This window comes from Lycium barbarum, chromosome 3 (assembly GCF_019175385.1).
Source record: "Lycium barbarum isolate Lr01 chromosome 3, ASM1917538v2, whole genome shotgun sequence".
Lineage (NCBI taxonomy): Eukaryota > Viridiplantae > Streptophyta > Magnoliopsida > Solanales > Solanaceae > Lycium > Lycium barbarum.
In genome coordinates, this window is record NC_083339.1 from 34,764,595 (window position 1) to 34,836,683 (window position 72,089).

A 72,089-nucleotide genomic window follows, 5' to 3' on the forward strand; every position below is an offset into this window, starting at 1 on the left:
AAAGATGATACAACTTCAAATAATCTTCAAATCGCCTCTAGAACTCTTAGGTTTTCAATTTGGGTGGATGAAAGTAGAATGGTTCGAATTGGGAAATAAAAAGGGAATCTGTTCAGCGATCCCCGCTTTTGCGGACCAAGATTCGCTTACGCGCTCCCGCCTCGGTGGAACATATTAATGACAAGGTATCTCGCGTCTGCGGGCCAAGTCCCACTTGGGCAGACCCGCAGAGGCGGGACACCAGAAAACCAGATTTCCTGATTTTCACCAAGTTCCACCCCAAATCCCGACATCTACCCGAGACCTCCCGGGTACAAACTGAACTTGGAGACACATGTAAAAACATGCTACAGACTCAACCGTGGCCTCAGAATTCCCAACAGAGGTCACCCTGACTCGGTCAACCCCCAAACGGTCAAAACCAAGTTTCCAACCAATGGTACAAAAAGCTCCCGAGAGCCTCCAGAATCGAACCAAACATCCCACTAAGTCATAATCGACCCTCCAGACCTCATGGATTTGACAGAATTCTCAAAAAGATCCGTTTACCGAAAAGTCAACTATTGGTCAAACATTTTTCACTTTAAGGTTTTAACTTCCTCAAATCCTATCAAAACTCGCCTGATGACATCGGGAGCCATGTCTCCCATCCCCGCGGGTCAAATTACTCTAACAGAGCTAGGAGAAGGGTCAACGGGGGTAAAAGGTTCAAAATGCACATAACGATTAGACGGGTCATCAGATACCAATTAAACAACTGTTCGTCCTCGAACGGAGAACGGAAGAAATGAAGGAAAGGTACCTGAGTCGGTGAAAAGCTGGGGATATGTCTCTCACACATCTGCCTCGGTCTCCCAAGTAGCCATTTAAACTGGACGGTGCTTCTATTGCAGCTTGACTGAAGCAATCTCCTTAGACCTCAACTTTCTCACCTGCCTATTTAAAATCGCTATCGTCTCTTCCTCGAAGGACAAATTCTGATCGAACAATACCGAATCCCACTGAATGATATAAGAACTGTCTGAATGGTACTTCTTCAGCATAGAAACATGGAATACTAGATGAACGCCTAACAAGCCTGGCGATAAAGCTAACTTATAAGCCACCTAATCAACACGACGGAGAATCTCGAAAGGACCTATAAACGTCGGACTCAACTTTCCCTTCTTCCCAAATCGTATCACACCCTTCATGGGTGAAACCTTCAACAGAACGTGCTGGCCAACCATAAACTCTAAATCACGAACTTTCTGGTCCGCATACTTCTTTTGCCTACTCTGAGCTTTCTGAATCATTTTCACCTTGTCCAAGGAATCTCTCAATAAATCCGTACCCCAAGGCCTCACCTCGAAAACATCAAACCACTCAATCAGAAAATGACATCTCGTACCATACAAAGCCTCAAATGGTGCCATGTCGATACTCGAGTGATAACTGTTGTTGTACGCAAAATCTGCCAACGGTAAGAACTGGTCGTAATGAGCACCAAAGTCAATAACACAAGCTTTCAACGTGTCCTCGAGCACCTGAATAGTCCTCTCGGACTGACTATCGATCTGTAGATAAAACGTGGTGCTAAGATCTAATCGAGTACCCAACTCCAGCTGCAAAGTCCTCTAGAAATGAGAAGTAAACTGAGTGCCTCTATATGAGATGATGGAAATGGGCACTCTATGCAATCAGACGATCTGTCTAATGTAAATCTGTGCCACTTCTCTGCATTGTAAGTTATATGAACTGGAATGAAGTGCGTAGACTTAGTCAACCTATCCACTATAACTTAACCCGAATCAAACTTGCCCAAGGTCTTCGGAAGACCAACCATGAAATCCATAGCGATCCTTTCCGACTTCCACTCGGGAATGGGCATCTTCTGTAGCATACCACCTGGTCTCTGATGCTCGTACTTAACTTGTTGGCAATTCAAACATTGAGAAACAAAATTTTCGATGTCCCTCTTCATCCTAACCCACCAATAGTGCTGCCTCAAATCATGATACATCTTTGTGCACTCGGATGAATAGAATATCTGGAACTATGAGTGTTCTCCAATATCAAACGAATCAATCCACCCACACAAGGAATGCAAATGCACCTCTTAATCCTCAAGACTCCCTAAATATCAATCATGGCCTCCTTGTCCTCAACACTGAACACCGTATCCTAAATCTTACACAACTTTGCATCATCGAATCATCGAACTGTTATGCCTTGATCTGCTCCAAAAGAGATGACCTGTAGCACCCCTTTTGGGAGGATGCCACTTATGAAACAAAAGGTATTTTTATACTTACAATGTTTAGAAGAAATTTATATAATAAGATATTCACAATAATTTAGTAGCGGAAATAGGCCCATGTGAACAAGTTTCAAAATACAGCATCTCAACATAGTAGGACCAAAAAAAATAAAAATAGAAATATCCAATCATAAAAATGGACAACACCTATTTTGAGTTAAATCAACACTTTAGAATTCATCAAACACGTAGTAGAGAAATATTTTTCATGCTACAACATCCAAGGCTCATACCAAGCATGAAATTCAACTCCCAATCTCAAATACAAACTAGTTACATTTCCCAAGTTCAACATAAGTACTGAATTTAAAATATTACAAGACTTGGGCATGGACACTCCCAAAATAGTCAAGTCATTCAGCAAAATCAAGATACAAAATATTAGCATCATGACCCAAATTTCATTCAAAAGTGCATATCTAAGTGTATCACATGGATCATGTACAAGTCCCCAAAAGTATACAAAATGAACATGCCCATGCAAATGTGATCTTCATCTAAGCATCCAAATAGTCTACTTCAAATGGCCATCCTTAAGTCTCCCTCGGAACATTACCTACGATAGTAACAAACTATCGCTAAGCATAAAGCTTAGTGGCACATAAACTTAACTAATATTTCATATAAAAAAGTATGCTATGTAAGGAGTACAAAAATAAATTCTAGAAATGAGCATATCAAAATCATCATCAAGTACTTAATGAAGGTGCAATTGTTTCAAGAGAATCAAATATCAAATAATAAAATAGTTCAATATATCAATATTCAAAATCTCAAATGTCAAGAAGCTTTCCAAAGCTAATTCAAAAAGGTCTACTGATTAGTTAATTGAATAGTGAGTTATGTATCAAATATGAGCGCAAGAAGTAAATTCAAGACATAAGCTTATCCGATTTATCATCAAGTACTTAATCAATGTACGATATTTCAAGAGAACCACCAAACCATAAAATAGTTCAAGATTCTAATATTTCTAATACCAAGTGTCAAGAAAGCTTTCGAAGCTAATTCATGAAACGTCATTTAATTAGTTAATTTATTAGTGAGCTACGTATCAAAAATGAGTCCAAGAACTAAATTCAAGGAATAGACTTATCAAAGTAAACTACATACGATATTCAAGAGAATCAAATATCAACCCAAGAAGTAGTTCCAAATAACAATATTCATATCTCTAGTGTCAAGAAAGCTTCCCAAGCTAATTCGAGAAAGTCATTCAGTTAGTTAATTTCGCCCAACACATACGTCATGCCATCACATCAAGCATAATCAAATAACAAGAAGGACCAAAGCCCAAATCAAGAAGGGTCGTCACCCAATAATCAAGAGAATCATGAGCCATGTTAAAAGTGGCTTTCCACTTATACTCGAAAATGGACAAAAGTCCATCATCAAGATGAAATGTAAATCCAAAGTCAAGATGGGCAAGATCCGAAATCAAGAAGGGTCGTCACTCAATAATCAAGAGAATCAAGAGCCATGTTGAAAGTGGCTTTCCGCTCATACTCGAAAATAGACAAAAGTTCATCGTCAAGATGAAATGTAAATCCAAAGTCAAGATGGCAAGATCCGAACAATACCATGATATATGTCATTATAAGTGACAAGGTCACTATCACAAGAAGGACAATGTCCCGAGAAGAATGCAATAATGCTCAAGCAATCCATATGTGTGGGCGAATTAAGTCGTCTTACAAAATATACTATGTGATTTTAACTTACTTATAACTCAATTACAAAATTATACCCTCAATGATAATGTTATCATATTGAAGTGTCTCAAGATATTCTTTCTCAACCGACAAAGCAGGTAAACTATTAAAGTAGCAACAAAATCAATATGACAACCATTTAAAGTAGATACTATTTTACCAAGATTCAAGCTTCTCACAATATTTAAAACAAAATAAATTGAAAGAAAAGTTCAAGTTTAGGTGCAAACCTTGGAGCTTTAGTGCTTCTAAAGCTCAAACAAACATCAAGAAGTTATAAATCCCCAAAGCAACGATCAAGTAAATATATCAACTTCCTTAGCCAATTTCCCTTAGCTTGTACAAGAGTATGTATACCTCAAAAGTGTGGAGTAGCTTGTGGCTCAATCAAAACAAGTCTTGTTGATGATATAGTAGGAGAATTTAGTGAGAGGAGAGGAGTTTTGGGGGTTCCTTTTTCTGAAGAAAACGAAATGAAGGGAGGTGGAGAAAGATATTTCACATAGGTGATATATATCATCTTGGATAAGTGTGAAACAAAAAGGTGGCTGCCCAAACTTTTACTTTTTTGAATAAATATGAAAGGGTGGCTGCCCAAAATATTAAATATCTATTCCATTTCTTAATTTACTTAAGATAATAATAGTAGGAGTAGTTTACATAACTGCACCGTAACACTTCAAACAAGTTCCAAACATCATCAAATTCATGTTTAGGAAGTGCGAAGTAAAATTTATTCCTCATTATAAATATGTGATCAATTGCGAATGGAAACATTAGTTTAAAGATTTTGGGGCGTTACACGACCTTACCTCAAAACAAGCTAGAACCCTGCCAAGTTTCGAAATATCCAATCTCACAAAGCTGTTAGCCAGAGTCTGAACCTCTATGGCTAAAGGACGCTTCTCAACAACCAAAGGATCTAAGCTACCCATACTTACCGCCTTTCGGCTCAACGCATTGCCTTTCCCGGATGGTAAAGAATGGTGATATCATAATCTTTAAGTAACTCCATCCATCTACGCTGCCTCGAATTGAGGTCCCTCTGATTGAACACATGCTGAAGACTGCGGTGATCCGTGAACACCTCAAACTGAACCCCATACAAATAACACCTCCGAATCTTCAACGCGAAGACTACCGCCGCCAACTCCAAATCATTAGTGGGGGTAGTTCTTCTCATGAACCTTCAATCACCGCAAAGCATACACGATTACCTTGCCCTCATGCATCAACACACAACCCAAATCGATGTTAAATGCATCATAAAATACGATGAAGTCCTTACCCTCCATAGGTAATGCTAAAATCGGGGCTGAAGTCAATAAAACCTTGAGATTTTGGAAGCTCTCTTCACACTCATCGGACCACTGGAAAGGAACATTCTTCTGAGTCAGCCGACTTAAATGCGAAACAATCGAAGAAAACCCTTTCATGAACCGACGGTAATAATTCGCAAGGCTCACGAAACTACGAATATCAGTGACTGAAGTAGGACTTTCCCAATCTCTAACAACCTCGATCTTCTTGGGATCAACCATAATCCCGTCCTTAGACACAACATGGCCCAGAAATGCCATGGAACTGAGCCATAACTCACACTTAGAAAACTTGGCATACAACTTCTTTTCCTTCAATAGCCCATGCACGATCCTCAAGTGCTTCTCATGCTCTTCCTTACTTCGAGAATAAACCAAGATGTCATCGATGAATACAAACTCGAACAAGTCCAAATATGGCTTGAAGATCCCATTCATCAAATCAATACACGCTGCGAGGGAATTGGTAAGCCCGAACGACATAACTAGAAACTCATAATGACCTTAACGGGTCCTGAAGGGTGTCTTCGGAATATCCTCTGCTCGGATCTTCAACTGATGATACCCCGACCTCAAATCGATCTTAGAAAATATCGACGCACCTTGAAGCTGATCGAATAAGTCACATAGTAACCTTGTTCAATTACTGATAATCGATACACATCTGCATAGAACCCTCTTTATTCTTCACGAATAGCATGGGAGCACACCAAGGGGAAACACTAGGACGAATGAACACCTTGCTCAACAGATCCTGCAACTGTTCCTTTAACTCTCTCAACTCGGCTGGGGCCTTATGGTAAGGTGGAATAGAAACAGGCAGAGTGCCTGGCTCCAAATCAATACAGAAATTGATATCACAGTCGGGCGGCATACTAGGCAAGTCTGCAAGAAAGACCTCCGCAAACTTACTAACTATAGGAACAAACTCTAAGAAAGGAGTATCTATGTTCGTATCACGAATACTAACTCCTTCCCCCAAAGGTACGAGATGATCTTCTTAGGAGCAGGGTTGGGAGTGCCTTTTCAATCCAACCGCGGAATGCTGGGCATAGCTAATGTGACTGTCTTGGCATGACAGTCCAAGATCGCATGGTACGGAGATAACCAGTTCATGCCCAAGATAATATAAAAGTCCACCATACTAAGGATCACCAAATCTACCCACGTGTCATAGCCTATAAACGTAACAAACATACAAGACTGATAGACTCGATCTACTACCATAGAATCTCTAATCGGAGTAGACACACATATGGGCTTATCAAGAATATCACAAGTCATATCCAATCCAGTAGAAAAGTAGGTAGACACATATGAGAAGGTAGAACCTGGATCAAATAAAACTGAAGCTGCCCAGTGACAAAATAAATAGTACCTATGATGACTGCATTAGAAGCCTCGTCTCTGGTCTACCAGGGAAGGCATAACAATGGATTGGTCCGCCACCGGACTACGCATCACCACAACCACTTTGGCCTGACTGAGCTCCTCTTCTAGATCCCTGAGAACCACCCCTGCCGAGCTGATAACCACCTCTAGCAGATTGAGAACCACCACGGCCTGTCTAAGCACCGCCTCTACCCGAGTATCAACCTCTGCTAACTGAAGGCGCTGGAGTCTTAGGAGTCTGAAATTTGGAACCCTGCTGAGCCCCACTCTGTCTAGGCCTGGGACACTCTATGGAAAAGTGGCCTAAGTCGCCACACTCATAGCATCTAACTTCCTAGGGCTGTGACACAGAAGCTGATAAATTGGTATAGCCACCACGGTCTGCCGGTCTAGAAAAGGTACCTCTCAAAGTTTACCTTGCACTATAACCACTCTACCTCGAAGGGCCACTAGCCGAAGCCTAGAGTGCTAACTGGATGGGGCAGCCAGGATAATGCTGGTGAGTCTTGCCTGACTGGCCCCCAGGACTAGAAGCATAACCACTGAAACTGCTAACCTGACGGGCCCTCTTGTCGCTACCCCCACCGTGTGCTCGGAGCCTAGCAGACTCCACACTCATAGCATGATCCACCACTGGCTAGAATGAAGACCCTATGGCAACAAGCTGAAGACAAGCCAAATGCAACGGTAGTACCAACCTTTTGACGAACCTCCTTACCCTTTTTGCCTCGGTGGGAATCAACTGAATAACATAGCGAGCCAAGGAAAGGAATCGGGCCTAGTACTCCACAACAGATATACCCCTCTGCTCCAAATTGTGTAACTCATCTATCCTTAGATCCCTCGGAGTATGGGGGACGTACTTCTATAAGAACACCTGATGAAACTGGGCCCAAGAAAATTGAGGCAACTCTACTGGCCGACACTCAACGAAAGACATCCACCACATCTTCGCGTCCCCACGCAACTAGTAGGACACGTAATCAACCCCATGCAAATCAATAAGGCCCATCTTGTACGACCTCTCATAACTGTCGACGATAAACTCATAGGCATCCTTAGCTGGGTACCATAGAGCTCCAACGGCTCCATCTTTATAAATCTGGCAAACGACTCCTGATCCCCATTGATCATAGCTGGACCAACAACCGGCCTAGAAGCACATGCAGGTGCTGGGATCTCATCGATAGGGGGAGCCATAGCAGCAGTAGGTTGTATCCCCCGAGTCTGGCCCTGCTCGAGAGTCTACGCTCCCGCTCTAGTCTGAGATCCTCCTGGAGTGGCTAGAAGGATACCCACCGCGTGTATCCCATCAAGATAGTGCAAAATACGGACCATGGTGTCCTGAAGCACAAGCAAAGAAATGACCTCGGGTTGAGTCTGGGCTGGTCCTTCTCTCCTTCATCCACGGGCTCGTGCTCTGGCTCTGGAGATAAGGATCTAGCTCATCGCTGACCAACCGCAGAGGCCCTACCCCTAGCTGGTACTGCGCCATGACCTCTACAGCGGCCCAACCTCATGCTCGGTGTCGTTCTCATGCTCAGCTGCAGCAGCAGGCTCGGGCACTTCATCCTTCGTAATAGTAGCACGGGTCCTCACTATCTGTGAGAGAATAAAAGTGAAGTCAGATACCAATTTGAACATCTTAGATGCTAATTTGAATAATGTAGCACGAAAGAATGAAAGAATTGGAAGTTTCCTAAATGTCCTATAGCCTCTCCCAGACAAGTACATAGCTTATCGTAGCGATCTGTAAGACTATACTAGACATGCTTTATACTTATAAGATCGAGTAACCTAGGGCTCTGATACCAACTTGTCAAGACCAACTCCCTTAGTGGGTGAACCCTTCCCGTATTCAACATTCAGTTTAAGCATACCAAAAGAAACAGAAATATCTAAGTAGTCTCAATATATATAATAAATACTAAGTGCAAAATACTAATACAAATGCCCCAAAATCTGGTCTACGTACAGTATAAGAGCCATTATCAATACTGTTAAAGGCTGTGCGTCCACCAAACAAAATATGAGGGACCTGGTTGAGTACCAGTTCCCTTATGTAGTGCAGTACAAGAATCAACACAAGATTTTTATGTGAAAAACTCCTTGTTCAAGGGATTAAAAATCACGACCTACCCCAGTAGGATTTCAACTCCACTAACCGAGCAAACTCAGGTGACAACTCTATTGCAAGCTAGAAGTTAACTCTCATAACCTCTCACCCTTATAATAACGATTATGCAACCCTCACACTTGACTACCCCTAGCCAAGTACACTAATACACCTAGACTCACTCCAGCCTAGTGTACCACTCAAAGGCACCCTTTGAGAATTCACCACAGTGACTAGCTTTAGCCACACATTAATATAACTAAGCAAGCTCTAGCCTAGTCTACCACTCAAGAGCTTGTGGAAGCAACCTTGAGAATTTAGAACATCTGCAAACAACTTCTTTTTATGGAAGAGTAGGTTTACAGTTTAAGCACAAAAGAATAAAGACTCAACAACCTAAGGACCTAAAGACATCTTCAATTCTGAACCTGGTCCTTCGGGTTGCTGAGGCTCTGTTCTTGAGGTACACCTTGAAAGGTGGAGACTTGCACTTTGTATGGAGAAATTTTTGGATTGTGCAAGAATAAGTCTTCTCTTGGAAGATGACCACTCATAAGATCTGGACCGTTAATTATACTGGATACACTGTCAGTAGCTCTACAGCTACATTGTTGGCTGAGCAGGCTAGAGACCTGATTCCATCTGGTCCTTTTGAATCAACATAGCTGGTCTCTCATATATGAGCGAATTCTGCAGGCATCTGATCCTTCAAAGAGCATCTTAGAAAAGCGGCATAGTAGATATCATAAGGTTAACCAAGTTCAGACAGGTGAATCTAATTGTATTTGGTTCCTTAGGGTTTGTCATGTCATCAAAACGTATCAGTTCTTATCAATTTCCAACTTTTTGATGATGACAAAGCGACATCCTTTGTATTCACCCCAAGGACTAGATCCCTTACCCGGATACCTCATTTGTTCCCCCCTGAGACTCAGACCTCTAGATACATAGTAGTATTCTGGTTCTTTGAGCAACGTTTGTCAAATCATTAAAACAAATCATGAAATATCAATTTCCCCCTTTTTGATGATGATAAACTCATAGACAAAGTTCCCTCTTAGAACCAGATTCCCATTTGTTCCCCCTGCGGATCAGTCCTTCACTTGCCTAGCTTGCAGTCCTCTTTCCCCTTTTCACGGTTCCCCTTATCTTTCGCACATGTCTCTCTCACATATATCGATTATATTCTTAAGACTGTGAGCTATATGAAGAGGCCATATTGAGGACCGAGTTTTTCTCTCTCTCTGGTTTCACCAGGTTTGATAATCATCAAAACATATAGTCATTTTTCCCCTTTTGAATGATGACAAATTAGAGACACTAGTTATATACTGCTCTCCCTCATTATTCTTCCTCCCTTTCCCACTCTTTTATTTTCTTCTCCTTTTTGGCATCATTGAAAATAGTAATAAAAGTAGCACAAGCCAAAAAGAAGTTCAATAGCATTAACTCATGGCCACTACGGCAACATAACATAAGCAAGAATAGTAACGACAAGTTTTAAGATCATTTCACAAATCAGAGTAATTGCCCAGATTAGATTAAGCATATCAAAAATATAGTAGTCTTAGTCAATACAAAATATGATGCTTAAACTGCCATGAGTGCTATAGTCATTAGGCGATGGAATACAAAGGGTCAGATATTCAAGGGGACTAGGACGGGCTCAAGAACTAAAGAAAAATAGGGCTAGACAAAGATTTTCAGTATTTAGCTAAGAGACGGTTTCCTTTGCAGCACTACTGAGACCTGGTACCTTTGCCTTCTTGAGCATTTTCATTTCTCCATGATTACTACTTCATCCTCAATGTAATATTGGGCACTATCGGGCAACCAAATGTGCTTAATAGGCTGGTGGAAACCATGGAGACCGAACGTGTGCACCTTGCATATGTAGCATAGCTAGTTTGTAGCTACGCCAGATCCGTTCTCATCAACCAGTACATGGTAATGAGCTGGACGACTAGTACCTTGAATTTTAGCATGGCTATACCAGTAAACATTAGGCTCCATAAGGTGGCACATCTTTTTATCTATCACAGTACCTGGCAAGGTGTTTCTATCCTTGTCTATCATGTTAGGATCATTGTGATTTGCAGGGAACAGATGTGTATGATGTCTCTTCTGCACTACCATAAGGGTTACTCGTGACAGATACCTTTCTTCCAATGGATTGCATGCCTTGTGGATTGCATCTAATTTTTACCTAATAGGTTCCTTCCCATTCATCAGTTTAGTCATCAGATACTTTTGAGTTCCTTCACCACTTTCTTTTGCCTTTAAGGCCTCTACAAACCCCTTAAAAATTCCAGTTCCACTTTCTATGATATTAGATCTATTTCTCTCCCCCTAATTTAAAGTCATCAAGGAGAAGGTCTACACATTGATCATAGATTCCTTTATCTGTTTTAGAGTGATTGATGGAAGTGGGGTTTACCAGAGTTAGACTATTTTTGGGATCTGGTAGTGATATGGTGGGGTTTGGATTCTAGAAAATGAGGACGGACAATTTAGATTTTAAGAAATGGTGATTTCTTTTGGCAAAATCTAAAGAAGGAGGGGTTTCCTTTTAGAGTATGAAGAGGTTCGGGATGGTCAGGCATTTAAAGGGCTCAATTTGGAATAGGAAGTGGAAGATTCTTAATGACGTGGCATTCTAGACAGTTTGAAACATATTAAGCACTGAAGAGACTACTAACCTGAGTCGTAGACACCAGGTCCCTCAATAATTTTGAAGACAAGGCAAGAGCTCTGAGATGTGTAATGTCACTTATGCTTGTGCTGTCCTGACCCTGCCACGTGTGTGTACCTGTAACGGTACAAGAGTGAGTTATATGCCACCAAAAAACACCTTTTAACATTGTACCTTTCCTCTTAACATAGCCAAGCATGAGGAAATTTGTGGAAAGGCAACAGGTTTTGCTCAATCAAACCCATTTCCTATCGACTTCTTCCAAAATGCTTCTTGTTCAGCATAATTTCAAAGAGCATACTCCCATTTGAAATTTCTTGAATGAGGGGAATCATCCATTCTCTCAGTGATATGCTTCGAGCAGTCTCCTTTCAGGTAACTTTTTGACTACCTCTTCTCACAACAAGCCTTCTTTCTTTTCTAGAAACTGGGTCAGTTACCTGTTGGCTTATTTTCAATCTTTTGAGTAGTCCTAGATCTAGCCCCACAACTTTTCATAGGAACATAAGGTCCATCATAAGTGATGTCCCACAGCTTAGATCCTCAGCCATGAAAAGTTATGCCTTCTTCCTGTAATGACCTGTTTGGTCGTTATTGCATTTTTGCTCCTTTTGACCCTTTACCAAGCTTGGTTAGCTCATTTTGACCAGAGGGCATTGTTGACACGCTTCCTGAGGTGTCTAGATTTGATTCGGGTGACTTTTTGTGAAATTTGGGCTTAAAGCAAAAAGCAGTTGACTCAAAGTTGACTTTTGGGTAAACTGAACTTTTCTGAAAATCCATCAATTTCGAGAGGTCTGGATAGTCATTTAGAACTTGTGTGTATATCTGGTTCAGTTCCCAATGCACTCGGATGCATTTTGGGACTTGGTTTGGAAAGTTGGAAATGAGGTATCGGGGGTTGACTCGGTCAACGAGACCTCCGTTGGAAATTTTCGGACCACGAGTGCATTCGTAGTGCATTTTATGTATATCTGCATATTTAGTTTGTGTCCGGAAGGTTCCGGGGTGGTTCCGGGTGTTGCTTTCAAATTTGGAAGACAACAGAATTTTTTAGTGTCTGGTGGGCGCCATAGCGGTAGGGCTGACTGCTAATGCGATGGCGCCATGGCGGCCTGTTGACCGCCATAGCGGCCGACAGGCAGTTTTTTGATTTAAAAGCCTTTGAAACCCTTATTTCCTTCCATTCCTTATATTATATTTTCTTAGCATATTGGAGGCGATTTGAGGAGGGTTTGGTCAGATTTCTCTTGAGGGTAAGTTCTCTAATTGATATCTCTCGTCCATTACCTTTCCTAAGTAAGAATTCATGCTAGTAACTCCATAGAACTTGGAGAATAAGAGAGGGTTTTGGGTTTCTTTATCGAATAAGTTGTTAATCATAAAATCTTGATTTGTTGGTGGATTATGCTTGATTAAGCATGGATTTGCTGAGTAGTAACTATATAAACAGGATTCTTTCATTATTTGTGGCAAATTTGTGAGATTTAAGAGTTAGGGTTTATACCCAAAATTGGGAATTTTACTTGAAATTTGAAATTATGTGGATCCTTGGGTTAATTATCAATTAGTTATTGGGTTATGATAACCTAGTTCTTAATTTGATATTTTACTCCCAAATTTTTCGTTTTGACCTTGTGGGCGCCATTTCCCTAAATTCTAGGGTAGCATTTGACCTAAATTGAATGATAGCAATATTAATATCGTTCTTTATGATTTCTAATCTAGATTTTGAATATTCTTAGACTTTTTTGATCTCGAGGCTCAGCGGAAGGGCAAGGCAAAAGAGTGATTGATTGGTGTTTGTTGTTCGGTCATCCAGGTAGGTTATGGCTTACCCTTGGTGAGACTTCATGTAGCGAAGCATATATTTAGATGATATTGTCACAGAAAGCATGCAAACCTTTGGGTATGAAGTTAGGTCGGATATTGTCTTAGGTTGGGCCCTGTTGCATGATTGGGGTTAGCCACCCTGTTATGTTGTGACTTGTTTGTTCTATTGTGTTGGCTTAATGCCACGTGTTTTGAGTAGTATTGGGATCTGTTGTTCCATCTTGATTGTAATAGTGCAGTATCGTACGACTTGATGTTGATACGAGGATAGTGTTCCATATGATTTGTGTAGTCTTTCATGATATTGTTAGCATACCCACATTGATACTTGTGATACTGATATATTGTTGGCATACCCATGTTGGTACTTGTGACATTGATATGTTGTTGGCGTACCCATTGTTGGTACTTGTGATATTGATAATGATACATGCATTGCACGCACTCTCATTTTTATGATATACTGTTGATACATTGTTGGTACTTGATGAAACACTGTGATGAGCTGGGCTCAGATTTTAAATAAGAGTGACGCGAGAGTCTGATATCCGATGTTAGTATCAGAATCATGGATTGAGTGAGTGCATGGACTCCGCGGATCCCCCAGCATGGTGCCGGTGAGAACTTCCCGTGGGCAAAGATTCGGGGTCTTGTCTGTCTGTTGGGCAAAGATCTGTGACGAGTGGCACTTAGACTTCGCAAGTCACCTTGGGTTGTGCTACCGAGATATCGATATTTCCGTCCGGAGTACATGTGTACACAACATTTGCATGACATTGCATTGCATTGTATTCATACATTATTGCATTGCATTGTATCACGGCTTATATTGAGATGATTTTGTGTTTTTACTTGTGATGTTGGATTCGCATTGGACATATTGAGACGTGTCACATTTGGGATTAGATGCTTTACTTAGGTGATGACGTGTACTTGATTCTAATTATGTTTGGCTTATACTTGTTGATTTATTTGCCTATCTTGCTTTATTGTCTAAATTATGTTAGCTATACTTAGTCAGCTTATGATACTTACCAGTACTATGGCTTTGTACTTATCTGCACTTGCTGCATTCTTTTATGGATACAGAGTATTAGATAGGTTCCACTTTTTTCCCTCGTAGTTGATTAGCGAGACTGCTGTAAAGTCATTCCAGGGTGAGCACGATGACGGCCGCTGCCCGGATGTTCTTTCCTTTACTTACTTGTCTTACTCTTACTTCGAGACAGTTGTATTATGAGCCTTTATCATCTTTCAGACTTGTAGTATTTAGTTAGTGCTCTTGTATGAATTAGACCAAATCTATGGGGTTGTATTTAGTATTTCCGCACTTTATCTTATACGGATGATTTGAGACTTATTCTATATTAATTCTTTCGCCTTTACTTAAATTGGTTATATTGGGATAAGGGTTCGCCTATCGCGGCGGGAATGGTAGGTGCCCACGTGTCCTAGTAAAATGGGTCTTGACTAGTTGGTAACAGAGACCTAGGTTACCCGGTCTATAGTATAAGAGCGTGTCTAGTAGAGTCTTGTGGATCGGTACGATGAGCTCCGTATTTATCTGCGAGAGGCTATAAGACATTTAGGAAACTTTGAATTCTTTCATTCTCTCATGCCACTTTATTCAAATTGGCATCTAGTCCATTCCAATTGGTATCTGAACCTTTTTATTTTGATCATCCTTGGAAGATGAAATTCCGTCCTTAAACTCTTACACAAACGGTCGATCTATGACATGTTGCGGAATGGTACGAGATGTGTTATCCTGCTTCGGACGCGTGATTTAGTTCAGTCACTAGTTATGGCCTGAGGTCGATTGCGTGGAGTCGCGACTAGACTCGGTTGCTGTGTGGAGTCGCGATTAGACTTGTTTATTCTGGAAGTTTATGAGAAACGGGAAGATAGTTCAGATGGCTATAGGGTCTCTATGTTTCAGTGTTGGGTTGCCCGAAAGTGACAAAGTGAAATTATGGCTTAACAATAGTGGGTTGCTCGATGATATGATCGGTTTGACTTCAACTTCATCAGGGCTTTATGATGGTGCGCGTGACACTGGCGAACCAATGGCGGGTCGATGATTCAGCAACGGTAGAGTATTGGACTTTGGTATGTGAGAACAAGGGTAAGTTTGGTGATGACATCGAATGTGGACAACGTGTTGTGATTGCATTTGATAGAGAAAAAAAGTTGATAATGAGGACATGAAGGAAGACTCTAGTAGAAAGCGCGTAGCGAAGTGAGACTTCGTAGAATATCTTGGGCATGAGTACTTTTTGAGAGATTGAGAAGAGAAAAATTGGTATCTGGCATGGTCGTCAGGATAAGGTTGCGACTGGTACTAAGGGTATTCTTTATATAAGTTGGTTGATGTTAAAGGACTACTCGATTTTTAAGTGAATGCTATGGGCACATCATTGATCGGTAAATTTGACTGGGTGTTAGACTCCTGGAGAGTTAGTAATTGACTGATGGATAGGATTTCAAATACGGGCGTATGCGATGAGATAATGGCTTGGGAAGCTACTGGTTGTTTCACTTAGAATTGAGGAAAAGCATTGATATTGTCTTGGTTCGTTCGGCTTAGAGGGATGATTAGTTTAGAGGATCGAGTGTTTGTTGGTAGAGAGTGATAAAAGGTGATTCGAAATTAATACGAGGACTGAAGGGTCACAATGAGGCATCTTACTATCAGGTTAGGAGATTGAGGTTCATAAGACTTGAGGTGAGGTAACATGAGTACGTGAGTTGTGTTGGACTGCGGGGGCATTATATCATGACGTACTGTAAGGGGTGTGACCGATGAGGTTGATGGGTGTCTACGAGGTTAAGGGCAGAAAGAAAATCGTTGAATCAAGAGTTAGTGATGTGGGGGTTGGTTACAGTGTACAGTGTAGAGTGGGCTTAAGAGTTTATGGATAGGTTGTATGTTTAGTTATGCCATATAATGATAGAGATTAATGGTAGACTGAGGATGGGAACCTAGTATTCATTATGTTATTGGCTAAATCCCTCTACTAGTGTGTTATTACTCGGCTTGGGTGATTGAATAAAAAGGGATAGTCGTGCAAGTGGTTAGAGGTATTCAGATTCGATAATTGAGTTAAGAGGCGATTCTTCGAGGACTAATAACGTTAAGGGTTTGAGTAAGAGATTATTAAACATGTGTCTTTGAGATGATAGACTAGACGATGATGGGTTAACTGAGTTAAGTTCGGTATACAATTCGGAAATTGAGTAAGGAAATTCGGGCAAAGACGATTCAGTGGGATACATAAGGATATTAGTGATACTGCTGTGTGATTCGCCGATTTTAGAGAGCATTCAGTTCAGAGTGGTAAGCGTTAAGGATACGCTAATGTGCAGAGTGTGTGGTACGATCCCATCTCCCGGATTGATTCGGCTAGCTTGCAGAACTTATGATTATGTGGTATTTGATTGAGTCGGTTCGATGATTGACTACGGTATTGATGATTGTGAATTGATTAGAATTGGGAAATTGAGGAGTCGAGAAAATGTATAGTTGATTGTGAATCAATAAGAAAAGGTACATCTTGGGGATCTCTGGGGTCAGTATGGATTGTGGTGTCGTCTTCTTGTATAATCCAGTTGAGATGTGTTGTTACGTGAACTTAAAAAGAAAGTCTACAGGGATGGACTATGCGATATGATAGAGTTCCGTGAGGTTCGTGATCCACGACTAGTGAGAAGCATATTCAGTGAACCAACATGTTGAGATTTATAAGGAGTGGCGTGGTGGTACACCGTTGGAAAAGTTCATAACCTTCTATAGTGAATGAGTCAGTGTGCTTTAAGAGAAAGGATTATGGTATACCTATTATGTGATGGTTGAGTATATTTTCGAGGGGAGACCCTACTCGTGGTAATACAGTATGATTACAAGTAATATTGACGGGACAGTTTGGGTAAGAGCTTTTGGTTATTAAGGACTTGGGGGTAATTGCATGAGATTTCGAGCAGCAGTGTAAGATTAGATAGTTTCAGAGAATTTATGAGCATATCGAGGTGATACTATGAGAGGTTTGATGGTTACATAATTTCTATATGAGGCTTCAGGTTTTGCGTCGAAAGTTCGGGGTTGTATTGGATTTGTGTATTGGGTAAAGGTTGAGAAACATTAAGTTGGAATCGTAAGGTATAGTGCTTCGGTACTAAGTTGATAACTGGGATTGGACTCAGCTTGTGGAGTCTAAAGTGATAGACAGTATTTGTTATGCGTGGTATGGCTGTGGTTGGTTTCGAAATTCAGAGTCAGTTCCAATGACTATTGGTGGTATTTGAGAGTTGTGCATTCATTCAGGGTCAGCATGGTTCAAGTTAAGCTTAATGGTCTATGGTTATATTTACAGGAAGATATTTGAAGATTCGATGCGTTTCGGCTCAGATTTGAGGTATGACAGATTTATCAAGTTTTGTCAAGGTTTCCTCGTGGATTTGATGATATTTTCTGAGAACAGTTACTTGGATATAATAATGGATTGCAATGAGCTTAATAGAGATTTGAGGAGGAACTATTGTTAGAGATGTCTTTATAGTGACCAGTTGAGTTCTGAAGGACTTTGCTCGGCGAGATATTTAGTGGTATGGTTCCTGTATTGTGATTTGAAGGTTTAAGAAGACTTGGAACTAGCCAAGTTGGCTGTCAGTAAGGTCAATTTTGATGGAATTGCGTAGAGAACTCAGGTGAATCATGGACTCTTTCCGACAAGAATAAGTTATGGGTTTAGAATTTTGGTAGGTGTGTTCTTATGTTTCTGAGGAATCGCGGTACGAGAAACAACTCTAGTAAGTGCGAAGGAAAGGTTTGCGAAATCAGAGTATTTTATCGGTTCAGAATGGGTTATGGTTGTGACCATGTTTTAGAGGATTGCATTGGTTGGGGAAGTAGTTGTGGGGCCTTTGGATTGCGTTTAGAGTTGCGGTTTTATCAAATCGAAGGATTAGAGTAAGCAATTCGTTTATTTGATGATCAGTTGCGCGATTCGTTTATTCGATGATCAGTTGCGAGGGAAATTCGAATATGGAGATATGAGAATTGGAGCTTGACCTAAGTTTAGAGAGTTGTGACTGGTAAGCGAGCCGAGGTGCTTGGGCCTATTTGAGACTACCCGTTGTCGGACCCTTGTTCTATGAGTTAGTTTTTCACCAAATCTGTCGTATGTTCATCCAGTTTTCCATGTTTCTGTCACACCCTAACCTTCACGACACTCGCTTATCACTTGTTAAACATAGCATAAACACTTATAACTTCAAACATAATCCTATCCTTTGAGCTTATGTGACTAACTTACGATGCAACTTAATGTACGAAAATACGAGATGTACCATCCTTCCCCCCTTTGGAACATTCATCCTTGAATGTTAAAATAAGACGAAACTTACTTCAACGTCAAAGTCACTATCAACTCTTCCATTCTTATTCAAAACTTTCCTTTTCTCGCGATAACATCACTTTGTTCTATATATCTCGTATATTTACCGTGTCCTTCTTATTATCTCTCTTGACTTATCTTGTCGTACTCTTCCTCTCTTCTTTATTTGCTTCTTAGTTATCACATCTTACCATAGACAATTCTATAAACTTTATCACCTGTCAATTTTCTCTTCTTCTCTCGTATAAACCGTAATGCCATTAGGACACAATTCCACCGCTAATACTTTTTTTTATTTACCCCAGTACCCATTCTTTTGAGCTTGTAGCATCATCATCCATTGTATTCCTTTCTATATCCCATTTTGTAGACATTGGGTCCCTCCCCCCCACCCTATTGGAATATTGTTCAATTTCTTTTTTTCCTCACGAATTATTTTCATTCCAATCTCAAAAGATACCCTTTAGTTACTCTATTCATTTGCCGACTTGCCTTCAGATCTTGTTAAACTTATTTCCACAAAAATTCTTACTTCAAACTATATCTATAATCCATTCCCAATATAATATAATGATGTGCCCAATTATCTGTCTAGCCAGAATAGTACTTTTTATTCCAATAACTAATGCCTGATGTCCACTTGTAGCGTCATCTTTATTTTGTCATCCCATATCAACTTGTCCCATTCTTTTCTATTTAATCAATCTGTAGCAATCATAGACGTATAATCTTTGTTATCTCTTAAATCTTTGGTCCTCGTCCTTAAATGTTAGGAAACTTTTGACAGAGTTTCCCCTATATTTCTTAGTATCCAAAACCTGCACGCAGCCCAGGAAATACATGCAATGCCTCACAGGGCCAAATATATACATGCGTAACACACCTTAGCCTCACAGGGCTCTCAATATCGAACAGAAATGCAAAGATGATGAAGCTTACCTCATGCGTCACAACTCGGAATAAACTTGAACTTTTATCAATTGTCCTTTTATATTTCCTTGGTCACTTTCTCTTCCATTCATTAGCTATACATTTCAATAATACTTGCAACATTCTTACCATATCTGACTTATAATCCTTTTTACCATTAGTTACCTCTGTACTGATTCCTTCAACTTCTGTCATCTGCAATCTTACAGCTGAACTTATAATTAAATTATACATTTAACTAATTCCCCTGCTTTACTATACAATCAGCTTATCTTGATTATGACCAATTCATTCTCATAGAAGATGCACATTTTGATGACGTAGTTTCAGCAAAGTGACTTACCTCTATAATACCAATATCATCATCTACTTCCTTTGTCAATAACATTCTTCCGCTAAAATCAAGGGTTAGTACAGGGAATTTCATTTCCTATGACTTGGCTCTCATCGCACGATCTAAGATGAGAAAATAAGGTCAATCATTCCTAAATGCCTTGCAGCCTCCTGTTTATAAGTGTGGCCGGCTTCACACCCATAAACAGGACTCTGCTAGACACGGCTTGCAGACAACTCTAGGATAGAACTGCTATGATACCAATTTGTCACACCCCAACCTTCACGACACTCGCTTATCACTTGTTAAACATAACATAAACACTTATAACTTCAAACATAATCCTGTCCTTTGAGATTATGTGACTAATTTACGATGCAACTTAACGTACGAAATACGGGATGTAACATCATTTGTCATACCCCAACCTTCACGACACTCGCTTATCACTTGTTAAACATAACATAAACACTTATAACTTCAAATATAATCCTGTCCGTTGAGCTTATGTGACTAACTTACGATGCAACTTAACGTACAGAAATACGGGATGTAACAATTTCTGTGTAGGAGAAGTACCGCTCTGGTGGTTTCTGCATCATTCACTGGGATTCAGTTTTGTTTGATGAGAATCTTTCCTACTAGGAGAAGCACGATATGTGTTCGAGATACCCCCAGTTGTTCCGGGCTCAGGTATCTTTCCTCGTTCCCTTTCTTGTCGCTCGAGGACAAGCGATTGTTTAATTGGTATCTAATGTAACGACCAAACTGACCCGTTTGGTCGTTATTGCATTTCCGGCCCTTTTGACCCTTTCCCGAGCTTGGTTAACTCATTTTGACCCGAGGGGACCGTTGACATGCTTTTCGAGGTGTCTAGATTTGATTCGGGCGACTTTTGTGAAATGTGGGCTTAAAGCGAAAAAGAGTTGAATCAAAGTTGACTTTTGGGTAAACAGAACTATTTTGGAAATCCGTCGATTTCGAAAGGTCCGGATGGTCATTTAGAACTTGTGTATATATCTGGTTCGGTTCTCAATGCACTCGGATGCATTTTGGGACTTGAGTTGGGAAGTTGGAAATGAGGTATCGGGGGTTGACTCGGTCAACGAGACCTCCATTGGGAATTTCAAGGTCACGAGTGCGTTCGTAGCACGTTTTTATGTATATCTGCATATTTGGTATGTGTCGGAAAGGTTTCCGGTGTCGATTTCAAATTTGGAAGACACCAGAATTTTCTAGTGTCTGGTGGGCGCCATAACGGTAGGGCTGACCGCCAATGCGGTGGCGCCATGGCGGGCAATTTTCTGATTTAAAATCCTTTGAAACCTTTATTTCCTTCTATTCCTTCTATTATATTTTCTTAGCATATTGGAGGCGATTTGAGGAGGGTTTGGTCATATTTCTCTTGAGGGTAAGTTCTCCAATCTCAATCTCTTCCATTACCTTTCCTAAGTAAGAATTCATGCTAGTAACTCCATAGAACTTGCAGAATAAGAAAGGGTTTTGTGCTTCTTTCTTGAATAAGTTGTTAATCATAAAAACCCGATTTGTTGGTGGATTAAGCATGGATTTGTTGAGTAGTAACTATATAAACATGATTCTTTCATTATTTGTGGCAAATTTGTGAGATTTAAGAGTTAGGGTTTATACCCAAAATTGGGAGTTTTACTTGAAATTTGAAATTAGGTGAATCCTTGAGTTAATTAGCAATTAGTTGTTGGGTTATGATCACCTAGTGCTTAATTTGATATTTTACTCCCGAATTTCCCGTTTTGACCTTGTGGGCCCCGTTCCCTAAATTCTAGGGTAGAATTTGACCTAAATTGAATGATAGCAATATTAGTATCATTCTTTATGATCTCTAATCTAGATTTCGAATATGCCTAGACTTTTTTAATCTTGAGGCTCAACGGAAGGGCAAGGCAAATGAGTGATTGATTGGTGTTTGCTATTCAGCCATCCAGGTAGGTTATGGCTTTCCCTTGGTGAGACTTCGTGTACTGAAGCATATATTTAGATGATATTATCGGAGACAGCATGTAAACTTCCGGGTATGAAGTTGGGTTGGATATTGTCTTAGGTTGGGCCCTGTTGCGTAAGTGGGCTTAGCCACCCGTTGTGTTGTGACTTGTTTGTTCTATTGTGTTGGCTTGATGCCACGTGTTGTGAGTAGATATTGGGATCTGTTGTTCCATCTTGATTATGATATTGTTGTATCTTACGGGTTGACTTTGATACGAGGATAGAGTTCCATATGATTTGTGTAGTCTTTCGTGATATTGTTGGCGTACCCACATTGGTACTTGTGATACTGATATATTGTTGGCATACCCATTTTGGTACTTGTGGAATTGATATGTTGTTGGCGTACCCATTGTTAGACAGGTTCCACTATTTTCCCTCGTAGTTGATTTGCGAGACTGCTGTAGAGTCATTCCAGGGTAAGCACGATGACGGCCGCTGCTCGGATATTCTTTCCTTTACTTGCTTGTCTTTCTCTTACTTCGAGACAGTTGTATTATGAGCCTTTATTATCTTTCAGACTTGTAGTATTTAGTTAGTGCTCTTGTATGAATTAGACCAGATCTATGGGGTTGTATTTAATATTTCCGCACTTTATCTTATATGGATGATTTGAGACTTATTCTATATTTAATTCTTCCGCCTTTACTTAAATTGGGATAAGGGTTCGCCTATCGCGGTGGGAATGGTAGGTGCCCGCGCGTCCTAGTAAAATGGGTCGTGACACTCCCCTTCCACCATCCATGATATTCTCTGTTGGATCTTAGTGGTATTGTGATAGATTTTCTATTTGGTGAACTAGCTAGGATGGAGATCCTTTCTAGGTGTTAACCGTTTAGAAAGAACCCGCTCTGATACCCATTGCTAGAGGCTCTGCTTCCACCAAACAATATATGAGGGACCTGGTTGAGTACCAGTTCTCTTATGCAGTGCAGTACAAGAATCAACACAAGATTTTTACGTGGAAAACTCCTTGCTTAAGGGATTAAAAATCATGACCTACCCAGTAGGATTTCAACTCCACTAACCGAGCAAACTCAGGTTACAACTTTATTGCAAGCTAGATGTAATCTCCCATAACCTCTCACCCTTACAATGACGCTTATGCAACCCTTACACTTGACTACCCTTAGCCAAGCACACTAATATACCTAGACTCACTCCAGCCTAGTGTACCACTCAAAGGCACCCTTTGAGAATTCACCACAGTGACTAACTCTAGCCACACACTAATACAACTAAGCTAAATCTAGTCTAGTGTACCACTCAAGGGCTTATGGAAGCCATCTTGAGAATTTATAACACCTACAAACAACTTATTTTTATGGAAGAGTAGGTTTACAGTTTAAGTACTATAGAATAAAGACTAAACAACCTAAGGACCTAAAGACATCTTCAGTTCTGAACCTAGTCCTTCGGGTTGTTGAAGCTCTGTTGTTGAGGAACACCCTGAAAGGTGGAGACTTATACTTTGTATGGAGCAATTTTCGGACTATGCAAGAATAAGTCTTCTCTTGGAAGATGATGTTTTTATATGCATGGGGAGAGAGAGAGAGAGAGAGAGAGAGAGAGAGAGAGAGAGAGCAGAGATGACCACTCATGAGATATGGATCGTTAATCAATTCGGCCTTGCTGAGGTACTGCTGTACAGCTGCATTGTACTTTTCAGCAACACGCTTTATAGCTGTGGATTTGGACTTTCAGCTTTAGTGACTAGGACCTTCATCTGGAGGAACCTGGTTCCTCATCTGTTCTTCGAACAAGTTGTAAGTACTGGATACACTGTCAGTAGCTCTACAACTGCATTGTTGGCTGAGCAGGTTGGAGACCTGATCCCATCTAGTCTTTCTGAATCAATGCATCTGGTCTCTCATTTATGAGAAAATCCTGCAGGCATCTGATCCTTCAAGGAGCATGTTAGAAAAGCAGCATACGAGATATCATAAGGTTAACCAAGTTCAGACAGGTGAACCTAATTGTATCTTGTTCCTTAGGGTTTGTCATGTCATCAAAACATATAAGTTCTTATCAATTTCCTCCTTTTTGATGATGACAAAGCAATATCTTTTGTATTCCTCCTAAGGACCAGATCCCTTACCCAGACACCTTATTTGTTCCCCCTGAGACTCAGACCTCGAGATACATAGTAGTATTCTGGTTCTTTGAGTAAGGTTTGTCAAATCATCAAAACATGTCATGATATATCAAATACATAAGTCTAAAATGTCAAATACAAAGATTCTGAAATATTGTCTCGGAACAATGGACAATATCATAAAGAAGAGTCTCCAGACTGCGGATCCGGAACATAGCTCACCCTGCAAACTCTTACTAGAAGCCTCAGAAAATCAGTCACGAGGTGCTGAAGCGGATCCTGTAGCAAACTCTGCATTCAGAAAAGAGTTCAACAAGATAGTATCAGTACAATCACTATGTACTGGTAGATACCATAGGCCGACAATAATTAGTTCACACATATAAAGAAAGAATCAACAAGTAGACATGTAAGAAATCAACCACGTTCACGAATCCAAACAATAATGAAATCAACTCAATATCAATACCAAGTACAAATCAATGATGCAGAATGGATGTAAGAGTGAATGCATATGCAATGCAATGCACTCGCCAAATACCTCAAACCTGTACACATGTGCTACAGATGGAAACCTCCTTGTCTCGATAGTCATGACCCAAGGATGAGCCGCAAAGTCCATGTACCCTTTCGTCTCGATAAGAAACCTCGGGCAGCGAGTATATCACATTCCGTTTTGATATAAACCTCGGATCACGGATTTTCATCTCTTTGTACACTATCTGGCAAAGACCTCGGATGTTCTTTTGTCTCACTTATCATCATCAATACCAAGCCACAGTTCATATCAATGCATCATATGAAATGAGAGTGTATGCCATACAAGATATCAAATCAACAATAAATCGAAATCAAAGTCTCATTCGTGTCTTATCATAAGCACACATCATAGTACAAGCCTAATCTTATGATTCTACTTCCGTTCGATGATAAGTGACATAAACAAGAGAGATGAATGCATACACAAGTCATAACGTAGCAAATAAGGCGACAAACCTACAAACAACAACAACCAACACAATAGAATTCCATACCAACTTAATACCTGAAGTCCTAGCATGCTTTCGCCCTCAATATCTAACTCCTATATATGCTTCACTAATTGGAGTCTAATCGAAAAGTAAACCGTAACCTACCTCGATGCCGAGCGGGTGCCACGAACTATCCAACTTGAGCCTTGCCTTTCCGGAGAGCTTCCACACGATGAAAGGCTATTCAACAACACATTCTAGATTAGAAATGGAGACTACAATACTATTCAAATCGAAAGGAACTCTTTAAAAGAGAGAAATGGGACCCACCAGGGCAAACTAGGAGTTTTAGGCAAAAATAAATTAATCCAAACTTAGAAAGTCTAATACTAACCTTCAATTGCTAATTAAACTCAATCAATCATCAATTACAACCTTAAATCAAAAACCCCAAAATTTCGTAGAAACCCTAACTTCCATAACTATAAACCATGAGTTAGAATGATTCAACTTAATAGCTACTTAATTCAAGAATTCTTAACTAGATTAAACAAAATTTCAGGTAATTAGAGGCTTGAAGGAGAAAAAGAAGGAAATTGCATAAACCGGCACCTAAAGTGGAGAAGTACGGACCATACATATTTGTACGAGCCGTACTCTTGGTCGTATAAAAGTGAGAAAAGGACCAGAGAGTTGAACTTGAAGAACTATGGATACGGTCAATGAAATACGGACCGTATATATTTATACGGGCCGTATTCCTATTCGTCTTTTGCAGAGGCAAGAAGCAGAAACTCAAACCTTGATGATGAGGAATGCGGTTGAATTTTACGGGGCCGTATATGTTTATATGGGCCGTATCTTGTCTCGTACTTTGAAGAGTGGAAAAATGAAGGAAGATAGATATGGAGCGTATTTCAGAATACGGTCCGTATAAGTTGCTTGTATATCTTGACCTAGATGAGGAGTACAATGATTGTATTTTGATATACGATCCGTACTTAATTGTACGGACCGTATCTTATGCCGTCAGAGGCAATTTTGTCAGTTGTAATTTTGTGTTTTGGAGACCTTATAAATAGTTTCTCTTAGGGTTTTGTGTACCATTATTCTCAAACTTTATTCTTTGAAGCTTTTGAGACAGATTAAAACTTTTTCATCTTTATTCAATATGTAAGCATTATGACTTCTTTAATACTTTGTTGTTCGTTTTTCAATATGACTAGTTAAATTTAATACTAAGGTTGTGAACCCAATGATGGGTGTTATGTGATTGGGAATTGGGATTGATATATGCATAATGGGTTGTTAGGGTTTACTTATTCTTCAATGCTAGTTGATGGTTGCAAACATTAGCTTACGCCATAAACCTTGCTTTTGTTGGGAAATAAGTTAGGGTTTGGTAAGAAAAAGTAACAAGAACTCGAGGCTTTAATCCTCGTTTCATAGATTCACTTACGAATAAGAAGAATTTACTTGGCACATATTAACCGTTCTTCAGATTGACTCTTTTATAATTGGGAAAATCATAAAGAGAAATAGTCTTTAATTATTGAGAAATATTAGGGATTCAATTAGAGGTTAAGTGCATATGTACAATAATCCATTAGAAGTATATCAAGATCAATACCCACAGCATACACTTCATCTAAAGGGGGACACTGTCACACCCCGAACTATGGCCTGGGCGTAACACGACACTTGGTGCCTTGCTGCATGCGACCGAGTGAACCACATGACTTGCTGAATCAACATAGGGTATGAGCTGATGCGGAATATAATATAAAACATGGATAGTTCAAGTAAAACATGTGACGTCACAGTAACACTGAAAATACTGTTTAAACATAGTGCGAAAATAGCCTGAAAATATAATAATAAATACTGAGCCAATGTTGGCTATACGACTCTGAACATCTGACATAAACATGACTGATTAGTCTATGAAACCTCTGACATGAGTCTGACTGCTAAACTGTTTACCGGGACAAAGCCCCCCGGCATACCTTAACTGCATGATTGAAATAAACATACATAAAAAAATAGCACCCCGAATAGAATGGGGCTCACCAATAGCTGATACGTGCTTAGTCCTAATGAGCTGATTCGTCGTCCTATAAATTTGCATCATAAAATGTGGGCCCCCAGGAAATAAAATGGGATATCAGTATATTCGAATTGTACTGGTATGTAAAGCAACTAAATGAAATAAGCATGGCACATGAAATAATAGAACTGAAACTGAAACTATATCTATAAGCTGAACATGAACATGAGTATATCTGACATGAGTGTGTGTGTGTGTGTGTATATATATATAATGAGTAAAACATTTTAAGAGGGAGAGCCTTAGTGTAATCGATATGTAACCACCACGTAAGTACATGATGTCTGATCTCTGCTCGATCAGCTAAGCCATCTTGTATCTTGCCGGGGTACAAGACATGAACATCAACATGAATGGATCCAATAACCCGCAATGGGTAAACATGAAGGTATCGTCCTAACTGGGCAGAGCGATCCTTATCCTACGCTGGCATATGTAGTTTCAGGCTATCTGAGTCTTCTTGATAATCTGTGCAACTCCCAAAACATGTACATGGATATATTTGTCTTTGTAGCCCATGAATTGTATAATCTTTACTGTAAACATGATTCGTGATTGTATTGTAACATGAAAATAAATATATAATATAACTTGTATGAAAACATGGAAACATGTAGAAGTTCATGAAAATAAACATAAAGTTGATATCTAGCATTTAAGAACCCATGGAATGTAAAGTATGGGTTTTCATAGATTACGAACAGATTCTCAATAACCAAAATGAAATATTAAGAATACAATAACGAATTATCAATACAAATATGGTATATCATGGTACATGTACTTAGGGTTATCATGATTATGTCTAGAACCCTAGTTTTTGGTGAACTTTCATATAATCATGGAAGAACGTGGTATGGCGAAGAACAACGATGTTCCCACATATGGATAGAAATCCTACATACCTGTAAACGCTCAAAAACTTGTAATAGAATTCGAAAAGCTTAAACCTTGAGCATTGAGATGGGTTTTCTTGAAAACCCTAGGTTAGAAATGATGAACTCTCACTAGATTACGTGAATACATGTTAGAATTGACTTGGGAGGGCTTGGAATGGCTTAACTTAATGTCTTGGATTGATGGGAGAAGAGGAACTTCGTTCGAGGGCGTGAAGAATGTGAAAAGTGTGAAATAAAACTAAACCCACGTAGTTATACTTAACTGAGTCTGGAAGTTAGACGGTCCATTTATACGGTCCGTATTTTGATATACAGTCCGTATAAACTGGCCATATTTAAGATGGTTGAAAATTCCAGAAACTGGAATTTCCCAAACGCTAATTACGGACCGAGATACGGTTCGTATTTCATTATACGACCCCCAAGTACAGTCCGTATTTAAATATACGGTCCGTATTTAAGCATTTAAAAACTTGGCAGAAACTGGAATTTTCCTCCTTCGTGATACGACCCAAAGTACGGTCTGTATCTCATAATACGGCCAATACTGTTGGTCCTATAATTCTTGTTTTGAACTGAAGCAGTTTTCAACTCGAACATTTTTCCATCTGATTTTCTAAGTCCCAAATCATGAATGTAGCCTAGTTTAAAGGTATGAGGTGGTATAATATCTCCCCCTTGGGATAATTTATTTTCTAATGATGGTTCATGTTTACGAATATAGCTGGATGTGGCTTGAACACATGAATGTGAGGCAACATGAGAACTGAATTGACATGTCATGGTTTCGTGAAAACATGAATGCTGAAACATGACACATGAGTAGAGAGTACATGAACATGAACGTGAGATATGAATACGTAAGGGACATGACATAGATTCGAAAGGGATTTGCCTTGAACGCTTTCTGCTTGCTCTTCAAGCAAATACGGGTACTTGGATTTCATGTCTTCTTCGTTTTCCCATGTTGCCTCTTCGACTTTCTGACTTCTCCATAAGACCTTCACTGAGGCTACTTCCTTAGTCCTCAACTTGCGAACCTAACGGTTAAGAATTGCCACAGGGATCTTTTCATAGGTTAGGCCATCCTTAACCGTTATAGTGTCAGCAGGAACAACCAACGACGGGTATACCACACACTTCCTCAACATGGATACATGAAACACTGGATGAATAACAACTAACTCTTGTGGCAACTCAAGTTCATAAGCCACTTGACCAACCTTTCGCAGGATTCTATAAGGTCCAATATATCTAGGACTAAGCTTTCCTTTCTTGCCAAATCTCATCACACCTTTCATATGTGAAACCTTTAAGAACACCTTATCATCAACTTGAAGCTCTAAGTCTCTTCGTCGCACATCTGTATAGGACTTCTGGCGACTCTGAGCCGTTCTCAAACGCTCTTGAATCACTTTGTCTTTCTCCATAGCATGATAGACCAAATCTGGTCCCAACAACTCTGCTTCACCAACTTCAAACCAATCAATAGGTGATCTACACCTTCGACCATACAAAGCTTCAAACAATTCCATCTTGATGCTAGCATGGTAACTGTTATTATAAGCAAACTCAATGAGAGGCAGATGGTCATCCAAATTACCTTTGAAATCTAGGACACATGCTCTCAATATGTCCTCAAGAGTCTGACGCTCTACCTGTCCATCTGTCTGCAGATGAAAAGCTATGCTGAGGTTAACCTTGGTTCCCAATCCCTTATGAAAGGATCTCCAAAATTTTGCTGTGAATTGAGCACCACGATCTAAAATAATGGACACTGGTGTCCCATGCAATCTGACAATCTTATAAATATACAACTTGGCATAATCTTCTGCTGAATCGGTGTTCTTAACTGGCAAGAAGTGCGCTGACTTAGTAAGTAGATCCACAATTACCCAAATCGAGTCATGTCTACGGGATGGACGAGGTAGACCTATTATGAAGTCTATATTTATCATCTCCCATTTCTAAATACGAATATCAATATTCTGAGCCAACCCACCAGGCCTCTGGTGTTCGGCTTTCACTTGTTGGCAATTAGGACACTTAGCCATAAAATTTGCTACATTATTTTTCATATTATTCCACCAACAAATTTCCTTAAGATCATGATACATCTTAGTAGAACCTGGATGAATGGAATAACTGGAATTGTGAGCTTCTGACATAATCCGCTCTCTCAGCTCATCAATATCTGGAACACATAATCTGCCTCGGTACCTCAAGGTACCATCATCTCCCCCCTTGTTTAGAAGTTGTTGTATTATACTTGTGAATCCCCTCTTTCAGCTGTAACAAGTAGGGATCACTAAACTGTTTCTCTTTAACTTCTACCAGTAAGGAGGAATGAGCTCTGTTCTGAACAACAATACCACATCTTCGGAGTCCAAGAGTCGAACTCCTAGATTAGATAAACGGTGAACTTATTTGGTTATAGTTCTTTTTTCTTCCTCAACGTGAGCTAAACTTCCCATAGAACGCCGACTAAGAGCATCAGCTACTTCACTCGCCTTTCTTGGATGGTAGAGAATATCCATGTCATAATCCTTAAGCAATTCGAGCCATCTTCTCTACCTAAGATTCAACTCTCTTTGCTTGAAAATTTACTACAGGCTTTTATGATCGGTGAAAATATCCAAACGCACTCTATAAAAATAATGACGCCATATCTTAAGTGAAAAAACCACGGTTGTTGTAACGACCCGATTGGTCGTTATAGTGCTATTGACCCTTTTACCGTTGTTTACCCTTTCCCGAGGTAATCCGACAATTCTTAGTGTGATTTTTTGAAGTTGGAGCCTTATAGTTTAAAATGTTCGACCCAAAGTTAACATTTGGGTAAACGAACCTTTTTTGAAATTTCGTCTATTTTGAGAGGTCCGGATGACCGTTTGTAACTTGGTAGTGTGTTTGGTTAGGTTCCCAATGCAATTGGGTGCGTTTTGGGATGGGTTGGAAACTTGGCGTTAGGCCATTGGGGGTTTAATTGGTCAAATATACCTCCTTTGGAAATTTCGAGGCCACGGATGAATTTGTAGCACGTTTTTATGTGCTTATGCATGTTTGTTTTGTATCTGTGGGGCCTCGGGTGATAGTTGGATTTAGGGTTGGAGATTATTAAAAACCAATAAAATTCTAGTGTGGTGTGTATGCCGCAGCGACACCAGAACCGCTATAGCGAGGGACCAACTGTCGTAGCGAGCTTTGTGAGATTGTGGTGAATCGCCATAACGGACGTCTATCTGTTGTGGCGGATTCGCCTTAGCGGTTTGTGATCCGCCTTAGCGGGCTAGTTCTCCCCATAGCGTACCCGCTGCAGTAGAGGTCCGACCGCTGCAGTGGATGATAGGCAGATTTCTATTATTTTTCTCAAGGTAAAACCTTTAAACCCTATCATTTCCCTTCATCACTTTCTAAGCACACTTTGGGAGAATTGATTAGCTTTTGGACTGAATCTTCTTGGAGGTAAGATCTATGACCCTAGACTTCATCATTTACCTTCCTAGATCCTTAATCCATGCTTAGAATTACTAGAATCAAAGTGGAGAAGATGAGTCTTATGATAAATTTCTTGAAATGGGTTTAGACTTCTAAAATGGAAATTGACGGTGAAATTGACTAGTATGGCCATAGAATTTGATGAATTCATTGTTGTTAAGTTTATTTCTCTCATTATTAGTGATTAATTTAAGGATTGAAGAATTAGGGTTCATACCCAAATTTGGGGGTTTTGCTTTAAATCAAAATTAGGCTTAATCTTGAGTTGTTTTAGCAATTAATTAGTGGATTTGATCACCTAGAGCTTGAATTTCATGTTCCATCCTTCAATTTCCCGTTTTACCCTTGTGGGTCGATTTCCCCAATTCCTTCGGTTAGAATTTGACCTAACTAGAAGTATAGCAATATGGGTGTTGTTATTCGTGGTTTTTAATATAGAATTCGATTATGAATAGACTGATTACTTGAAGGATCTACGAAAGGGCAAGGCCAAGGTGTGACGGTTCGTGGCTCCTGTTCGGCTTTCTCGGTAGTTTACAGCTTACCTTTTGGTTAGACTTCGGTTAGCGAATCATATGTAGAGTTAGTGATTTTTGAAGAAAGCATGTAAACCTTCGGCTATGGAGTTGGGATGTAATACTCAGGTTGGTATTGTTGTTGACTATGGCTTGTCACCATATTGTGTTCTATTAAGTTGTTGCTTACTTGCGAGTTTTTGGCTTATCGCCACGTGATTGATTCTAGAGTTGATGCTTAGTGACTACCTTATGTTTCAGAGAGCATATTTATCATGATTGAGGTTGTTGAAAAGGAAAAGTAAGGTTATGATATTGATATTGAGATTGAGATATGTGTCCATGTGTGGCACCATTGATTTCATATATTCTTGTTAGTATTGTTATCATGCATTCACTCATTTATACATATATTGGGATCGGGTTGCGTGCCACAACACTTACTTGGATTGAGTTGCACGTACCGCAAAACTGACCGGGATCGGGTTGCATGATCTGCAACATTGACTATTGGATCGGGCTGTACGCCATAGCAGGTACATGGACCTAGCGGTACCCCATGGGCCATGACTGTCGAGGCGACGAAATATTTAGCCTGAAGCGTGTGTGTAGCACTACATTTGCATTGCATTCATCTCATATTTACATATGGCATTATATTGGACTTGTTGGTTGATCTTTGGTGATACGTGTACTTGATAGTGGTTCTTGAGATTATGTTTCGGACTTATAGTAGATTTTGAGGTGATATACTAGAATTGGTAATTTGGTACTGGATTTGATACTTTGGACTGTGTTGAGTTATATCTGATTGTGAGCATGTCTACTTTTTCAGTCTCTTTCTTATGCATATGTTATCTAACTGTTGTTGGCCTATGATGCCTACTCAGTACTTGTTATTGTATTGATTCTACCTTGCTGCATTCTTTTCTGAGTGTAGAGTTCGTGACTTGTTCGACTTCCTCGCTTCGTGGCTGAGTCCCGATGCAATTCGGCTAAGAGTTTTCAAATACTCTTTAGCCGGCGAAGCAAGAGTTTGGTTTGAGAAGTTGCCCCACAATACTATTCATACGTGGGCAGAGTTGGTCGCCGTTTTTCTCAAGAAGTGGTTTCCTCTGAGCAAGAAAGCTGAAATCCATGATAAAATCTATGAGTTCAAACAGCTTTCGGGGGAGCAGTTATATGAAGCTTGGGAGAGATTCAAGGAGTATTTGCAGAAGTCTCCAAATTATGGTTTTCCAGAGCATATATTGATAGAGAAGTTCTATAAAAGGTTGGATCCGTTGACACAAGCAGTCACGAATAATACAGCTGGTAGGTGTTTCATGGATAAGACATACCCTCGGATCACTCAGTTGCTTGATAAATTGACTACTCATAATAAAGCATGGCATTCGGGTGGTACTAGTGGCGTAGCATATGGGGCTCCAATGATCCATAAATTCATGAAAGAAAATCAAGAGACTCAGCGAACTTTAGCTCAGCTTGCAACCAATATTTCTTTGCTGACAAAGAGAATTGATGACAGAGAGGCGAAGAAGGCGAATGTTGTTGAAGAGGTCCAGGGAATTCCCAAGAGGATGTATCAAGTTCAAGATGGTCCTTATTAAAAGGGGCCTCCTATGCAGTATGAAGATGCTAATTATGAGAATAACTCTCAAGGGGGTTACCAAAGGCAGAACTACCAAGGAGGTTATCAGAATCAGAATCAGAATTAATAGAGACCTCAATAGGGACAAGGTAAGTACAATAGCAACTATGGTGGCTCGAACCAAGGGAACTACAACAACAACAACAATTTTGGAAATAGGAGTTCCAATCCTTATATTCTTCCAAAGGGTCAATCGAATGAACTAGAAAGTTCTAAGTTGGAGAGCATGCTTGAGAAGGTGCTAGACAACCAAGAGAAGTTTGATAAAATGTTGAAGGGTTTGACCGAAACTGTGGATTCTCACACTGCCTCCATCTAGAAGCTTGAGTCATAGATGAGAGATATTTCGAGAGAGAAACACCCTCCACAAAGGGGAGGCCTCCTAAGTGACACTATTCCTAATCCCAAGAGTGGTGGAGGTAATTATATTGAGAAGTGTGCTGCCATTAGAACCCGAAGTGGGAAACTACTTCAAGATGTGGGTACAAAAGCAGCTGAAAAAATCCTACAGAAGAAGCAGAGATTGAGGCGCCATTTGAGGTGCCAAGTGAAGTTGAGGAAGTGCAAGTGGAAATTTCAAAAGTGATTGAATTTGATCCGGTGCTAGATGTTCCAAAGGCTCAAGATGTGAGTAGTAACAAAGGGAAGGATATGGTTACTAGGGCACTCAAGCCCTTGACCCAATTGATAAAATCATCACCTCCCTTTCCTTAGAGGTTAGTGAAAAAAACTGAGGATGCTAAGTGTCAGCGGTTCTATGATCAACTGAAGCAGCTGTCGATGAATATTTTGTTTCTAGATACCTTCCAAGAAATGGCAGGTTTTGCAAAGTATTTAAAAGAGCTATTGACCAAGAAGAGACCGGTCGAGCATGACACAGTGAGTATGACTCATCGTGTTAGTTCTATCATATCTATAACCAGGGTTCAGAAGAAGGAGGATCCAGGTGCTTTTACTATTCCATGTTATGTTGGCCACCATGATTTTGCTTGTACTCTCTGTGAAAATGGGGCTAACATTAACCTAATGTCGCTTGCTATCTATAAGAAATCGTGGTTGGGAATGCCTAGACCTACTACCATGCGACTGTAGATGGCTGATAGATCCATAGAGAGGCCAGTTGGGGTTTTTGATAATGTGCTTGTTCAGGTTGGCGAATTCCTTCTACCGATAGATTTCATGATTCTTGATTGTGTTGTTGATCGAGATATCCCTATTATTCTGGGGAGACCTTTTCTTGCTACGAGAAGGGCTCTTATGGATCCAGAGAAGAACGAGATCAAATTTCGTGTTAATGATGAAGATGTGACCTTTCAGGCCAGCAAGGGAATGAAACTACCGAGTGCTTCCGAAAGCATTTCGGTTATTGATGCTATAGATGTGATAGACGAGGCTGTTGAATTCAAGATGGAAGAATAGTGCCTTGGGGAGACGTTTTGTGGCTATACTAGTCAATTTTGATGTAGATAATATGAAGGGATATGTAGAGACTGTTAATTCGCTCGAAATATTGGGATATTATTCTTATCAGCCAAAATAGTTGTCTCTCGATATTGAGAATCGTAAAACACCTCCAGCAAAACCGTCGATTATTAAGCCACCAAAGCTTGAGCTCAAGCAGCTCCCAGCACATCTGAGGTATGAGTTTTTCGGTCCGGATAATACATTGCTGGTTATTTTTTCTGCTCTGCTGACTGATGAGCAGACAAAGAGGTTGCTACAAATTCTGAGAGAGTATCGGCGGGCTATAGGGTGGACCATTGCAGAAATTGGGGGTATTCCTTCTAGTATCTGTGAGCATAAAATTCAATTCGAGAAGGATAGCACACCGAGTGTCTAACATAAGAGGAGATTGAATCCACCTATGCAAGAGGTGGTCAAGAAAGAAATCATTAAGTGGTTAGATGCTGGAGTGGTTTACCCAATTGCCGATAGCAAATGGGTCAGCCCAGTTCAATGAATTCTGAAGAAGGGTGGCATCACAGCGGTGCCAAATGCGAAGAATGAGCTGATTCCGACAAGAACTATTATAGGATGGAGAGTGTGTATGGATTATCGAAAGCTGAACTCTGCGACATGTAACGACCACTTCCCTATCCCTTTTATTGATCAGATGCTTGATCGACTGGTGGGGCGGTCTTATTATTGCTTCTTGGATGGGTACTCTGGTTATAATCATATTAATATTACCTTGGAAGATCAGGCGAAGACTACCTTACGTGTCCTTATGGGACCTTTGCGTTCAGCTGAATGCCATTCGGTCTTGGCAATGCACCTGCCACTTTCCAGCGTTGCATGATGTCTATCTTTTCAGATATGGTTGAGGACCTCTTGGAGGTCTTAATGGATGACTTTTCTGGTAGGAGTGATGCTCTTTCAGTAGAGGTTCCTAGTGTTTAAGTAATGAGATATATAATAGACATGATTGGTCTATACAAGGTGGGACTATTGAAAAAGGAATAGAAGTACCCACCATTATCACACAAGAAAAATTGTTTGAAGGCATAGAAGATGAATCTAGTGATGAAAGAAGCAAAAGAGTTCATCAAGAGCAAGTTTTTGATGATCTACCCAAAATTGAAGCGGAAATAATTAAGGGTCCAGATCCACATTTGACGTGCATGATTATGGATATTGAAGACGCAATCAATTTTGAGCCATTATCCGAGATTATATATTTTGAGGAGCATGAAAAATTATTTGTTGATGATACTACTCTATCACCTATTGAAAGGTCAACTAGAGTTGAATGGGCACACAAGACCAAGTACAAATCAATTGAAGAAGCAGATGATTTTAAATCAAGATGAGTTATTAAAGGATACAAGAAGAAAAAAAAATATGTTTGTGATATTTTGAAGATGTTTAATGTGGATAAAGTCAAATTAACTTTGGATCTTGTTGAAGAGAAACTGAAGCTGACTAAAGATGGCACCCGCAAGTTTGTCGATGCTACATACTTCAGGAAATTGTTCGAGAGTCTGAGGTGGTTGACTTCTACAAGATATGATATTGTTCATAGTACTCTCAAGTTTGCAGATCTTGATTTAAGGGAGGCTATGTTGGAATTAAACCGAGATTAGTAATCCAAAGTTATTTAGGATTTGTTATTTGGTATTTATTTAATTCATATCTAGTTAGTATTTATTTGTGTAGTTCATATTGAAATGGAATTTCTAGTCCTAGTCTATGTTGGTTTTCTAGTATTATAAATAGAGATGCTCTGTCACATATTTTCATTATAGTGAGATTCAAGAGTTCTGAGTTCTTAAGTAAATTCTCCTACCTTCTCTCTCTAGTTTGATAAATTTCTTTTATATAGACATTGTTGGATCTTTGACTTGTGCTTATATTATTCCTTTGAGTATTTTTATTTCCTTCAAAATTTTGTTGAAACAACAAGATCGACAAGTTTATGTATAAGGGAAAGATAAGTAGCCAAGAGTCGAGTAAAAAAATTTGCGGCCCATTTTTAAACTCAGTTAAAAATATATCAATAACTTGACTATTGTAAAAATTATAGAGTCGCCACCTAATATATTGTTCTGGGAAATTAGGAAACTCATTTTCAAAGAAATTATTAAAACCTTAATATTTCGAAAACCAAAGAAAAGGGGTAAGGGTTCAAATGATTCCCTTAGGAAGGTGTTAGGCATCTCGGGAAATCCGCGAATGCGGTTTCCGGCGGATTTAAAATATTTTGTGGCTAAAATAGTGTAGTTTGTTTGTAAAACGGGAGTTTATAGTGGTTTTATTTAAAATCATTCTATTTAGTGCTTAGTTACTCTATTAATTCAATTAAACTTTTGTAATTCGGTTATTTTTGCAAAATGGTTATTACTTAAAGATAAATTGTAATGTCTATGCAATATTAGGATTTTGAATTAAACCTATCCATCCAAACTTCCAATTCATAGATTGGCAGACCTTATTTAATGACATGAAGATATAAGTTTGTGTTTAAATCATTTAGGGAAAATCACACAAATACAAGTTTTTAAGTAATTTAAAAGCATTACAACTATTTTAAAAAAAATTACACAAATACAATTTACTTCAATTTATTTACATAGTTTACAACTTTTTAGATTCTAAGTATCTTTGTAACACGTATTTTTTAGGATTTACTACTATTAATGCATATACTTTCTACTTTCTCTTTCTTTGAAATATGGAGAGGACATGAGATAGAATTAATGTAACTTTCCAAATAAAACAAAATTAGATGAATACTATTTTTTAATAGACCTTTAAATCCGATATCTATCGTTTTGAAAAGATTCTTTTTTGTTTCCTTCTCTTTATTTTTTGTTCTTTTACTTTTCACTTGATGCATTTATTTTTTTATGACTAAAAGAAATTATTTGAATATATTAATATTAAGAAAAGTACATGAACATACAGTAATTATTATTCGCGCTTCAGCATAAAAACTATTCTTATAACTTTTTTTTATTGTACACATATATATGTGAGTGTGTTTATATATGTATTTTATTTCATTAAAATAGTTGATATACCAATGTTAAATGTTGCATATCGTATGCTTAATATTATATAATGTATACAATAGCACAATATACTTGATATTATATATCGTATATAATATTACAATATACTTGATATATTATTTTTGATGATATAAAAGTTACAAGAATAGTTTTCATGTTGAAGTGCGAATAATAGTTACGAATTAATATGAATATTCATGCACTTTCTTAATAGTAATACATTCAAATAATTCTAACAATTTCTTTTAGTTGGACAAGTTGGGTTTCAAACTCAGCCTTAAGGCCAAAAACAAACAAACAAAAAAATTTTGCTGGAATTTTGCAAACCTCTGCCTTAAGGCCTAATTTTGGGTAAAAGTTTGCCTTAAGGCAACCAACTTATGCATGCGAATCCCAACTTCTGCCCTGCAAATCCCAACTTATGCCTTGCGATTTTTTTTTTTGACTGAGCCTAGATTCAAACCCAGGACCTCTGGGTGTTAAGCGAAGGACAAATATTAAAGACCACCAATTTGAGGGCAAAAATTAAATACCACCCCTTCAATCCGCACAAAAAACTGAAACAAAAGGTGTTTGGGCCTTGACTACACTGGGGAAATCTGTTTTCGGCCCATTTTGAAATAGCTCATAAGAACAAGCATTGGATTAGCAATTTTAGTCCCACTTCTTTGCATGCAATTTTGACTTTTCAAAATCACATCACTTCGACCCTGAAAATCATTTGAGCTTTTATTTTAGGGAAAGGAACAGAGAAAAGGATCACGATAGTACATTATCTTTGGGTTTGAACCCAAAATTATACATATTCTTTTAGATAGAGCATTAATAGTCCATTATTTGCATAAGTGGTGCACTTTTAGTCAAATTCCAAATATTTTGTTAAAAGTTTAACGAAAAAAGGGCAAAAATTCCCCTGAATTATGAGAAAAGGTTTAAACATACCCTTCATTCATCCATTTTGCTAAAAATACCCCCCAATTCAACTTTTTGGCTCATTTATGCCGTTTGACTAACGGCCAAAACTAAATTTTAAAAAAAATTGATTTAAATTACACATGGCATTTTATTACTAGAAAATTGATTTTTTTTTTAAAATTTTTTGGAAAATGGTTTTTTCCAGAATCAGGAAAAATGTTTTTCTAAAACATGTTTTTTTTTTTTTTGAAAAAAAAACTGGAAAACATGATTTTTTAAATTAAAATATCTGGATTTTTTTTTATATCAGGAAAATTGATTTTTTTTTTGTCTTTAAAAAATTAGATTTCATGATTTTATTTTTAGGACACTTTAAAAAAAAAAGGAAAAAGTGGATTTTTTTTTTTCAAAATCTGAAAAACTGAATTTTTATAAAAATCTTGAAAAAATGATTTTTTTTATAAAAAGTGTGGAAAAACCGTGTTTAAAAAACAAATCCAGAAAACTATTGTTTTAAATCTAGAAGAAAACTATTGAGTATTAATTTTGCACATTTTACTTTAAAAAATCAGTTTTCATATTTAAAAAATCCAAATTTTAATTAAAAAAAAAACTAATTTTCCATATTTAAAAAGGGTTTTCCACCTTTTTTTACAAAAAAAAGAAAAATCAGTTTTCCAGATTTAAAAAAATTCCACATTTGTTTATAAAAATCCAATTTTTTCAGATTTAGAAAATTTGACTAGTAATAAAATGCCATGTGTAATTTGTTTTTTTTTAATTTAGTGTTGACCGTTAGTCAAAGAGCATAAATGAGCTAAAAAGTTGAACTGAGGGGTATTTTTTACAAAATAGATGAATGAAGGTATTTTTAGACCCTTTCTAACAGATCAGAGGTATTTTTGCCCTTTTTTGTTAAATTTTTAACAGAATATTTGGGAGTTAACTAAAAGTACACCACTTATGCAAACATAATGGACTATTAATACTCCATGTAAAAGAACATGTATAGTTTTAGGTCCAAACCCAAAGATAATGTACTATTTTGATCTTTTTATCGAAAGGAACACCAATGTCCACCAGTACACACAAAATAATTACCCTTCTATGCCACCTTTATTTTCCTACCCCCAAGACTATTTATTTTTTCAGTCCATTATATCTTTGTTAGATAATTGTCTTTTTTTTTTGTTCATTTATTTTTCCCCAAATTATACTACTTTTTATTTTATTTTTTTACCATAATTTGATTCCATTTTTAATTCTAGCTCCTTTCTTTTTGTTTTTCTTTTCTATTTTCATTTTTTTAATTCTTCAATTTTATTTAATTATTTTATTTTTCCTTTTTTATCTCCATAATTAAATTTCATTCATCTTTTTTGCTATTTTTATTTATTCATCTTTATAATTTCTACTGATTTTTATTTACTTTTCTCCCTTTTCTATTTTTTTTCTTATTTTACATTTTTTATTCTTTATTCTCGTTCCTTTTCTAATTTAATTAATTATTTTTTTCCTTTTTATTCATTCTTTTTCTCTCCATAATCTAACTACATTCATTTTTTTTTTTGGCTCCTTTTTTCCCTCATAACCTAATTTCATTCACTTTTTATTGCTCATTTTCTTTATTCATCTTTTTAAATTTTTGTGATTTTCATTCACTTTTTTCTCTTTTTTTTTACTGGTATTTTCTTCATAACCTAATTCTATACACCTTTTGACTCCTTTATTTTTGTTATTTTTCTTCTATATCAACAATAAAGATAACTAATATATATATATATATATATTTTTTTTCTATATTAATTATAAAAACAAACTTATTCTACCATAAAGTATACCAAATCAATAGCAGTTGAAGTATACTGTCGCATTTTTTTTATTTTTATTAAGCAAAGCTACCAGAAAGGTGGAAATTTATTGATAAAGAAAATATGTACATATCAATCCAAAAGTGATTGATCAAATAAATAAAAACAACAGAAAGGAAAATCAACAAGTGGAAAATGGAAATACAGATTTTAGTTTAAAACAGACTATTAACAACTATTGATCTAAGGGCCTTGACTTGATAACATCTATCACACCTTCAAAGTCTCACAGGTGGCATGTTTCAAATCAGTTGAATCATTCTTCAGGCCACTTAAATATAGTTGTGATCTTCTGTACAAACCAACATCTGTATGGAATCAAAAACCACTCTCAACTTTGAACCATTGTCAAAAGAGCATGAATCCTAGCCTGGACATGTGTAGCATCCATATCAAGAAATGACACCTTAATATAGTTACTGTATCTGTCCATGCTAGTTCAGACAACATTTGAATATGACTTTTCTACATATCTTGCTTATCAGCCTGGTGATCTTTCAAAAGCTGTACTTTTCTTTCAATGTTCAAACTATCCAGCTTAATCCTTTGCATGAAACCAGGTCTCTATGACACTTGATCCATAATTAGAACAGTCTGGTACTTAGATCATGGACATCACACCATTTATATTAAGGAATGAGCATGCCAAGCACACTGATACCACCCTAATACAGATGCTGCAAATACTCACAATCAGTTGGCAAACAGTACTCAGTAATAGTTACAATTATGTTGTCAATCTGGTGCTTTGTCTTGAAGGGTTCTTATTCTCAAGTTTGGAATTCCTCTCTTCTCCATATTCAGAATCCTCTTAGCTTGACTTGGCAATTCCTGAAAATTATGAAACTGAACTGAACCTGCAAAAACAAAAACCAAGTTAGTTAAAAAATCTGCAAGCCCATTTCCTTCTCTATGTATATGCTCCACAGATACTATTTGATCATCCATCATCCTCTTGATATCATCCACCAACATTGAAATGCTCCAAGGGACCTCCAATTCAGCATTTAAAATCTTCTTCATGGTCATGGAATCAGTCTCTATGATCAATGGAAAAAGCTGCTTTTCCTCACAGTATCTCAGTCCCATTATAATACTGTCGCATTATACTATGATACTCAAATGATATTTATCATATACTGATAGGGTATAATAGAAGACTGGGTCATTCCTATAAAATCACTTCTTAGCCCTCTATGATACCCACATAGTATGTATTATATACTGGCATGGGTATCATGGAGGACTGGACCATTCATTCCTTCGACAAAAACACTCAGTCCTCTATGATACCAAAACTGGTATAGATCATATATTGACATGGTAGCATAGATGGCAGATTCAATCCTTAAAAATACTATAATCCTCTATAATGCTCACATGGTATATGTCATATAATAATAAGGTATCATAAAAGACTGGTTCATTCCTTCAAAAGAAAACACTCCTAAGTCCTCTAGGATACCATATGATATTTATCATATACTAATAGAGTATCATGGAGGACTATTTCATTTCTTCTAGATAAACTTTGTAAACGATTCGCTTTTTACGTGGTGTTAATGCATAAAAGCTATTATGAACTCGTTGGTGCTCTTTCAGACTTATTTTTTGAAAAGAGTCGCTGCCTAATTTTTAGGAAAATGGGGGGGGGGGGGGGGGGGAGGGGGGAGGAGGGGTGGGTGGGTGGGGGGGGGTGGGTGAAGGGTTTATTCAAATACAGTGAAAAATCCTTCGTAATCCAAAGTTCTAGGGAAGGGTTCTGGTGATCCCCTAGGGAAGGTGTTAGGCACCCCAGTATTAAGGATCCATAGAATACGGTTGACCTTCGAGCTTCAATGTGTGATTATGTATGAACTGCTTATGTTTTGTTTAATTTCCCGTATAAAAATACTGTCATGGCATATCATTTTGGCTTTAAAAGAGTTAAACAAATTCCCTTTAAGTAAGGGTACTTCGAGTTCGGATTTAAAATATCCTGATAAAAATAGTTTGTCCTTTTACTTATAAGGATAGTATGCTAGGTATATCCCATCTAAAACTAATGCTATGTATTTTGTATGTAATAAAAAATATATATGTATATGTGTATGTACAACCTTTATTTAATTCATACATCATCCACATTTTATCTCTTTAGTTAACCATATCCTCAGAACTATTTTCCCAAACTCAGATTTTGAAGGAAATTCCACTTATTTGAATTCATTAAGTTGGGTCTAGCCCAAATATTTCTTTTACTTTTTTCTCAGATTTCTTAAATTAAAAGACACTTTTAAAAAGGTATTTAGAAATAATCAACTTTTTGCAAGAAGAATATACTTTCACTTTTATTTATTTTAATCAAGTGGAATACAACTCTTTTATCATTTTGGATACAGTTTTGAAACATCGTCTACCCAAATCCTAGGTTCTAACCTGTAGGGGTTTCAATATCTATACAAATGTATTTGCATGTTCGCACAGAAAATAATGTAAAACTATACTACAAGAAGGGGAAGGAACTTTAGCTTTTTACAGCCTTGGGGCCAAATCATTCAACAGCCTTGTTATCGTTCTCCTATGCTCTTCTTGTCACAATCCATTTTGGCATAAGCCGTGCGGGCACTTACCTTTCCCAGCTCGGTAAGCGAACCCTTAACCCAACGATAAATAAAACCTAATAATTAAATCGAGCAACGGAATAAAATAATACATAAGTCTCACGGTAATATATATATATATATATATATATATATATATATATATATATATATATATATATATATATATATATAGTAGAATACTGCGGAATAATAATAACACCCTAGGGTCTAGTCTGAGTAATACAAGAGCATCTAAAAGGGAAATAATACAAGTATGGAATAATAATACATAAAGTGTCTATGTCTCTGAATAGAAATAGGACATCATGATAGAGAAGTCTTCAAGGCAGCGGACGACCGTGCTCACCCTGGAAACTCGAAGATAATGTTGAAGCGACTATTAGCCACGTGTACCGGACGTAGATCCAACCTGATATTCTGCATTCATAAAGGAATGCGGCAAGTGCAGGTCAGTACAAAACAACAGTACTGGTAGACATCATCGGCCGACTAAGCATAGCTAACACAATTTAGATAATAAAGCAGATAGGCAAACAAACCAACAAGTATAAATCAAATGTAATCGAATCCAAGTACATGTCATCGCCTAAGTAGAGCATCTAATCCCAAATGTGCCAAGTCTGAATATATCAAGTCTGAATATATCAAGTCCGAATCCAACATCATAAGTACAACACCAAAAACATCTCAAAGTAAGCCATGGTGCAATGTAATGCAAAAATGTATGGATGAAATGAAATGCCATGCAAATTCTGTGTACACATGTACTCCGGACGAAAATATCGACATTTCTGTAGCACACCCTAGTGTGACTCACGAAGTCTAAGTGCCACCCATCCCGAATCTTTGCCTAACAGACAAACGAGACCTCGGATCTTTGCCCACGGGGGGTTGTCACCGGCACCACTCTGGGGGACCCGCAGAGTCCATGCACTCACTCAATCAATGATTCCGGAACTTACATCGGATATCGGCCTCTCATGTCACTCAAGTAAAAATCGAGCCCAGCTCATCACAGTGTTTCATCAAGTATCATCAGTAACTCAACATTGTATCATGAAGAACGAGAGTGCGTGCAATGCATGTATCCACATAAATAATCATGCTCAATATCACAAATACCAATAATGGGTACGCCAACAGTATATCCGAATCACAAGTACCAACAGTGGGTACGCCAACAATATATCTTTATCATAAGTACCAACAGTAGGTACGCCAACGATATATCCGAATCACAATTACCAACAGTGGGTACGTCAACAATATCATAATCAAGATGGTACAACAGATGCCCATATCTACTAACAACACGTGGCATCAAGCCAACACAATAGAACAACCAGTCAACACACAACGGGATGGCTAGTCCTAAACACACAACAGGACCCAACCTAAGACAATATCCATCCCAACTTCATACCCAAAGGTTCACATACTTTATCCGACGATATAATCTAAATATATGCTTTGCTATGCGAAGTCTCACCAAAGGTAAGCCATAACCTACCTGGATAGCGGAACATCAACACCAACAAATCACTCTATCACCTTTCCCTTCCGCTAAGCCTCAAGATCAATAAAGTCTAGGCATAATCGAAATCTAGATTAGAAATCATGACGAACGATACTAATATTGTCATCATTTAATTTAGGTCAATTCTAACCCTAGAATTTGGGGGAAACGGGCTCACAAGGTCAAAACGAAAAATTCGGAAGCAAAATATCAAATTAAGCACTAGGTGAATCATAATCCAACCACAAATTGCTAAATTAACTCATAGATTTACCCAATTTGGAATTTGAAGAAAAACCCCCAATTTGGGTATAAACCCTAACTCTTTGATTCTGAAATTCAACACTAATAATGGAAGATATATGATTACAACCCTAGATTCATCAAAAACTAGCATAAATCCCATCAATATCACAATTGATAAGCCTAGATAGAACATTCTTTATCTCCATTTTTATCCTCCATTACAAAGGAATTACTAAGGAAAAGAGTAATCTATGCTGATTAGGATTAATGAAATAGAAGAGGTATAGCAAGATTTACCTCCAAGAGTATTCCCAAAATATCTCCAAGGACAGTCCCCAAAGCTCTAATTTCGAAATGGAAATAAATGAGGGTCTAAAGACTTTTAACACTTCATTAATTATACACACTGCTCATCACCCGCTTTGGCGACACTGGGACCGCCACAGCGGAGCCGCTTCAGCGGTCCCTCGACGGCTTCAGTGGTCAAGCCTAAATGGCTTGGACCGCTCCAGCGGCAGGGGGACCACTCCAGCGGCACCGCTGCCGTGGTGCTGGTGCCGCCAAAGCGGGCACCAGACACCATAAAACTCACCCAAGTCCACAATTCAATCCGATTTTTTGACTAGTTCCTGAGGCCATCTGCTCACATACCATACACATAGACACACATAAAAATACGCTGCGAACGCGCTCGTGGCCTCAGAATTACCAACAGAGGTCAACCCCCGATACCTTAATTCTAATTTCCCAACATAAGTCCCAAAATACATTGGAGTGTATTGGGAACTGAACCAGATATATACACAAGTTCTAAACGACCATTCGGACCTCTCACAATCGATGGATTTTCGAAAAAAGTCTGTTTACCCAAAAGTTAACTTTGGGTCAACTCTGTTTCACTTTAAGCCTATATTTCACAAAGGTTGCCCGAATCCGATCTAGACCCCTCGGGAAGCTCTTCAAAGGTACCTTCGGGTCAAAAGTGAGATAATCAATGCTCGGGAAAGGAAAAAATTGTCGAAAAGACTATAACGACCAAACAGGTCGTTATATCAGATACCAATTGAACCATCACTCGTCTTCGAGCGAATAAGAGAAAAGAAGTGGGAAGATACCTGAATCAGTGAACAACTGGGGATACCGGCTACACATGTTGGACTTGGTATCCCACGTAACCTCCTCAATAGGATGGTGCTTCCATTGTACCTTCACAAAAGCAATCTCCTTCGACCTAAACTTTCGAACCTGCCTATCCAAGATCGCGATAGGCTCCTCCTCATAAGACAATTTCCCATCAAGTAATACAGAATCCCAACGAACAATGTAAGTACTGTCGGCATGGTACTTCTTCAATATCAAAATATGAAAAAACGGATGAACTGCCGCCAAGCTTGGCGGCAATGCCAACTCATAATCCACATCACCCACACGAGTAACAATCTCAAAGGGACCAATATACCTGGGGCTCAACTTGCCCCTATTACCAAACCTCATAACACCCTTCATGGGTGAAACCTTCAATAGAACATGGTCACCAACAGCAAACTCCAAATCCCGAACCTTTCGGTCCGCATACATGTTTTGCCGACTCTAAGCTGCCAAAAGCTTGGCCTGAATAACTCTCACTCTATTAAGGGACTCTCTCAATAAATCTGTACTCCAAGGTCGAGCCTCGAACCCATCAAACCAGCCAATCAGAGATCTACATCTCCTTCCATACAAAGCCTCAAAAGGCGCCATACCAATACTCGAATGATAACTGTGATTGCACGCAAACTTTACTAATGGTAAGTGCTGATCCCAATGACCACCAAAATCAATAACACATGCTCTCAACATGTCCTCGAGCACCTGAATGGTCCGCTCGGACTGGACATCGGTCTGGGGATGAAAAGTTGTACAGAGATCCAATCGGGTACCCAACTCCTCATAAAACGCCCTCCAGAATTGGGAAGTGAAGATAGTACCTCGATCAGATACAACAGAAATAGGAACCCCATGCAACCTCACAATAGACACCGTACAAATAATGCCTCCAAATATTCAAAGCGAAGACCACGACCAACAACTCCAAATCATGGGTGGGGTATTCTTCTCATGAATCTTCAACTGTCGGGAAGAATAAGCTATCACCCTACCCTCCTACATGAACACAACACCTAAGCCCACACGGGAGGCATCACAATAGACCGCAAAATCATTACCCTCTACGGGTAATTGATACGCTCAAATTATACCTTTTAATAACGTAAAGTGGATGATGTCAAATATAGTAACCCAACAAGGTTGGGGTTGAATCCCACAGAGAATATGGTGTGAAAAGTTTACTAAACGAGTATTATACTAACCTTGCGGTCCTGGTGTATTCCAGAAAAAAGGGTTTTATAAGAGTTTTGATTTGTGGACTAATTTAAAGTGACTAAAATTTAAAGTTGTAAATATATGGATAAAAAAAACCAAGGTTGTGTCCCTGTCAGATAAAGTGTATGATCATGGGTCTCGATCTTGATTTCTTGATATACTTCTAATGGATCGTTTGTATGGATGCACTTAACCTCTATGTGAATCTAGACTATTTCCCAATAAGAAAAGATTATTTCTTTGTATGCTTTTTCCAAAGATAAGCAAGTATGCATGAAGAACGGTTAACTATGCCAAGTAAACTCCTCTTATTCCTAAATGAATTTATTAAACAAGGTTTAAAGCCTTGAGCTCTTGTTATTTGTTCTTACCAAACCCTAGTTATTTTCCCAAATAAACTAAAGTTTATGGCGTTAGCTAATGTTTGCAACCACTAACTATATGATGAAAACGAAGAACAAATAAACCCTAACAATCCATTATGCGTATATGTTACACCTCGGAAATTTTCCGTTGGAACGCAAGTAAATGAACTAGCAATGCATGCAAATGGATGTGGACGATTAGAAGGAAAAGTCTAAGAAATATGAAGAATTGCAGATTTGAAATCTGCCCAGTGGTCGTAAAGTGCAAATACGGACCGTAAATTGGTATACGGTCCGTAAACTGGCAGTCGTAAATTGGCATGCAAGACTTCAACTTTATGCTAGTCCAGGAAATGGTAAAATACGACCTGGTTTACGGACCGTAAAGTGATTTACGACCCGTAAACCATGGTCGTAAATTACCATGCAAGCAGCCAAAGTTTCTGGTTTTTGAAAAGGTTAAAGACGACCGCGAGGGACGAACCGTAAAATGGAATACGTGGTCGTAAACTCAGTTTACGACCACTGTTCACCGCAGCACAGATTTTGCAATTCATTAAATAAAGGGACCAACACTTGTTTTATTTCATTTCCACATTACACACCTTCTCTCTAAAACCTCTCTCTACATTTATTATCCAAGTCTTCAAGGATCATAAGTCATCAACAACAAAAAACAAAGTGAATCAAGAGTAAGAACATCATCAAAGGTCATCCAAGTCAAGAAATCCAAATGGAGAAAAACTAGGGTTTTGCGCAAAGTGGAGTATTATCAACTAAAGCTTGTTCGTACAACTTCTAAGGTAAGATTCATGATATTTATATGATGTTTAAGATATTGGAGAGTTGAAATGCATGGATTGTAGAAAATATGGTCAACTAGGTCATGAATGATGAATAGTGACATTTTGAGGAATAGTTTGAATTGAATCACAAATGTTGTTGTGTTGTGATATGAATGTGTTATAAATGGTATTAAGATCATGAACTAGACACTTTAGGCGAATGCACGAAGTTGGGTGTTATGACCTTGAACATGGGTGAATTAGAAACAAATTGAGAAATCTAGATAATGTGGATAATGTAAATGACTAATGGCCATTGTTATGATATTAATGAAGGTAGAAACGCTAACATTGGAAGGGGACGTGCAAGTGTAGAATAGTCCGACGAAAAGGTATGTAAGGCTAACCCTTCTTTCATAAGGCATTTTTCTTTGGCCAATTCTCTAAATCCTCTATACGCGTATGTTGCCTTCAATTGATAAATTTCCCGAGCTTGTAAGCTCACGATCCTTGATACATACTACGATTGCACTACGCTCCTCGTATGACGAGTAGGCCCATGATCTAGATGTAACGATAATGAAGAGGATAGTAATGATGACGATAATAATAATGATGCTAAAGGTGCTTATGGGCTATTATACGTATGTGTGCCTATACAGGGCTATAATGAACCCCGAGCTTATAATGCCGGGTAGAATATATGTATATGTATATGGATGTATATATATGTATGTATATGATTACGTAACGCGCGCACACATCTGCAGATGGTACGGATAACCCTGAAGCCTTGGTAGGGGCAGGTAGAAATAACATTGAGCCTTGGTTGGCCAAGTATGTATGAAACACCGAACCTTATGGTCGGGTACGATATGTATGTATATAAGTGTATGGATATGTATATAATATGAATATGAATGTGAAAATACTATGTATATGAATGCGAATAGGGGCATGTATACGAATACGAGCACTATTATGAAATATGCATGAGAAATAGAAAGTTCCTATAAAAGGCAGGTAAGTGCCATGATGATGATATTATTGTCTTCCCTCCTATGCCACTTCATATATTGTCTATGATGCTTCTATATTGATGTTGATCATGCTTTACATACTCAGTACATTCTTCGTACTGACGTCCTTTTGTTTGTGGACGCTGCGTCATGCCCGCAGGTGCACAGGGAGACATACTTGATCCATAGCTGCTTATTCAAAGATTACATAGCGGAGCTCATTTTCCTTCGGAGCCATAGCTTTTGGGTACTTATTCTTTTGTGTATATAATTATGGGCATAGACGGGTCCTGTCCCGCTCATGTGATATGTACTCTTCTTAGAGGCTCGTAGTCACGTGTATATGGTTAGATGTGTCTGGCCTTGTCGGCCTATATTTTGTATATCATTTTGTTGGCCTCGTCGGCCCATGTACATTGTTGTGGCATAGATGCGTATGATGATTGAAGATGTTGTCGTCCAATGGGACTAACATGGTCGATGCTTAGAAATGTATGATTAATGATGTGGCTCACCTAGATGCAAGTGTAAGTGTAAGCTAAGGGGTGCCCGGGTGGCTTAGCACCGGGTGCTCGTCGCGGCCCCCTAGTCGGGTCGTGACAAAAGTGTTATCAGAGCAGTTCAATCCCAGGGTATGTCTACGAGCCGTGTCTAGTAGAGTCTTGGTTATGGGTGTGTTGCGCGCCACACTTATAAACAAGAAGCTGCAGACATTTTAGGAATAAATGACCTTCTTTCTTCATAAGAATCGTGCGATAGAGCTATGATGTAAGACATTCTTGTTCCTTAATCGTGTGTTGTGCATTTCAGAGATGCCTAAGAAGAAAAAGGCTACAACGGCCCAAAAGGGCAAGACGGTGGCAGAAAAGCGGGCTACAAGAGCACCGCCACCGGTAGTAGAGGAAAGTGAGTCCGAGAGTGCGGCTCAATCTCAGTCCTCCCAGACAGTGCCTATTACTGGGGAGCGTGAGGGAGCCTCAGCTCCAGCTCCAACACCTCTAGCTCCTCCACCGGATGCTTCTGGCCAAGATGTGAAAGAGGCCATTAATTTGTTGACTCAGTTGGTTGCGGCCCAGACTCAGAGGAAAAGTTCAAGGCATGGTGATAGGGCTGTTAGTGCGAAGGCCCGTGATTTTATTACTTCGAACCCTCCGGAATTCTTTGGGTCAAAGCCGGAGGAGGACCCTCAGGATTTTATTGACGGTAGGTGGAGGACACTCCGATTGATACATGCTTCATACACCGAGTCGGTGGAGTTAGCGTCATATAGATTGAGAGATGTCTCGATCCAGTGGTATACGGTGTGGATGGCTTCACAGGGGGCCAATGCAGCTCCCCCGGTATGGCAAGAGTTTGTTGATGCCTTTCTCCGTCATTATATGCCTCCGGAAGTTCGGCGAGCTAGGGCCGATAAATTCTTGAACTTGAGGCAAGGTAGTATAAGTGCCCTAGAGTATAGCCTCCGCTTTAACTCCATGGCTAGGTATGCTTCGGCCATGGTAGCAGATATGGGCGACCGGGTACACCGATTTGTAAAGGGCTTAGGGCCACACTTGATGGATAAATGCTTGACTGCGTCCCTTCAGGACGGTATGGATATTGCACGCATTCAGGTACATGCTCAGAACTTAGAAGAAATCCTACAACAACGGAGAAGTGAGCGTGAGCAAGATCGGGGACAAAGCAAGAGAGCTAGATCTTCGGGTCCGACAAGCGAGTTTAGAGGCGGACACAGGCAGCAGTTCCCTAGACATTCAGGCTATTCTGTGACCAGTGCATCTCTACGGTTTCCAGGCCAGATCCTTCATAGATCTGCTCGTTCAGGGCCGAGTCCCAGTTATTCAGGACCTCAGTTCAGAGATGATTCAGGCCAGTCAAGGCTACCTGTACCACGATGTTCCCAGTGTGGGAAGTTGCATTGGGGCCGATGCCGATTGGGCTCAGATGGTTGCTATAATGTGGTCAACCAGGCCATATCATGCGTGATTGCCCCTCAGTACAGGGTAGAGGTAGGACCCAGCCATCAGGGTCGGCAGCCGGATCATCAACATCTGTACGCCCTACGGGGCCAGGTTCACATGCGCCAGTCGGCCATGGTAGAGGTAGAGGGAGAGCTCCCACTTCTAGCGGTCCTCAGCACCGTATTTATGCATTGGCGGGACGCCAAGATCTTGAGTCTTCTCCTGACGTGGTCACAGGTATATTATCGGTATTCTCTCATGATGTATATGCTTTGATTGATCCGGGCTCCACATTATCATATGTTACTCGATATATTGCGGGTCGATTTATAATTTAGCCGGAGTCTATCAAACCTTTTGAGGTGTCTACACCCGTGGGTGAATCGGTAATAGCTAGCCGAGTATATAGAAATTGTGTGATTGTGATTTGTGATCGTCGTACTATGATTGATTTGCATGAGCTATAAATGGTAGATTTTGATGTCATTATGGGCATGGATTGGTTGGCTTCTTGTTATGCCAACGTTGATTGCCAGATGAAGGTGGTTCGTTTCCAGTTTCCGGGAGAACCAGTGTTAGAATGGAAAGGAAATACGGCATCACCAAAAGGTAGGTTTATTTCCTATCCAAAGGCAAGAAAAATGATCACAAAAGGGTGCATTGATCATCTAGTACAAGTTCAAGATGTAGAAGCTGAGTCGCCGACTCTACATTCAGTTCCAGTGGTGAATGAATTCCCGGATGTGTTCCCGGAAGAGCTTCCAGGCCTTCCTCCCGAGCGGGAGATTGATTTTGCCATTGATGTGTTGCCAGACATTAAACCTATATCTATTCCTCCCTATAGAATGGCACCCGCAGAATTGAAAGAGTTGAAGGAGCAATTGAAAGACCTGCTCGAGAAAGGCTTCATTAGGCCTAGTTCATCCTCGTGGGGAGCACCCGTATTCTTCGTCCGAAAGAAAGATGGCTCCTTGAGAATGTGCATTGATTATAGGCAGTTGAATAAGGTGACGATTAAGAATAAATATCCTCTCCCGAGGATTGATGACTTGTTCGATCAATTGCAAGGTGCCAAATGGTTTTCAAAGATTGATTTGAGGTCCGGGTATCATCAAGTGAGAGTAAGGGAGAAAGATATCCCCAAGACAGCTTTCCGGACAAGATATGGTCATTTTGAATTCCGGGTGATGTCATTTGGGCTAACTAATGCGCCAACGGTATTTATGGATTTGATGAATAATGTGTTCAGGTCCTTTCTGGACTTATTTGTAATCGTATTCATTGATGATATTTTGGTGTATTCTAGATCCGAAGCAGAACATGCGGATCATTTGCATATTGTCCTTGGAGTTCTTCGAACTCGAGAATTGTTTGCAAAGTTTTCCAAATGTGAGTTCTGGTTGAACTCAGTGGCATTTTTAGGGCATATTGTGGCAGCCGATGGTATTCGAGTGGATAGTCAAAAGATTGAGGCCGTGAAGACTTGGCCAAAGCCCACAACTCCTACGGAGGTTCGTAGCTTTCTGGGCTTAGTAGGTTATTACAGGAGGTTCGTTGAAGGTTTTTCTTCTATTTCTGCACCACTCACAAGGTTGACCCAGAAATCAGCAAAGTTTCAATGGACAGATGCTTGCGAACGTAGTTTCCAAGAGTTGAAAGATAGGTTGACTTCTGCACCAGTCTTGACACTTCCAGAGGGGTTGGAAGGATACGTTGTTTATTGTGATGCCTCAGGTGTCGGGCTAGGCTGTGTATTGATGCAACATGGAAAAGTGATTGCGTATACTTCAAGACAATTGCGGAAACATGAGCAGAATTATCCCACCCATGATCTAGAATTGGCCGCGGTGGTTCATGCGCGTAAGATATGGAGACATTATTTATATGGTGTCCACGTGGATATTTATACAGATCATAAGAGTCTTCCGTATATCTTCAAGCAGAAAGAGTTGAACTTGCGACAACGACGACGGCTAGAATTGCTGAAAGACTACGATGTTGATATTTTGTATCACCCTGGAAAGACAAATGTTGTGGCTGATGCTCTTAGCCGTAGATCGATGGGGAGTCTATGTGATGTACGACCAGAAGAAAGAGAAATGGCCCGTGAGCTCCAACAGTTAGCTAGCCTAGGAGTCCGGGTAGTGGACTCAAGTAGCAGCGGAGCTACTATCCAGAATACATCAGTCTCGTCGCTAGTAGCAGAAGTGAAAGAGCGACAATATGAGGATCCCATGCAAATGCAGTACAAATATACACTCCCTCAGAAAGAGGAGTCATCATTTGACATTTCAAGAGACGGAGTTCTCCGGTGTAGAGGAAGATTATGTGTTCCCGATGTGGCAAGTTTACGCCACCAGATTTTGAGAGAAGCTCATAGTTCCCGTTATTCTATTCACCCCGGAGCGACGAAGATGTATCATGATATTAATTCTATATATTGGTGGAACGGGATGAAGAAAGATATAGAAGAATTCGTAGCTCAGTGTCCTAATTGTTAACAAGTGAAAATCGAGCACCAAAAGCCGAGTGGATTGTTGCAAGCTATAGAAATCCCAACTTGGAAGTGGGAAGTGATTAATATGGACTTCATTATAGGGTTACCTCGTTCTCCACGTAAATATGATTCTATATGGGTGATTGTGGATAGACTCACCAAGTCAGCCCATTTCCTACCGGTCAGGACGACCTATGTGACAGAAGACTATGCAAGGCTTTACCTTAAAGAGATAGTGAGACTCCATGGCCTTCCGGTATCTATTATCTCCGATAGAGGGACTCAGTTTACAGCTAAATTTTGGGAGTCTTTCCAAGAGGGTTTAGGGACCCGAGTTAGCCTTAGCACGACATTTCATCCACAGACCGATGGACAAGCTGAACGTACTATTCAGACTCTTGAGGACATGTTACGGGCATGTATGATAGACTTTGGAGGAAACTGGATGACCATTTGCCACTCATTGAGTTTGCTTACAATAATAGTTATCATTCTAGCATTCAAATGGCACCGTATGAAGCTTTATATGGGCGAAAGTGTAGATCCCCGATTGGGTGGTTCGAATCAGGAGAGACTAAATTGATAGGGCCAGACTTGGTTCAACAAGCTACAGAGAAAGTTAAGCTCATACAAGATCGGTTGCTAGCGGCTCAAAGTCGTCAAAAGTCCTATGCGGATAATCGTCGAAGGGACTTAGAGTTCGAAGTGAAAGATTGGGTATTCTTGAAAGTGTTGCCAATGAAGGGCGTAATGAGATTTGGCAAAAAGGGGAAGCTTAGTCCCCGGTATATTGGGCCATATGAAATTGTACGAAAAATAGGCAAGGTGGCCTATGAGTTAGATTTACCTCCAGATTTGGAGTCATTCCATCCAGTGTTTCACGTCTCGATGCTCCGAAAATGCATTGGAGATCCTACTAGGATCGTCCCAGTAAATGATGTACAAGTGACAGAGAAATTGACTTATGATGAAACACCCATTGCCATATTAGATAGGCAAGTACGGAGGCTTAGAAATAAAGAAGTGGCCTCAGTTAAAGTTTTGTCGAGAAATAACCATCGAGAGGAAATGACGTGGGAAGCGGAAGAAAGTATGTGATCCAAATACCCACATTTATTTCAGTCCTTGGAAGAAGCCCAAGATGAGACGTCAAGATCATAAGGTATGAATGTTTTCCTTTTATGCTTTTGGGTCATGTGTGGCCAAAAATTTATGTTATTATGTTGTGGCCCTGTGTGGCATCGATATTATGGGTTGTTGTGGCAGGATGGTAGTGCCATATTATAGGGGAAACTCTAGCGAAATTTTTGTAGAATTCCCGAGCACTTTAACATTCGAGGACGAATGTTCTTAAAGGGGGAAGAATGTTACACCTCGAAAATTTCCCGTTGGAACGCAAGTAAATGAACTAGCAATGCATGCAAATGGATGTGGACGATTAGAAGGAGAAGTCTAAGAAATATGAAAAATTGCAGATTTGAAATCTGCCCAGTGGTCGTAAAGTGCAAATACGGATCGTAAATTGGTATACGGTTCGTAAACTGGCAGTCGTAAATTGGCATGCAAGACTTAAACTTTCTGCCAGTCCAGGAAATGGTAAAATACGACCTGGTTTACGGACCGTAAAGTGATTTACGACCCGTAAACCATGGTCGTAGATCACCATGCAAGCAGCCAAAGTTTCTGGTTTTTGAAAAGGTTAAAGACGCCCGCGAGGGACGAACCGTAAAATGGAATACGTGGTCGTAAACTGAGTTTACGACCACTGTTCACCGCAGCACAGATTTTGCAATTCATTAAATAAAGGGACCAACACTTGTTTTATTTCATTTCCACATTACACACCTTCTCTCTAAAACCTCTCTCTACATTTATTATCCAAGTTTTCAAGGATCATAAGTCATCAAAAACATAAAACAAAGTTAATCAAGAGTAAGAAAATCATCAAAGGTCATCCAAGTCAAGAAATCCAAATGGAGAAAAACTAGGGTTTTGCTCAAAGTGGAGTATTATCAACTAAAGCTTGTTCCTACAACTTCTAAGGTAATATTCATGATATTTATATGATGTTTAAGATATTGGAGAGTTGAAATGTATGGATTGTAGAAAATATGGTCAACTAGGTCATGAATGCTGAATAGTGACATTTTGAGGAATAGTTTGAATTGAATCACGAATGTTGTTGTGTTGTGATATGAATGTGTTATAACTGGTATTAAGATCATGAACTAGACCCTTTAGGCGAATGGATGAAGTTGGGTGTTATGACCTTGAACATGGGTGAATTAGAAACAAATTGAGAAATCTAGACAATGTGGATAATGTGAATGACTAATGACCATTGTTATGATATTAATGAAGGTAGAAACGCTAACATTGGAAGGGGACGTGCAAGTGTAGAATAGTCCGACGAAAAGGTATGTAAGGCTAACCCTTCTTTCATAAGGCATGGTTCTTTGGCCAATTCTCTAAATCCTCTATACGCGTATGTTGCCTTCAATTGATAAATTTTCCGAGCTTGTAAGCTCACGATCCTTGATACATACTACGATTGCACTACGCTCCTCGTATGACGAGTAGCCCCATGATCTAGATGTAACAATAATGAAGATGATAGTAATGATGACGATAATAATGATGATGCTAAAGGTGCCTATGGGCTATTATACGTATGTGTGCCTATACAGGGCTATAATGAACCCCGAGCTTATAATGCCGGGTAGAATATATGTATATGTATATGGATGTATATATATGTATGTATATGATTACGTAACGCGCGCAAACATCTGCAGATGGTACTTATAACCCTGAAGCCTTGGTAGGGCCAGGTAGAAATAACATTGAGCCTTGGTTGGCCAAGTATGTATGAAACACCGAACCTTATGGTCAGGTACGCTATGTATATATATAAGTGTATGGCTATGTATATAATATGAATATGAATGTGAAAAAGACTATGTATATGAATGCGAATAGGGGCATGTATACGAATACGAGCACTATTGTGAAATACACATGAGAAATGGAAAGTTCCTATGAAAGGCAGGTAAGTGCCATGATGATGATATTATTGTCTTCCCTCCTATGCCACTTCATATATTGTCTATGATGCTTCTATATTGATGTTGATCATGCTTTACATACTCAGTACATTCTTTGTACTGACGTCCTTTTGTTTGTGGACGCTGCGTCATGCCCGCAGGTGCACAGGGAGACAGACTTGATCCATAGCTGCTTATTCAGAGATTACATAGCAGAGCTCCATTTCCTTCGGAGCCATAGCTTTTGGGTACTTATTCTTTTGTGTATATAATTATGGGCATAGCGGGGTCCTGTCCCGCTCATGTGATATGTTTAACTCTTCTTAGAGGCTCGGAGTCACGTGTATATGGTTAGATATGTCTGGCCTTGTCGGCCTATATTTGGTATATCATTTTGTTGGCCTCGTCGGCCCATGTACATTGTTGTGGCATAAATGCCTATGATGATTGAAGATGTTGTCGCCCAATGGGACTAGCATGGTCGATGCTTAGAAATGTATGATTAATGATGTGGCTTACCTAGATGCAAGTCTAAGTGTAAGCTAAGGGGTGCCCGGGTGGGCTAGCACCGGGTGCTCGTCGCGGCCCCCTAGTCGGGTCGTGACAGTATATCAATCACAATCCCCAATCACAAGACACCCATCCTTGGGTTCACAACCTTAGTAAAGGTGTTTAGCTACTCATGGCAACAAGAAAACAATAAAAGATTGAAGATTGCATAATTGAATTTTGTATTGAACTTACGAATAAAACTTAAAAGTAAACGAATGGAATTGTCTGGAAAATCTTTAAAAGTAATAAAAACCCAAAAGTAATTACAACACGTCTAAAATTCCAGATGTCTGAAAAAATAAAACCTAAATAGGTATTTATACAAGTTAAAATCGGAATAATTAATCCTAATCCAGTTCCAGGTCCGCTTGCAACTCGACGGACCGTCGTTGCACATTGACGGTACTGTCGAATGTCAATGATGCACTTTGACGATCTGATGACAATTTTCATGCTGCAGAAACTCCTCCGTCCTTGTACATCGACGAACCGTCGATCTTCCCGTCGTTTTACATCAATATATGGCAGTCTCTGATATTTCACTCCGTGCAATTTGATGACCAACTTGACGTATCGTCGAGCATGTTGACGGTCCGTATAAGTGCAACACAGTGCCTTGTTTTCAAATGTTTCTTGCAATTCCGCTTCTAAATACCTGCATATACACAAAACACATCAAACTAACACAAACTCACTCGAAAACAAGTAAAACTTAGAGTAAAAAAGCATTAGATGTGCCATAATTTCCCGACACATCAACACCCCCAACTTAAAGTCTTTGATTATCCTGAAGCAAGTCAACTAACAGACTCAATCTACAAATGTCTCGATATCACAAAGTAAAACTTTCTACAGTGGTTGTGGCAGTTAACTATCGGCATATCATGTATATTACAATTACTCGCTCCTCAAGAAAGACAAAATCAATTGAGGACTCGTTGCAACTAACAATGAGGCTTCAATTAATGACATCTAGTTATCACAGAAACCATAGCACACATGAACCAAGACTTACGGGAACCCAGTCACTTAACCAATTCTCATGCCCTCACAAAGACCAAAGAATGTCCCAACATATATGTACACACAGAATGGGACAGAAGACTAAGGAGAAGAGAAACACTCACACTCACAAAGAAATTCTCTAACTAAATATGAAAATACCATAGGCTTGCCCTTATTTTCAGTACCCTAGACTTTGGACAGTTCGACTGTGATCACACTAGGACTTTTTTAGGGTTGTAATGTAGGCTCGGGGACAGGTAGGATGTATATTTTGAAAAATGTGGCTCACCCTCCTTGAACACTACACCTTTTTCCTTTCTTTTACCTTTTTCGCCCTTTTTGTTTTCTTCCCTTTCCCGTTTCATTGCCTCGGTGTGGTTTTATTTCTATACTACTTTTTTTTTTCTCTTTTCTGCTTTGTTGTTTTTCTAATATTTTTTTTCTACACTTACCACACCAATGTCTTTTAACTAGGCAATTCACTTCTATCCAACTTTAGGCTTACGCCTCATGTTCCCCTTATTCCACCTATCACCCCCAACATAGGCTTTTAGCCTCAATCTTATTATTTTAGTACCAAGGAGGGACCGGGTGCAAAGATAGGGATATTCAGAACGGGTATTGGCTTATTACAGCTAGTCAAAGAACAGTTTTAAGGTTCAAAAATGGCTAACAAGGGATATTTATCTATAGGTAGGCTTACATTTAGGCTAAAAATGGGTTCCTAACACAAACATGGCCTAAGATGCTTTCACAGCTTCACTTATCCTCAGAATAGGCACGACTAACCAGGTAAGTTCTAGATTACATACACAACTAGAGAATATATATATATACAAGACCTCTTAACACATGGCATCAGAATTGTCAACACACTAGTCTCCCCGCTAAAATTTTGCACACAAGGTAACTCAATAATCTAAATGTCACACAAAGAAGCATGCATGTCAATTTAAACAACCAAGTCCAAGTTTTCAAAAAAGCTATTCAGAGGGGGGTGCTTTTTCTAAAATTATAACAATATAGCCTTAAGTTAAACAAACCACCACCACATAAGTCAAAATTAATCTATTTTATCTAAACACGACCTAAACATTCCAGGTTCAATAGAAAATAAACCCTTCAGGAAAAGAACCATGGCAAAGAAAAGCCGAGGGGGTCCTAAACACATATATATAATATAAACAAATCAAATACTCCCACCCCAACTAAAAAAGTCTGCAATGTCCCCAATGCAGTAAAAGTAAAACAAGGAAGTGGGAATATGTCACGACCCAGCTAGGGGCCGCGACGGGTACCCGGGGCTAACCACCGAGCACCGCTCGTTCTATCGCTCCTTTTACTCATTTTATACCCTTTTTATCATCTTTATACTCATAGCGTAGGAAAACAAATCATGTCTCATATGGAAACATAAAATACTTTCATGCACATGTGCCCTTGCGCTAGCAAAATGAAATAATATATATATATATATATACAGCAGCGATCTCGTGAGACCATCTAACCCGCACAGCGTATCTACGAGCCTCTACTGGAGTACTGAACATAGGGACGGGACAAGACCTTGTCGTGCCCAAAAATACATATACAATGCTATATATATATATATATATATATATATATATATATATATATATATATATATATAAAAGAATAGTCATAAGCACCTCCGGGACAATGGAGGGCTTCCAATCAGCTGACAGCTACTACGGATCTGGATCGAGCTCTCCTCCCTGTCTACCTGTGGGCATGAACATAGCGTCCAAAGAAAACGGACGTCAGTACGAATATTGTACTGAGTATGAGAGGCATAAACAGTGAAGTAAGACAATGAGATAGAGAAGATACTCATATGGGACATCGGAATCTAACTGCCAAGTATAAGAAAACAAATCATGCTGTCTTACTCATGCTCATCATCATATCATATCATATATGCATCATGTATAAACTGCCCGTCCATATCGGATCGGTGTGATAATCATAACATGAACCTGCGTCTAGGCCTCCCGCGTCCGGGGTAACATCTCATGCCGCCCACTAGTGGTGTCTGCCCATGCCATCTGGCCATGGTGTATCGCATAGCTGCTCGCCTTGACGGTGACTTCCCGGCCAAATAGGCGCGGTGTAATAGTAATATCATCATATGCTCATCACAATATGCTTAGCTTATCATAATACATACTCTATTGGGGTGACGTAAGGTCGTGATCCCCTGATTGCATTATGGAACAATCATGGACATTCTGCCTCACCTTGAAGGAATTAGCATATAAGGTGAGTGTAAGCGATAAATAACATCATTAGACTTTCTATACTTTAACTCATTACCTTGTGTAGCTAATTATAGACATAGGCTCATGGATGAGAAATAAGTTACGCTATAGGATTCATGCCATTAGAAATAAGGGACTAGCCTCACATAACTTTGACGTTTAACTAAACTATCGCTCGCTTGTTCTCCTTCGATATCGCGTCTCTACCTTCAAAAGAGAATTCACATTTACGTTAATTAATCGACTATAAGAATGCGTTACTAACTCTAGGGAAAATTGGACAACACTCCCTTTGTTTGTACTACTTCTCCCATGTTCTATGTCAACTCCCAAACGCTCACAATGATACCCACAATGTTGAATTCAACAATCATCATTTACATGCATTAACCGCATTCCACCATTTCTCTTCATTTTTCCCACATTTATGGTTTTGGGTTCACTATCGTATTTTCTCATGTATCATATTTATCTCGTGGTTTACATGTCATTTATAACGTATTCATACTCACAACACACTAACATTCATGATTCAATTCTATTACCATTCACTCATGGCACTATTCACTCATTTATGACCCATTTGCTATGCTTTTCTACAACTCGGGTATCATAACCTTCCAATAGCTTAAACAACATGATAAAGTCATGAAACTTACCTTAGATGATGGTTGAACAAGTCTTGAGTGGAATTGCTCTTCTAGCACCAAACCCTACTTCACTCTTTTTTTTGGAACTTCTTGGTTTGGATGAACTTCACTTGAGTTTCATACACTTTGTTTCATGGATTTAATGTTTTTGATCTTAATCTCCATTTGATTCTCTTAAATTCTTGTGGATGAAGTGTTTTGGAGTACTCTAGAGAGTTCTTGAACCGTGTAGGTGAGAAATGAAATAAAATGAACTTAGGGTCCCTTTTTAATAACTCAAAATCTGGTTTTTAATGAACAGAAGTCGGGGTGTACAGTGGCCATAAACCCAGTTTACGGTCCGTCCTCCACGACTGTATTTAAGGATATTAGAAACAAAAAAGATTTGTTGTAGGTCATGGTGGTTTACGGTCACAGTTTACGGGCCGTATTTCAATTTACGGTCCGTATTCTGAGTCGTATTTTACCAGTTAACATTTGGCAGAAAGTTGAAATTTTTGGAATGTTGAAGGACGATGGCACTTTACGGTCCGTAAATCACTTTACGGGTCGTATTCCATTTTACGACCACTAGGCTGAAATGAAATTCTGCAACTTTCTTATTTCCAAAGTTCATAAATAGTCATTCCCTACTTAGTAAAACATCGCACACTCATGCCCTTCGTTGGTCTATGCATTGTTGGCTCACGAAAAATTTCCGAGGTGTAACATTCTTCCCCCCTTTTTGGAACATTCGTCCTCGAATGTTAAACACTCGGGATTCTACGAATATTTCGCCAGAGTTTCCCCTGTAATTTGACACTACCAACCTGTCACAACAACCCATAATATCATCGCCTTATAGGGCTACATCACAATATCAACATATCCGTGGCCACACACGATCAAAAGCATAAAAATGAAGCGTACATACCTCATATCGTCGGCGTTTCATCTTGGATCTCTCCCGGGGGTTGGAATAAGTGTGGGTACTTAGACTTCATGCTCTCTTCTGCTTCCCAAGTCATTTCCTCCCTGTTATCATTTTGCCATAAGACTTTGACTGAAACTACCTCTTTATTTTGGAGTCTCCGCACTTGCCTATCTAAAATAGCAATAGGTACCTCTTCATAGGTAAGCCGTTCTGTCACTTGCACATCATCTATCGGGACAATCTTGGTGGGGTCTCTAATACACTTGCGGAGCATCGAAACGTGGAAAACTGGGTGGACTGATTCAAGCTCCGAAGGCAAATCCAATTCATAGGCAACCTGACCCACCTTGCGGATGATTTTGTAGGGTCCAATGTATCTGGGACTTAGCTTCCCTTTCTTACCAAATCTCATCACCCCTTTCATTGGCGACACTTTCAAGAACACCCAATCACCGGCTTGACATTCCAAGTCTCGTCGGCGATTGTCCGCATAGGACTTTTGGCGACTTTGGGCTGTCAACAACCGATCTCGGATCACCTTGATTTTTTCTATTGCTTGTTGGACCAATTCAGGGCCTACTAGTTGTGGTTCTCCTATTTCGAACCATCCAATTGGAGATCTACATTTCCTCCCATATAAAGCTTCATATGGAGCCATTTGAATACTGGAATGGTAGCTGTTGTTATATGCAAATTCAGTTAGCGGCAAATGATCGTCCCAACTTCCACCAAAATCCAGCACACATGCTCGTAACATATCTTCCAAGGTTTGAATGGTACGCTCGGCTTGTCCATCCGTCTGCGGATGAAACGCCGTGCTAAGCTTCACTTGAGTGCCTAGACCTTCTTGAAAGGATTTCCAAAACTTAGCTGTAAACTGTGCACCTCTATCTGTGATAATAGATAATGGGATTCCATGGAGTCACACGATTTCTTTGAGATACAACCTTGCATAGTCTTCCGCTGAGTACGTGGTCTTGACTGGAAGAAAATGGGCTGCTTTCGTCAGCCTATCCACGATCACCCATATAGAATCATACTTGCCACGGGAACGGGGTAATCCCATGACGAAATCCATGTTGATCACTTCCCATTTCCAGGTAGGGATTTCCATTGCTTGCAACAAGCCTCCCGGCTTCTGGTGTTCAACTTTTACCTGTTGGCAATTTGGACATTGTGTTATGAATTCTGCTATGTCCCTTTTCATGTCGTCCCACCAGTACATCATCTTGAGATCATGATACATTTTGGTTGCACCTGGGTGAGTAGAATATCGAGAGCAATGTGCTTCTTCTAGAATTCGTCGGCGCAAATCCGCCACCTTCGGCACACATAACCTGCCTCGGTACCTAAGAATTCCATCCATAGAAACTTCAAACGGAGACTTTTCTTTCCCATGAGATGTGTCTCTATAACGACATAACTGCGGATCTTCGCACTGCCATTCTTTCACTTCCATATCCAAGGAAGAAATTGTGGAATCATTTGTACTAATCCTGGCATCGCCCGAATCAATTATACGCACTCCCAAATTTGCTAATCGGTGAAGTTCTTGAACCATCTCTTTCCTTTCCGAAGGGATTCCACATAAGCTGCCCATTGATCGGCGGCTAAGTGCATCAGCTACTACATTTGCTTTACCGGGGTGGTGCAAAATATTTACGTCATAATCTTTTAATAATTCTAACCACCGCCTCTGTCGCAGGTTCAACTCTTTTTGCTTGAAGATGTACTGAAGACTTTTGTGATCTGTATAGATATCAACGTGCACACCGTACAAATAATGTCTCCACCTTTTTAAGGCATGAATGACCGCAGCTAGTTCGAGATCATGAGTTGGATAATTCTTCTCATGTTTCCGCAATTGCCTCGATGCATATGCAATAACTTTCCCCTGCTGCATCAATACGCATCCTAGTCCAACACCGGAAGCATCATAGTATACCACGTAGCCATCTGACCCTTCTGGAAGTGTTAAGATCGGAGCTGAGGTCAACCTGTCTTTCAACTCTTGGAAACTGCGCTCACAGGTATCATCCCATTGAAACTTTGCCGACTTCTGGGTTAGCTTCGTCAATGGGGCTGAAATAGATGAAAAGCCCTCTACGAACCTTCGATAATAGCCTGCCAAACCCAGAAAACTACGGACTTCCATGGGCGTCGTAGGCCTTGGCCAAGTCTTCACCGCTTCAATTTTCTGAGTGTCGACTCGAATGCCATCATTGGAAATAACATGGCCCAGAAATGTTGCAGAATTTAGCCAAAACTCGCACTTTGAAAATTTTGCATACAATTCTCGGGCTCGAAGAATGCCAAGTACAATTCTCAAATGATCTGCATGTTCTGATTCTGTGCGAGAATATACTAGAATGTCATCACTAAATACTCTGACAAACAAATCCAAGAGCGGCTTGAATACATTATTCATCAGATACATGAACACGGCCGGAGCGTTAGTTAGCCCAAACGACATCAGTCGGAATTCATAGTGGCCATATCTGGTTCTGAAAGCTGTTTTGGGAATATCTGCTTCTCTAACTCTCACTTGATGATAACCCGACCTCAAATCTATTTTAGAAAACCACTTAGCACCTTGTAGCTGATCGAATAAATCATCAATCCTTGGAAGAGGATATTTGTTCTTTATTGTCACTTTGTTCAATTGCCTGTAGTCGATACACATTCGTAAGGATATGTCCTTCTTTCTCACAAACAAGACTGGTGCTCCCCACGGCGATGAGCTGGGTCTGATAAACCCCTTGTCAAGCAGATTTTTCAGCTGTGCTTTTAGCTCTTTCAATTCCGCCGGGGCCATTCGATAAGGAGGAATAGAAATGGGCTTGGTGTCCGGCAACACATCTATGGCGAAGTCAATCTCTCTTTCTGGTGGAAGACCTAGAAGTTCGTCTAGAAACACATCTGGGAATTCATTTACTACCGGAACTGACTGGAAAGTTGGCGGCTTTGCCTCTGTGTCATGAACCCGAACTAAGTGATAAATATAACCCTTGGCTACCATCTTCCTTGCCTTGAGATAGGAAATAAACCTACCCTTTGGCGATGCTGCATTACCTTTCCATTCAAGCACGGGCTCTCCCGAAAATTGGAATCGAACCACTTTTGTGCGGCAATCAACATTAGCATAGCACGACGCCAACAAATCCATACCCATGATTACATCAAAATCTATCATTTTCAGCTCAATCAAATAAGCTTTGGTCTGACGATCACATATCACGACGACACAATTTTTGTACACTTGTTTTGCTATCACGGTATCACCAACCGGAGTGAGTACCTCAAAGGGTTTAATTGACTTGGGTTTCACCCCAATATAAACAGCAACATATGGGGTAATATAGGAAAGAGTAGAACCCGGATCTATCAGTGCATATACATCACGAGAGAATATAGACAATGTACCTGTAATAACGTCCGGGGAGGACTCAAAGTCCTGTCGTCCCGCTAAAGCATATACACGGGCCTGAGTGGCACCTGAAGTAGATGCTGCCCCTCTGCCTCTACCTAGGCCTGCTGTCATCTGGGGGGTCTGCCCTACCGGGCGTACTGATGAAAAGCCAGCTGCGGAACCTGTAGGCTGAACTCCAACTCTACCACTCATCGACGGGCAATCCCTCATCATATGCCCCACCTGACCACAAGTATAATAGGCATCCGAACCCTGACGACACTGCCCGGAATGTAATCTGCCGCATTGGTTGCATCGCGACACTAGGGGTCTCCCCTGACTATAATCTTTCCTGAACTGGGGACCTGAAGCCCTCGAACTCTGGCCTTGAACTGAACGGAAGGAGCGATCAAATCTCCTACCTGCGAATCGAGGAGGTGCACTCGTCACTGACTGGACTGAGTACCCAAAATATGTCTGCCTTAACACCCCTCTATAATCACTGCCTGTGCCCATAGACCTAGCCCTTTTGCTTTGTCTTCTATCACTGTCGCGATCACCCTTTTGTTGTTGTTGTCGCCCCTCCAAATTCTGAGCATGGGCCTGTATACGGGAAATATCCATCCCGTCTTGCAAGGAAGCCGTCAAACAATCTCTGAATAAATGGGGCCCTAGGCCACTCACAAATCTATGTACCCGGTCCCCCATGTCGGCCACCATAGCCGGGGTATGTCTTGCCAAGGAATTAAATTGGAGGATATATTCCCGGGCGCTCATATTTCCTTGCCTCAGATTCAGAAATCTATCCGCTCTAGCTCGGCGGACCTCGGGTGGCAAATAGTGACGAATAAAAGCATCTACGAACTCTTGCCAAACTGGAGGAGGCGCGTTCTCTCCTCTTGATAACACCCAATTGTTGTACCATAACACCGCCACATCCCGGAGTCTATAAGATGCCAACTCCATGGATTCGGTCTCAGAGGCATGGACAATTTTCAATGTCCTTAACATCTTATCTACGAAACTTTGCGGATCTTCATCCGGCTTTGACCCGAAGAATTCTGGAGGATTTAAACTCATAAATCACGGACCTTTGTACTCGCTGCCCGGTCGCTTGAACCCACGTTCTGCCGTTGTGCCTGTGCGGCAACCAATTGTGTCAATAGTTGAATGGCCTCGGTCATTTGTTGACCCGAAGCAGCCGGCGGAGGGATTGGAGCTGGGGCTCCTCCTTGCTCTCTAACATTAGGCGGGGTAGCGGAAGTATTGGACAAGGCCTCGTTATGTGATTCGCCTTCTTCTATATTCATTGGAGGTTCTCTTTCTACCCGCCTCTTTGTCGTAGTCTTGCCCTTCCGGGCGGCTGTAGCTTTCCCCTTTGGCGGCATTCTGAAATCATAACGCACTATTAGGGAGGATAAAATCTTACACATGGCTCTATTGCACGATCTCATAGAAGAAGAATGGTCATTTTTCCTAAATGCCCTGTAGCCTCCTGTTTATTGATGTGACGCGCAACACACCATAAACAAGACTCTACTAGACACGGCTCGTAGACACTTCCTAGGACCAAACTGCTCTGATACCACTTTTGTCACGACCCAACTAGGGGCCGCGATGGGTACCCGGGGCTCACCACCGAGCACCGCTCGTTCTATCGCTCATTTTTTTTTTTACCCTTTTTATCATTTTTATACTCATAGCATAGGAAACAAATCATGTCTCAATAGAAACATAAAATACTTTCATGCACATGTGCCCTTGCGCTAGCAAAATAAAATTATATATATATATATATATATATATATATATATATATATATATAGATATACAACAGCGATCTCATGAGACCATCTAACCCTCATTGCGTATCTACGAGCCTCTACTGGAGTACTGAACAAACGGATGGGACAAGACCTCGTCGTGCCCAAAAATACATATACAAGGCTATATATATATATATATATACATAAAAGAATAGTCATAAGAACCTCCGGGACAATGAGGGGTTCCAATCAGTTGACAGCTACTACGGATCTGGATCTAGCTCTCCTCCATGTCTACCTGTGGGCATGAACACAGCGTCCAAAGAAAACGGACGTTAGTACGAATATTGTACTGAGTATGAGAGGCATAAACAGTGAAGTAAGACAATGAGATAGAGAAGATACTCATATGGGAAATCGGAATCTAACTGCCAAGTATAAGAAAACAAATCATGCTGTCTTACTCATGCTCATCATCATATCATATCATATATGCATCATGTATAAACTGCCCGTCCATATCGGATCGGTGTGATAATCATAACATGATCCCTCGTCCGGGGTAACATTTCATGCCGCCCACTAGTGGTGTCTGCCCATGCCATCTGGCCATGGTGTATCGCATAGCTACCGGCCTTGACGGTGACTTTCCGGCCAAATAGGCGCGGTGTAATAGTAATATCATCATATGCTCATCACAATATGCTTAGCTTATCATAATACATACTCTATTGGGGTGACGTAAGGTCGTGATCCCCCGATGGCATTATGGAACAATCATGGACATTCTGCCTCACCTTGAAGGAATTAGCATATAAGGTGAGTGTAAGCGATAAATAACATCATTAGACTTTCTATACTTTAACTCATTACCTTGTGTAGCTAATTATAGACATAGGCTCATGGATGAGAAACAAGTTACGCTATAGGATTCATGCCATTAGAAAGAAGGGACTAGCCTCACATAACTTTGACGTTTAACTAAACTATCGCTCGCTTGTTCTCCTTCGATATCGCGTCTCTACCTTCAAAAGAGAATTCACATTTACGTTAATTAATCGACTATAAGAATGCGTTACTAACTCTAAGGAAAATTGGACAACACTCCCTTTGTTTGTACTACTTCTCCCATGTTCTATGTCAACTCCCAAACGCTCACAATGATACCCACAATGTTGAATTCAACAATCATCATTTACATGCATTAACCGCATTCCACCATTTCTCTTCATTTTTCCCACATTTATGGTTTTGGGTTCACTATCGTATTTTCTCATGTATCATATTTATCTCGTGGTTTACATGTCATTTATAACGTATTCATACTCACAACACACTAACATTCATGATTCAATTCTATTACCATTCACTCATGGCACTATTCACTCATTTATGACCCATTTGCTATGCTTTTCTACAACTCGGGTATCATAACCTTCCAATAGCTTAAACAACATGATAAAGTCATGAAACTTACCTTAGATGATGGTTGAACAAGTCTTGAGTGGAATTGCTCCTCTAGCACCAAACCCTACTTCACTCTTTTTTTTGGAACTTCTTGGTTTGGATGAACTTCACTTGAGTTTCATACACTTTGTTTCATGGATTTAATGTTTTTGATCTTAATCTCCCTTTGATTCTCTTAAATTCTTGTGGATGAAGTGTTTTGGAGTACTCTAGAGAGTTCTTGAACCGTGTAGGTGAGAAATGAAATAAAATGAGCTTAGGGTCCATTTTTGATAACTCAAAATCTGGTTTTTAATGAACAGAAGTCGGGGTGTACAGTGGCCGTAAACCCAATTTATGGGTCGTATACTGGTTTACGATCCATCCTTCACGACCGTATTTAAGCATATCAGAAACAGAAACGTTTGTTGTAGGTCATGGTGGTTTACGGTCACAGTTTACGGGCCGTATTTCAATTTACGGTCCGTATTCTGAGTCATATTTTACCATTTAACATTTGGCAGAAAGTTGAAATTTTTGGAATGTTGAAGGACGATGGCACTTTACGGTCCGTTAATCACTTTACGGGTCGTATTCCATTTTACGACCACTGGGCTGAAATGAAATTCTGCAACTTTCTTATTTCCAAAGTTCATAAATAGTCATTCCCTATTTAGTAAAACATCGCACACTCATGCCCTTCGTTGGTCTATGCATTGTTGGCTCACGAAAAATTTTCGAGGTGTAACAGAATACCTGTGACGTACTAGGCGCGCATCTCATCTCGCTACTCATCGGTCCGCGAGGCACCAGGTAGCGCAACCGCACCAACAGCAGTCTCCGTAGCAGCATCAATAGTAGTACCCGTAGACACTGGCACTGGAGTCGGAAGGGTCGGAGGAAATGTCTCTCTAATGGGCGCACTGCTCGAGGTGGCTCCTGTGGACCCAAAATTAATGTTTATCACAAGAGAGTTCCTAATGGCCTCCTGCATATGCTGCTCCTCTATACTCGGACCCCTCGGTGGAGTCCTCTCTCTCAACTCAGACTCCTCATCATCCTCCTCCATCACTCGTTTCCTCTTCTCCTAAACACCACCCGCTGGAGTTGCCGTAGGACCACCCTAAACATCAATCAACTGTATCACTGGGATTATGTCCTTCTCTACCTCAGTGCTGGTGGGAGGCGGCATTGGCAATACACTCAGATCATGGGCCTGCAGAATCAACACTGCAGCCTTCAACTGCTCTAACTCCACACACAATGCATCAGTAGAGGTACTCGGCTGGGACAACTCCGAAGTTGCGAACCGCGCCTCAAAGCTATCCAAGCTATTCGATGTGGTCTGCCTCAGTGGCACCGTAGCCGCTGCAACCCTCTGATTGACAAAATCATCAAGCTATGCCACTATAACCTTAGACTGCTTATCCGCTGTCGCTGCTTGCTTCGCAAATTTTCGAAAGTTCTCAAGCGAGAACGCATATGGGTTAACTCTGGCTGTACCCTGGGGTTGTACTGTAGGGCCTGCTGGCTATGGGTGTGGAGCTTCCCTCTGTGGCTCAGTTGCAGCAATCAGTGCCTCAATAGCAGCATCACTGGTAGCGGTAGCTGGAGGCTCAGGTACTGAAGTCTGACTAGTCTCAACAACTGGGGCAGTAGTGGCGGGTAACTCTCCCATAGAGCCACCTGCGCCCCCTGAATGAATAGCCTCCTGAGGCATAGCACCCCTCCAAGTGCAACTGGGAACCCATCCTCTTCTCCCTAGCCCTCTTTAATAGCCTCATCTTTGCTCTTCGTTACCAAGTACACATGCGAAGCTGCAATTCGGTGCTCAAGTTCTGGAAGTATAAGCACATGGGACCTCCGAATGATCTCGGTGATCAAACATAAATATATCAATGAAGTGATGGGCTCAGAAGCCTTTAGCTAAATCTCATCAGCGGCCAACCACCCGAAATTAATTGGGCACCTAGTCATCAACGCAGCTATAATGATAGATCTGTCAATGGTGCGCGCATTGTTAATCTGCGTAGGAAGAAGCCGCAACTGTATCACACTCCACCAGAACTTGGCATCAAGTGTCAACCCGCGCTTCTTGATTCAGTTCTTTGGGTTAGTAGTCAATGCCCTCTGGCTTGGTTGACTAATCATTGCTGCCACCTAATCTCGGACTGTCTGCTCTTTTTTTCTGTCAAGTTTGTCATCTAACTCATCTGTCTATCTTGGAGTAGTATAGTCACTACCGAATTACACCTTGTTGATAGCCTCCGCGGAGATATCAACCTTCACTCCTCTCAACTTGACCTCTGTCAATGGGTCAATCTCAATCAACGGCTGTCTTGATTTTCTGACTTTGGCAATCAGTGCTCCATATGCAGCATATAGCTCCCACACCAATATTGGACGGTACTCCCCAGGAGATTTGTTCAAGAAGCCTAACTGATAATGCTCAATGGTGGATCTGGTGCGGGGAAGGATCTCCAGACCCTCAAAGTTGATACGCTGGTCCTCATGAATGGTTCTATTATCATGTGGCCCGAAACCATTTTTCAATGCAATCCCAGCCTCAAACAGCTCCTTAGCACCCTCAACTG

The 72,089-nt window shown here is 39.9% G+C and overlaps 1 protein-coding gene and 1 non-coding gene across 2 annotated transcripts; one reads left to right on the top strand and one right to left on the bottom strand.

Annotated features, from left to right (window-relative positions):
- Positions 1-33,257: 33,257 nt before the first annotated feature.
- On the bottom strand, positions 33,258-33,364 carry LOC132634469 (small nucleolar RNA R71). Its single transcript, XR_009580188.1, has one exon. It is a non-coding gene; the product is annotated as a small nucleolar RNA R71 (small nucleolar RNA).
- A 748-nt stretch (positions 33,365-34,112) lies between these two features.
- On the top strand, positions 34,113-34,870 carry LOC132630697 (uncharacterized). Its single transcript, XM_060346258.1, has 3 exons — positions 34,113-34,197; positions 34,290-34,405; positions 34,493-34,870. Exons 1-3 carry the CDS (start codon positions 34,113-34,115, stop codon positions 34,868-34,870), a joined length of 579 nt encoding a protein of 192 aa, XP_060202241.1.
- Positions 34,871-72,089: the final 37,219 nt, after the last annotated feature.

Coding starts and splice junctions, on each gene's coding strand:
- LOC132630697 (XM_060346258.1), top strand. CDS start 34,113: ATGAGAGATATTTCGAGAGAGAAACACCCTCCACAAAGGGGAGGCCTC. Junction 34,198..34,289: donor TAATCCCAAGAGTGGTGGAG/GTAATTATATTG, acceptor AAAATCCTACAG/AAGAAGCAGAGATTGAGGCG. Junction 34,406..34,492: donor ATGTTCCAAAGGCTCAAGAT/GTGAGTAGTAAC, acceptor CCCTTTCCTTAG/AGGTTAGTGAAAAAAACTGA.